A 72089-nucleotide genomic window follows, 5' to 3' on the forward strand; every position below is an offset into this window, starting at 1 on the left:
ATGAAAAATTTAGTTATATGGAAGTATATAAAGTACAATAATCATATTTGAAGTCATGCATAAGCTTCTACAAGACTAAGCTATAAACTAGTACAACAAATCACAAACATACTAGAAAGTAGAAGAACATAGATTTTTAACCCAATTAACTTGCATTGATCATTGAAGGCAATTTATCAACAATATACATGTAGAGAAGTAGTTAAATATATCATTACTCAAATGAAATGATGGTTCATCTACCCTTGCATTTAGATCATATCATAAACATTGAAACATTCATTTTATGTGCTCGAAGAACATAGATTAGTTAATACCAAGACTCCTTTACTTTGATCATACTAGATTCACACTCACAATTATTCCATAATATCAACCTAAGGCAGTAGTTACAACGATCTTTGCATAATCCAAATCCTACAACAATTGTCATATAGTCGAGATTACAAAGAGCACACTATATTAGGAATCCATGGGAGATAGAAGAACATAGGCTAATCAAAAATATATTCACAGGGATCACTTAATTAAAATTCATCAATAACAATCAAGAAAGGTAGTAGATACAATTATACTTACACAATCAAATCCCATATTAATGCTTAGTAGAGGCAAGGTTATAGTGAATGTCATACGTTACAATAATTAAGAAGTAGAGATCAAGTTCTTCAAGAATCAATCCATTATCAAATATAACATAATTCATCATGAATACATGTAATAGGCCGTCCATACAAGTTATTCAACAATCTAGAATCACAATTCAATTGATACACATTCAAGATAATAATGCCCATACTTAGGATAAAACAATGATTTCAAGTGAGCATGGGTTCATCATCAAATTTGATTAAAATTAACGTTATAATCAACATGTTAACTTAAATTCATCATCAGGAAGACATTAAAAATGTTTTGAGAAAGAACCCATGGCAAGATTGAAGAAGAAAAGATTTGATCATATTTTCTCTTTGAAAAAATTGAGATTCACTCTCTAGATTGAAGGTTAACTAGAGATGAAGGATCGCCATATCTTTATTACATAAAGAACCCACGAAAAAATTGCGAAGAACCCACGATAATTCAATCTACAAGCTGACCTTAAACTTACCCTTCAATGGAGGTTTCTAGAGAGGATATTTAGAGGGAGGGAGGTTTGATTTTGATAGGAGGATCGGCTATGCGCTATTCACGTTTGTAACAAACCTAATTTACAGAAAAATAGTTAAATAAACCTCTTAGGATCAGGTTAGCACATGGGGTGAATTTCCCATTCACCCCATGAATAGGCAGCGTGCATGGCAATAATTAAAGGCCTGCATCGTCGGACCCAACGACGTGGCATTGGTCCATCGACAGACCGTCTTGTTCCCTCCATCATTATGATATGAGGCTGTCATACGGCTAATTCTTCTCCAGTATAAGTGCCCATTGACGCTTCCGCATCGGCGGGGCCTCAGTCCACTGACGAATCGTTATTTGTCTCATCGATTAACACTTTCAAGGCATTGTCTCGACAGCCTTTGAATCCTTCTTGTGGGCCATTTTGCAGGGTCCTTGGGAAGTTATACCAGGGATTATACAATGTAAATATGAAAATTAACAAGTCAAGGACATTCAACATCAGTTTGATAAAAAAATAACACGCAACACGTCCAATCATGCAAGACACACATGAATGTCTCAAGGGCTAACTTGCGAACGTCTTGAGCGTTCTTGTACATTTGACCTCTTAACATCATGAAACTCCATACACTGCTTATGAAAATCATTGTTAATTATTTTAAGACATCATAGTCTCATTACTCATACATAAACACAAAGATGCATATAAGGCCCCTTTGGTGACTAGTCGTCGAACATCTTGATAGTCCCTTGACGTCTGACTTCCAATTCGCCTAAAACTTTACACACTGCCTAAATACAAACATTTAGGATATTATAACCTTATTAAAAAAATGTTAGGCTGTAAATACACTAAATCAATTTGGGGGTCTTACAATATCCCCCACATGGGGACATTCATCCCCGAATGACACATGAAACACTTCAATCACAACAAAGACTTCAATGAGTCACAAAATCATCATATAGAAGTTAATGCACCAAACATAAAAGGAACAAAACTTCAAACCATTACCACTCAATGCAACATAAGCAAGCAAAACATTTATTCACTAACACTTTAATGCATCAAACACAAAGTCTCTTGTCATGCTATTAGGAGGAACATACTTATTCTAATCATAACATGTTCATTAAGATTCACTTATTAAGAGCTCATCTTGCAAATTTTTTTGAATTACACTTAGGCAGTTTCAACAACTCTCAAGAACAAGTTGGCACTCATACTTTAATACACATAGACTTAGAGTCAATTGAATCAACAAGGATCTCTATAAGTTAGACCTAGTTCCATGTGGGGTATACTCAACCATAAAATTCTTAGTTTTGTCGATGGGGGAATGTCCTTCTCCTCAACACACTTACATGTCTGATGAGTTCATACCCAAGCAAATGAACAAGGGTTAACTTTACTGTAACATGATAATTTCTCAATTTTTAATCATGGCATGCTCATTATTTCTTTCTGTGAAGTCTAAATGGTAAGTCACACAAAGCAAATCACAACAACTAGGAAGCCATTTTACAAAATGTCAATTTCTAAAATAGCAATAGCCTTCACACTAATCATCATTTGGGAAAAATAACACAAATCATAGATACACATAAGGGAACTAGCTAATCACGCCTTAACTTTTTATGAGTGAGCCTACAATCATGCTTTCAAAATCATAAAAGTCACATAGTTTTCAAGAGACTCAACATAATTGATTTTAAAGAGGCTCAATTTCTTATTATAAGGTAAACCTTACATATCAAAAGTGAATTCAAACATGCTTCTTACCTTATCTAATAAAGTAAAATGCACAACTAGTATATGAAGATGAACAATCGAAATGAGAAAACCATGAAGTTACTCAAAATTCTTATTCAATTACATATGAATCATCAAAATACGCTCAATAAAGTGTCAATCAAGACATAAAAAACATATCGAGGTCATGCAATTCATACTCTAATGCAAAACTCTCATCATGTACAAGCTTACTAAGAAGTCATTAGATTAAATATCAAGTAAGAATAGAAGTACATGATAGAAATATCTACAACCTTACTACTCCATCACCATCCCTCACTTAGTAAACCTAATTAAGAGAAACTTAACCCAATTTTCAAGAGGATATTAGTTATAAACCAATAAAGTAAATAGAGTAAGTTAACCAAGGCATTCTAGATCGTACAATTTTGGGACAATTTTCCCCCAATAATCTAGTTAGGTCATAATATTCAACCACATAAGATTTTCAACAACATAATAAGTACCAAGGTCATACAAAATTAGGGGGAAAACAACAAGGAGACTTAACCATAGGTACTCTTCCTTTTCATTTAATCTTATAGGTTGGTGACTCCTAGGTCAGTGAACCAACATCATCACTCTACCGAGACAAACATAATACCTTCACACCTAGTATAAATCCTATACAAAGGACTTCAATTCATACAAAAAAACAATCGTGATGGTTCACACATATAAACAAAGGCAACATTTGAAAAATCGTACATATATTCTAAGGCAACATGCATCTTCACTATTTACTATATTCCAAAAGTATTTCAAGTTTAACTATATTATAAGACTATCATCATGCAAAGCCATATAGTAACATATCATTGCAAAAAGAAACTCATTTTAACCATAATGACTTCTAACAAGCTTTAGTTGTATCATGATATACATTTCTCAACATAATATGCTATTACACATAACTATGATACTTAGACCCAAAGGATACCATATAATCAAAGTATACCAAAGTTCACCTTCACACATACTCATGAAACCGTAAAAATAAACACAATCATCAAAAGTCATTTTTACTCTCTCAAGAATACATATATAATCTCATCGAAGCAATCACATCTAGAAGACCACCGGAAATGAAAAATAAGAGAGAAATCTTATAGAGTAAAGTTCTATGGCACGACATGAGAATGATGAATGAAGGAAACTCTATCGTCCTATAGCCTCTCGTACCATTTGATGTCTTGCGACTAACCACCAATGATACGAGATCTACTAGACAAGTAAATGTGAGACTTTTAGAACCTAAAACCACATTTATAAATTTCATGCTCTGGTGCCATATTTTTCACATCTGGGGAGCACGCCCTAGAAGTTACATGGCGTACTTGACCTCTCGGAGGTCTTATACAATCCCATCGTTATAATTCCTCACATTGTCATAGTCAATTTATTGGAAAATTTTAAACTTTTCATAGTACATCGTATGCTAGACACTTCACTTCATATAAATAAAAAAAATATCATAAGTACATATTTTTAACTTAAGTCTATTTGTAATCCTATAGACAACATCATAATATCACTTTACGGACATGGACCTTATAAAATAATTCACAACTATAAAAATTATAAGTCTTATTGGTAAACCATAAGTAGGAACCCTTGGACTGAAGGATCCCTTTCCTTGAGCTTAGGAATCACATATCAAGATCCTAAATAATAGAGACATCCTCTAAGCATCCATAACCTACACTTTGGGTAAAAAGTAAACAAGAATGAATTTGGTACAAGAATGCACTATGTATGGCGTCCATGGAAAAATATGCATTTTAAAGGGATATTGTACTTGAAAACCATACATGATGCCTTTTTGTGAAATATTTATAAAACCTTGCTACATTAGCATTTATATCATTCACATATTCCATATAGACAAATTCAAAGTCCAAACATCATATAAAACACATGTAGAATTTAAGGCACATTTCAAGTCACTTTAGAGTGAGCTCTTTTCACCAAATAATGAATTATTTTCCTTTACAGTAAACTCCTTTTATTCCAAACTTCTTAACTTTTACAAGTAATCCTTAAAGTGATACTTGGTTCATGCATGAAGAATGTCCAATAACACTAATCCTGCTCCAGCTTCACCTTAAGAAAACAAGGAAGCCATACATACAACCTTTTAACTCAACTCATGCATTCATTGGAGCATTTCATAAACAAGGCACACACTTAATATGAGGACTCCATATCATGAAAATCATTACATAATGTAGACACTTAATATAATTTAATGTAAGAGAAAGATAAGTATATGCACATGGATTAAAACACCTTCTTAGGACTCCCTTATATAGATACTTATGCAATGTCTAGGTTCGTTCATTACTTCTACCTATCCTAAGTATCTTCTCTTAGGTTATCGTAGATAGGGTCCTTTTTCATTTACTTCCATTATCCGTTTTACTTAGGGAAACTATAGCCTTAATCGAAACTAAGACCATGTGTGCTAAACATGGAATTTGGTGTTGTATAGTCTTACACCAATGGAAGGCGTTCTTACCTAGCCAAGGTAGAATCTTAATACATGCTAGCACACTAGTGAATTCACTTTTTCTATCCTATATGTCAAGAATAGATCATGGAACTAAGAGATACATGACCCTCTACATGCTCATTAGCATTGGAGCCTAATCTCGTTAGGAACCATGGGTGAACCATCCTCAAAGGGAATCCCCCACCTACGTGGAACCATAGGTGAATATTCATTTAAGGGAAGTCAACACTCTATGAGATCCCAATGGTGAATCTTCCACCAAAGTTAGACAATACCTCTCATTGACAAATTCACTCGGTGCTAAGCTAAGTTCCCTTTATTAAAAAACCATTATTACTTTACTTCATAAAACATTAGCTTTGGATATTGATTCTTTATATGCTTATAGCATATTTAAGCACCTACTATTTTTAAGGTACACATGACCACACCTTTCAAGTCCCTCTATTGACTAGATCTCCATAAATGTGTGTGTGTACTTGTGTGTGAGCAAACCTTTCACAGAACAAATAAATATCAAACATGTTCATATATCAATGCATAAGTCTATAGGTTTTACTATATGAGCAATCCTTTCATATAAACTCATTAAGACACTATGCACATTAATATTTCATATTATCATATGCTTAACATCATAGAATATAAGACATATTCATAGCTTGCCCATAAATTCATATTCATTTACATAGAAACCAAACCTAGGAACTATCCTATCAAGGTACACATCTGCAATGCATAGATAAGGTCCCATGCTCTTGCACATACTGATACACCTATAAAGTCATCCTAGATAATGGAATACATAACATACTTTATATACATTTACCTTACATGCATAGTAGTAGACATTTAGTGAATATGAGATCAACCTTTCACTAGACACTATGAGCCTTTACTACATTGTAAAGATGCATAATGTGTGAGTGTATGTGTACATTGGTCAACATGATCACATAATGTATATGAACAAAACATTGATCCAGCAAACCTCTTCGTACCACATTATACTTTCAAGCATACACCACACAACACAATTTAGCATAGGAGGCAAGCTAACTTCATAATACATTTTATGACTCCTAACATTATCTACTCACACATTTACATAAGGGTGCATGGATATGGGTCATTTTTTATTCATACTTTTTTAATGGAAGTACCTACCCCTAACCATAAAAGAATCCTTCACATGATCATAATAGTAGCACATAACCTAAATTCACAACTACAGTAGGAGACTAGGCACAAATAAGACATAAGGTGATTCACCACCAACACACATTCATATTAAATTTGCCTTCAATGACATTAGAACATCAAATATATCTTGTAATAAAGTAAACACCTCCACCATAACTGGACCATACCACACAATGTCATACAAGGCTTCATTAACAATATTATAGAGAAGTAGAAGAGTAAAAGAATAGAGCAATTCTTACCAATCTTGTAGCCTTTGGTCATCATTGACCATTAATAGTTATTCATAAACAATTTACATAAATGGAAGTAGAAAAATTACAATAATCATATATGAAGTCATGCATAAGCTACTAAAAACTAAGCTACAAACTAGTAAAACACATAACCAACATACAAGAAAGTAGAAGAACATAGATCTTTAACCTAAATCCCTTGTATTGATCATCAATGGCAATTTATAAACAATATACATGTAGGGAAGTAGTTAAAGATATTATTACTCAAACGAAATGATGCTTCATCTACCCTGGCATTTAGATTATATCATATACATTACAACATTCACTTTATAGGCTAGAAGAACCTAGATCAATTCATACCAAGACTCCTTTACTTTTATCATGCAATATTTGTACTTACAATTCTTCCATAATATAAACCTAATCTTGTAGCTACAATTATCTTTTGTATAATCGAAATCCAACTACAATTCTCATATAGTAGAGATTACAGTGAGCACGCTATATGAGGAATCCATAGAAGATAAAGAACATAGTCTAATCAAACATTCATTCTCATGGATCACTTATTTAAAATTAATAAATAACATCCATGTAAGGCAGTAGATATAAATATATCTACACAATCGAATTCCTGGTTCATGCATAATAGAAGTGTTGTTGTATTGAATGCCATACTTAACAATAATTAAGAAGAAGGGATCAAGTTTATCAATCATCAATCTCTAATGATGAAGAATCACATAACTCATCATAAATAGACGTAAAAGTCTGCATATAAAAGTAACTTTAAAAGCTAGAATAACAATTCAATCGATATACATTCAAGATGATCAAGCCCATACTTAGACTAAAATGATTGTTTGAAGGGAGCATCGGTTCACATGCAATTGAATTAAAATTCACTTTACAATAAACATGTTAAATTTAATCCATCATTATCTATCCTTAAAAATATTTTGAGACAGAACCCATAATTATATCGAAGAAGAAGAGATTTGATCATATTTTCTCTTTGAAAACATTGAGATTAACTCTCTAGATGGAAGGATAACTAGATATGAAGGATCACCATACCTATATTAAATGAAGAACCCACTAAAATTTAGTGAAGAACCCATGAAAATTCAATCTGAAAGCTTAACTTGAACTTTACCTTCAAATGAGGTTCCTAGAGAGGATATTTTGGGAGAGGAAGGTTTGATTTTGATAGAGAGAATTGGATATTGCATATTCACGTTTTTAACCAACCTAATATACACAAAAATTGTTAAATAAACCTCCTTGTGTAAGTTTTGCACGTGGGGTGAATTCCCATTAACCCCATGAATTAGGACCGTGCATGCCAGTAACTGCAGGCTTGCATCGACGGACCCCACGACGGGGTGTTGGTTCACTAATGGACCATCCTATGCCTTCCGTCGTTTGGTCCTAAGGCTTTCATGCAACTAATCCTTCTCAAGGATAAGTTCCCATCGACGCCTCCCAAATTATAAGGCGTCGTTTGGCTCGTCAATTGAGATTGCCAAGGCAGTGTCTCGACAGCCTATTGATCCTTCTTGTGGGTTCTTTTGTGGGGGCCTTGGAAAGTCGTATATCCAACTTAAATATGAACATTAAAATAAAGGACCTAATACATAAGTTTCGACAAAATAAATAATACACAACAAAACGAAACATGCAAGGCACACTAAAGACACAAATGAACGTCTTAAGGGCTAACTCTCGAACGTCATGGGCGTGTTTGGACGTTCTTGGACGTTTGACCTATAATCCTCATAAAACTACATAAACTGCTTATAAACATCATTATTACTCATTTAAGACATCATAGGCTCATGACAAATAGATATGCACATAGAAGCATCGAAGGCCCCTTTGGTGACTAGTAGTCAAACGTCTAGGTCGTCCCTTGACGTTTGACTTCCAATTAACCTGAAACCTTACACACTACCTCAATAAAATATTATAAATCATTTTATGTCCTTATACCTTTATGAAAAACATGTTAATCTCTATGTACCCTGACTGATTTTTGCGGTCTTACAATGACCCCCACATAGGAACGTTCGTCCTCAAATGACACTTACAACAGTTTAATCACAACAAGGATTTCAATGAATCATTGCGAAGCTCATAAAAATAATAAAATCAACATATAAAAGTTAATGCACCAAACATATGAGTAAGAAAACTTCAAACCATATAGCACTCAATGCAATATAAGTAAGCTAAACTTTTATTCACTCACCGTTTAATGCATCAAACACATAGGCATTTCTCATGTTAATAGAGGGAACATACTTCTTATAATAATAACATGGTCATTATACTCAATTTTATTAAAAGATCATCTTGTAATTATTTTTAAATTACACTTTGGCAGTTTCAACAACTCACATGAACAAGTAGGCACTCATACTTTAATGCACATTGACTTGAGTCAATTGATTCAACAAGGATATTTATTAGTTAGATCTAGTTCCATGAGGGTCATACTCAGCCATACAATGATAAGTTGTGTCCATGGAGGAATATCCTTCTCCTAAACACACTTAATTATCTCATGAGTTTATACCCAAGAAAATGCACACAAAACAACTTTACTTTAACATGAAATTTCTCAACTTTTATCATGGCATGCACATGGCTTCTTCCTAGTGAAGTCTAAATGGTAAGTCACACCAAGCACATAAGAACAATTAGGAATCCATTTCACAAAATGTCAATTTCTAACATAGCAATAGCTTCACATTAAGTATCATTTGGGGAAAATATCACAAATCATAGGCACACACAAGGGCACTAGATAATTATTCGTTCACTTTTTAAGAGTAAGCCTCCAATTATTCTTCCAAATCATGGAAGTCACACGGTTTTCAAGAAACTCAACATATTTCATTTTAAAAAGGCTCAATTTCTCATTATAAGAATAAACCTTATATATCAAAAGTGACTTCAAACATGTTTCTTACCTTATCTCATGATGTCAAATGCATAACTAGCATATCAAAATGAACAATCAACATGAGAAAACCATGGAGTTAATCAAAATTCTTTTTCAAGTACTTTAAAATCTTCAAAATACTCTTAAGATAGTATCAATCAAGACATACTAAACCTATACAGGTCAAGCGATTCATACTTTAATGCAAAAGCCTTATCATGTACAAGCTTACAAGATAGAAATATCTACAACCTTACTACTCCACCACCATCCCTCACATAGGGTAAACCCACTAAAGAGCAACATAGCTCAATTTTCAAGAGGATCTAAGTTATCAACAAATGAAGGAAATATAGTAAGTAAACCAAGACATTCTTAACCTTACCATTTTAGGGGAATTATACCCCAAACATCAAGTTAGGTCATACTACTCAACAACATAAGGTTTTAAACAATATAATAAATTCTAAGGACAAACAACATTAGGGGGAAAACAACAAGGAGACTTAACCATAGGGACTCTTTCTTTTCATTCAATCTTCGAGTAAGGTAACTTCTAGGTCAATGAACCCACATCATCACCCTACAACGATAAAAATAATAAATTTACACCTAGGATCAATCCTATTCAAAGGACTTCAATCCATAAAAAAAACAATTATGAAAGTTCACACATTTAAACAAAAATAACATTTTTAACATACATATATTCTTTGGCAACATGCATCTTTACCATTAAACATGTTGAAAAAGTATTTCATCTTTAAACATATTATAAGACTATAATCATTCAAAGTCATATAGTAACATACTATTCAAAAAAGAAACTCATTTTTACCATAATGACTTCTAACATGCTTTAGCTATATCATGACATACAGTTCTAAACATAACATGCTATTATACATAATTCTCATTCATAGCCAAAAAGGACACCATATCATCAAATTATGCCAAATTTCACAATCAAACATACTCATGAAACTATAAAAACCAAGACAAGCATCAAAACTCACCTCTCATCCCTCAAGTATAGAGATACCATCTCATTCAAATAGGCATAACCACCGGGCAAGAAAACATATCAGAGGTATCTTATAGAGTTAAGTTTTATGGCACAACATGAGAATAATAAAAAAGGAAACTATATCATCCTATAGCCTCCCGTACAATTTTATGTGTTGCGTCTCACTACCAGTGATACGAGACTCTGCTAGACATGGCAATATGAGACCTTTAGAACCTAAAACCACGTTTATTAACCTCATGCTCTAGTACCATGTTTGTCACATCCAGGGAGCACCCCCTGTAAGTAACATGGCTTACTTTACCTCTCGGAGGTCTTATACAAGCCCAAAGTTATCATTCATCGAATTGTCATAGTAAATTTATCAGAAAATTTAAAACTCTTTTTAGCACATCATATTCTAGAAACTTCAATTCATATATATATATATATATATATATATATATATAATATCATAACTACATATTTAGAACTTAAGTATCTTTTTCATCCTAGAAACAACATCATGGAATACTTTAGGGACACGACCATTATAAAATAATTCAGAACTACACAAATTACAAGACTTTACAGTAAACCATAAGTAAGAAATCCTTGAACTTAAAGATCCCTTTCCTTGAGATTGGGAAACACATATCAATCTAATCAATCATAGATACATCCTTTAAGCATCCATAACCTACACTTTGTGTAAAAAGTAAAGAAGAATTGTGTTACTACAGGAAAGCACTAAGTATTGCAACCATGCAAAAACATGCATCTAAAAGGGACAGTTTACTTGAAAACCATACATGATGCCCTTTGTGAAATACTTATAAAACCTTGATATACTAGCATTTATATCATTCACATACTTCATATAGACATATTCAAATCCAAACATAAAAGAAAATCACATATAGAATTTATGGCACATTAGAGATCACCTTACAGTGAGCTTTTTTCAGCGTACATCGATCTATTTTCCTTAACAGTGAACTCCTTTCTTTCCTGACTTCTTAACTTTCACAAGTAATCCTTCTAGTGATACTTGGTTCAATTTCGTTAAAACATTTGTCTAGGGTTATGGTGTATGCTGAACAAAATGAGAAGTCCAAGCTTAGGGAGACGACTAGAGAATGAAAGAGGCCTAGGTTTTATGAACCAAGTTAACCTAAGTCTAAGAAGAGGTGTTCTAGTCAAGAAACTCCCATATGGAAAAAGGATAGGGTTTCCAACAAAAATTCTCTAGGAGGTGGCTATGCTTTTTAGAGGCCTACGTGTACTACTTGTGGGAAGCAACACTTGGGTAGATGTCTTGACGGTTCGGATGGTTTCTTTGGATTTGCCAATGTGGTTCATAAGATGAGCAATTTCCCCAACCTCAATGAAAAAGGAAAGAGGAAAAGCAAGCTCCTCATGGTGGTCCTATTCCTAATGCCCCAAAGAAGAATCGTTTCTATGCACTTCAAGCTAAAGAAGGAACTAATCCGAAATGAAGGTCATAAGTCATGGTTTCTTATGGTTGTTTTTATTTGCTTTAGATGGGTTTACCTTAACTGGCGGCGAATGAGTAGAGTATAAAGGTAGTTTATATACTTACCTTCTGGTCTTACTCAAGCTTAAGACCGAAATCCTTTGTAGTTTGGTTTGTCTTAGAGTCTTGCATGATAGAATGAGTAGCATGTCTCTTTATGTTATAAGTTTTTATTGATGGTAAAATGAATTGAATGCTATTTATGATTTCATAGTTTCATAAGTAGAACTGTTGTTAATCAATATCTCTCATGTGAATGTGTAGCTAACTCTATTTTCTTAATTGCTTCAAAGTTTATATGTTTAAGTTATGATGTGTGATTTGAATTTAATTAGATGTTGAGCTTTGAAATTGAATGATGAGCATGTCAATGTTGGAGAACATAATTCCTTCAAAACTTAAATGTAAATGGTAAAGTAGGTGTGTGCTTAGATATGTGGAATTATTTCAAAATTTACTTGTTTTGATTAAATTCTTATTGATATGAAGTTTGTGTTCATTGTATTTTTGGTGCATTTACTGTGAATGAATAATTCCATGATAATATATGTTGTATTTTGCTACTTGTGTCCTTGATGTCCTCTAAAGTGTTTAGTGTCATTCAAGGACGAGTGTTTTATAACGAGGGGAGATTGTAACAACCCTCAAAACGAAATAGGCCAAACTAGAGATTCACATGTGTTTCGTAAGTTAATAATATGTTAAAATGATGTAATTTAGCAATACAAATCACTTTGTATAGTTTAGAAGACAAATGTCAAAGGAAGAACAAGACGTTCACAAATTAGCCTTTTGTGTGCGGCTAGTGTGTCCTTGTATGTTGTATGTGTTATTTGTTGTTTGGAGTCTAAATGCAGTGTAGATGACCCTAAGACCTAGAAGAACATACGTCTGGTTACGCCTCCCCAAGGACCGCTTTAGGGGGTACATGAGGTGGAACCAACCTTGGGCCAACAAGTTGCCCAAGGCAGCCGAAGTTGTTCTTTCTTGAAACTAGTCTGCATCACAGACTTCATGCACCTTGGGACAAACTTTTGGTCAACATTACGAACAAAACGCATACTCTTTTGTCTTGAAATTTATTTTCAAAAATCTTGTGGGAATATCTCCGCATCGCAGACTTGTTGTCTGACGATAATTCCTAAAATTAATGTTAAGCTTGAATTGTCTAAAAAGTTCCAATTGATCTAGGATTCTTTTTTTATTTTTAGGGTGCATTATATATTGACTTTAGCTCATCAAACTCAATTTACCTCTTAGATCCAGGGAGCACCCCCTAGACTTAATCGTTGTCATTGTCCTCGGAGAGTGCTAAGACTATCCCTTAAGCATTCGTAAATACATGTCATAGGATAAATTGTGGATCACATAAAACTTTTCATAAACATCTATCATATGAGGTTTACATAGACCTCTCGCTTACACATAATATATACATAGGGAGTTTACATAGATTCCTCGCATAGGAATCAATATATGGGGTTCTACTTTTAATTCTTATGAATAATATATAAAGATATTCTAATAGGAAATTTTGTCACATTTAAATCATCTAGAACGAGTACAACAATCGGGCATATTTCATACTTCATTATAACAAAAGCCACATATAGGCATATATAATAATAGTCTTCAAATGAGAGAGAAAGAACGAAATTGTCTTTAAGACTAAAACAACATAAATATGTAGATATTGGCATCATCCTCGGAATGTGAGGACCTACCAAACATGGAGAATGGGAGTCCATGTTACCTTCAAATGGCCCTTCTAGAAACTCAACGGCCGGAACTTACGTAATTGTAGAAACATAGAAATATGGGTTAGTACACCACTTGTACTAAGTATGAAAAAATGCAGATAAATTATTTGAAATCATGCTAAAGGGGACATTTGTTCAAAAACCATGGTAGTTACTTTGAAAAGCCTTATGCACGATCAAGAACACATACAAGACAATAACCACATATCCCTTAAGACAATAACATATACAATACAAGACCAACTGTATCAAGCATAACCAAGTCAACATGTATTGTAGCGTATTTGAGTACACAACCAAAAAACTCCAGCATCATATTATAACAACAAAGCATGTTTAGAAGTTCATAACATTACAACATATGCAAGACCCTTACTCATAACCCACCATCAAGTCTATAAGTGCAATGAATAACTAAAGCCGCATAAACGTACTCAACAAATTAAACCCAACAAAGGACCACAAGTAATGTCTAAGATCACATAACATAGCATCAAGAGTATTCATCATCATATTTAACAATATATACCAATAGAATTTTCATACATGAAACTAACATCATATAGGATCTTCAACATGTAAAGTCAATATATAAATATCATTTAATGCATAACACATAATAAAAACCTTCTATGACTTCCCTCAAGGCCAACTAGTGTAATGTATAGGTAGAGTCTCATACCCCTACCTACACTAAGTCAAACCCCTTAAGTCCCCCAAGTCAGTGTTCACTTTATTACTTTTTTTTACTTTTGGGAACACTTACCTTAACCGACATAGACCACATAAGCTAAATGTGGAATTCGGTGTCATGAAGCCCTACACCGAATGATGGCAGACTACTTGCCAAGGTAGTAAACAAACATGAAAATAGCATTCTAGGTGGATCCACTAGCTAATATTCCTCTGGGGGAACACAATTCAAAAAGTAGGAGATATACTTGGGACCCTCTTTACGCATATTGTGTTATCGTCTCAATGTCATGAGTAATATAGTGAACCTACATTCCCATATTGAGAAGGAACACTTCTCACTACTAGTTCACTCAGTGCTAAGCTAGAGTCTCTTTTTGAAATATCTTTAAGCCTTTATTATTAATAATAACATAGTATAGGTCATAGGAGACTAACCCCTTTTATATTCATAATCATTATATAATTGCGAATTGCATGAAAATATCCTTTCTATACAACCCTCATATGTGAGTTGGACACATTATCATTATCAAGTCATAATAAGGCACATAGGCGATTCATAACCAACCCTATATCATTCATCTTATACATAATCTCACATCATCACATAATCAATGCATTTCAATTGAATAATAATACCAACACTTACTGAATATAATCATAAGACATCCTTCAATTAATCTTTACTACCATTTACAAGCCATTACAATTGAAGTAATGGTTCAAGACAACAAAATCTTACCAATTATCCTTCAACAAACCATAATCATTGGTCTTACCCTGAAACAATCCAATTTCATCCATAAATATTTGTAATAATAACATTCAATAGTTATTAACACAAGAACTAGTTCAATTACATCAATACTAATTCATTCAACATGAGTTCATAACCTACTGTTAGGGAATCAAGGTCAATTCATGATCTATTCCACATACTTTGTTAAATAATTAAGAAATAGAATACTTGAACATAAATACATCATAATATAATAATAATAATTAAAATAAATGATAAATTATACAATTTGGAAGATCAATTTAGGAATAGAAAGAAACTCATATGAAATCATCTTTTTGAATCCAATTTTAGAAGATCCGTTTGGGGAAAGAATTGTCCAAGGTTAAAGGTTTCCATACCTTGTTAATCCTTGAATAATGATGCAGAAAGGTGACCATCTTGCTTTTCTATAACCCTTATAACTTTCCTTTCAATGGAGTCTTCTTTGGGAGAGAGAAAGTAGAGAGTAGGTAGATTAATTTGGCTTTTGGAATTGTGGGGTGTTAAGTTGAGTTTAGGAATAGGTTAGTTTACATAGTAACTCAGCTAACTTAATAACAACCCCATGACCCCTAATTAAACCACTAATTAATTAATTAATTAAATGGACCCCTTAAAATTGAATAGTGAATACTCAGGCATGACCTACGAGATCACGACCTATGGTCCGTAGGTCAATGTATGCCGCCTTTCCCCAACTGTTCGGCACATCCGTAGTTTAGTTCATAGAAATGTAAAAATGGCCATTTGAAGATATGTCTATGTTTTTTTTGAAGGAGGCATTGATGCCCCATAGATTCACCTACGCCGCGTCGCATGGAATTGTAGGTGGATACTGTCTTGTGACAACTTTTTTTAAAAAAATGGAAGGGTTCACCTCAAGGACCCTTTGGGTGTTCCTTGGGGAGTCTTACGCAGACGTTTCAACCACAAACAGGTTCTCATGAATGAATTACACCTTTCCACCAAATTTCAACAAATTCCGACTACTAAAACCTCGTGAAACAGGCTAAGGCACACTAGCAGCTCTTTCACAATTCTCCAGACATCTTGGGTGTTCCTTCACTTCTTAGACTCTAAAACTTTCTACATCACTTATAAAAATTATTTATGATCTTAAAGCATTGCTAAAACCCTTACACACTCATGTGAGTCTCTCGATTAGGCTTTAAACTTTCTGAGTAATACATTACCCGAATAAAAAACCCCAACACTCAATTAGAATCCACAATTTTACATGCTCTCCCTTCACTCTAAATTCTCTTTTTAAGTGAGTCCTTCCTTGGGGATTCATGTACAGTGGTTTCACGGTACTTTAAATGATTTTTCCTTAAGTTTATTGTGTGTCTAAGGTCTTTTTGTAGTAATATTAATGGTTTTTATCTGCGTATTGCAGGAAAGTCGTCCAAAACAAAAATATAGAAGATTGTGTAGAAGAGGTGACCCACGAAGACATCAACGGCCCGTCGACGGACCTTAGGTGGTGATCGTCGACTAGAGGTCCAAGTGTCTAGAAGGACATAGGGAATTATGACAAAATTTGGGGCTATGGAAGAATCAACGGTCCATCGAGTGACAGTCCTGGCAAACCGTTGATCAGATCAGAGATTAGTCCCTGTACCCGAAGTTGAAGAAAAAGTATGTTTGGAATGAGGTACGCATCGGCGGATCGTAAGTGTATCGATGGACCGTGTTGTTGGTCCGTCGATTAGATCAGAGAAGGTGCAAGGATGATGTTTGAAGAAGATGCTAAGTATGGACCAACGGAGGCAGTCGATGGTCCGTCATTCCATCGATGGACCGTCAGTTGTGTCGTCGATTGAAGACGTGTTTCTGGATAGACTTTCCTAATTTTAAAATACATTTAATTTAGTACTTTGTTATTATCAATAGGGTTAAAAACCTCATTTTTTGTAGCTGGACCAAGGTACGAAGTGAAATTCTCTAGTTGTCAGACCAAGGAATTAGAGATACCTAACTTATCACTTTGTATGCAAGACACTAAAAATAATTGTTATAGCTACGATTACCGCGTTATAAACTTGTGGGGAACATTACACTATTGTTTCTCTCATCACTTGATAAAAATAAAAGTTTTTATCTTGCTACTTGTTTACTTAGAAATAATTGAACAAGTTTATATCACAAAAAATTGGAAAATGACTTTTAGATTAACTTTAAGTGAAATTACTGAATTTTAGTCAATAATTTCCTAATTTTACTTTGTTTCATTGTTTTTATGTCTTTCATGTCCAGCTCTAGTGTATGTCAAGTACACAGAGTCGAGGAGAACCAACACTTCCATTTGATTAAGAACACAACTTTTCATTATGCAGAATGAACGATCCACACTATCGTGCTAACCTTGGTGATGGGATCAACCGTCAACTTCCTCTACAGGTTGATGCTTATAACCAAGTAATCGTGGAAAACCCTAATGAGCGCGCTCTGAGGAGAAACCCTCCTGCCCCGCATCCTTAGGAGTACTATAGGGGCAATGTTAACTTCACCGATTCAGATGAACCTCTTGTCCTACCTACTCTACAACAAGGTAAGTCATACATTGTAACTAGTAGCTTCATGCGATGCTCACTGCTAGAGGTTTGTTTTTGGGGCTACCATATAAGGATCCGCATGCTCACATTGTCAGCCTAAGGTAGGTGTGTAGAATTTTGTAGGGAGGCTAGACTTGGACAAGGATATCATTAGATTAAGGGTATTTCCTCTCTCACTGATGGGAGAGGCCGCAAATTTGTTTGTTGAGTTGACTGATAATTCGATCTATACTTGGGAGAACTTGAGGGATATATCTCTAGCAAGGTATTTCCCGATATAAAAAAAATCTTAACCAAAAAGTCAGGGTTACAAACTTTGTGGCATTTCCTGGGGAGTCGGTAAGTAATTCTTGGGATAGGTTCACCTCATTTGTGAGAAGTGTCTCAAACCACCGCATTGATGATAAATCGTTGAAAGAGTACTTCTATAAGGGGCAAGATGATAACAATATGGTGGTAAATGATACTATTGTGCGAGGTTCTTATGGTTAGTGCAATTATGCAAAGATCGCGAAAAAGTTTGAGAAAATTTCACGAAACAACAAGGCTTGAAGCACTAGGAAGTCAAACACAGGGAGAAACACCTTTGCAATGCAAGCTACACACAACCCGACCGCAGATGAGATTATTAAAGAGATGCCTCAACTGAGGACTGATCTAGGGTTGGTGTTGAAACATGTCACTGGGGTGTAGAGAAAGTGAATGCGGGAAATTATTTGACTAAGCCACCACCAGCGGTAATTGTATTGTACTATAAAAAAGACTCTTACATGGTGAATGAGCAGACGGGGGGTTTCCGATGCAACGCCCAATGCTCCAATCAAAAGAATTGGCGCCAAGTCAAGGAAATCAAGGTCAAAACTATGGGAATTACAACTAACAGGGTCTCAATGTTTGATATTGAAACTACAACTGTGAAAACATCTTAAAAAAGGGTAACTATGGTAACATAAATTATCGGCGTGGACCCTCTTTTCTACGTCAAAATTGGGATGTTGCTCCCACGGATGGTGGAGGTAGTATGGCGCGAGTTGAGGATATGTTGCAAAACATGATTTTCGGAGGTTTGATGCTAGTTAAGAGCACGACAAAGAGTTGAGAGGTGATTAAGGTAATATGGGACAAAAGGTAGATGCACATGCAATCTCAATCAAGCATCTTGAGTTGCAAATGGCCCAATTGTCTTTTACTTTGAACCTATGCTAATCGGATACTCTTCCTAGAAATACCATCTAAAGTCAAAAAATGATGGATATTGCATGGTAGTCATTACTCGATGGGCTAAGCATACCGTTGATCTACCTATTTCGTCTAGCGTAGAAGATGAGAAGAGAGGATATGATGAGGCAGTGGAATATAGTGGTGAGTTGGTACACATATCAGGGAAAGAAGCTGAGATACCCCAAAAGATGAGTGCCATTCCTAGACAACACCTCCATTCCAACAAAGATTGGTGAAAAATATCGAGGACGGCAAATACCAGTGTTTTATTACTATGTTGAAATAGATTTGCATCAATGTCCCTTCGATAGAAGATCCTTAACAAATGCCCGGTTATGCAAAGTTTATGATAGATATAGTCACTAAGAAGAGATCGATTAGTTTTGAGGATGATGATCAGATGCAACATTGTAGTGCTATTGCTACAAAGTCTCTCGTGCAAAAGAAAGAAGATTCGGGCGCTTTCACTATTCTATGTACAATCGGGTTATTACACTTTGCTAAATGATTGTGTGATCATTGGGCAATCATAAATCTCATGTCTCTCGCTATTTACAAAAAGATGGGTTTAGGTTACCCAAATCCCACTGGGATGCAGTTATTGATGGTTGATCGAACAGTGAAGAGGCCTATTGGGATACTCCATGATGTGTTAGTGAAGGTGGAGTCATTTATATTTTAGGTTGATTTTGTAATTCTTGATTATGAGGTTCACTTTGTGGTGCGTATTATTCTTGGAAGGTCGTTCTTTGCTACCGATCGCTCCATGGTTCACATGGAGAAAAGTTAGATGAAACTTTGATTAAATAATCAAGAAGCGACTTTTAATATTTTTAGGTCCATGGGGTAGAGTGGTGAGCTCCAATCAGTAACTGCTATATCCTATAGGGTTATGAGTTCGTCTGAGGTACAAATAGGAGAGCACCGTGGTGTTGAGGCACTAGAGGCAGTGATCGTGAATATTTAGAGTGATGGTATTTAAGAATATGGGTCATTAGTTGCGGCACATGATCGAGGTGATGTGCTATTCAAAACAAAGAATTTGAAGTCAGATCTGAAGCACCGCAAGTTTCCAACCGTGAAACCATCTATTGAGGAGGCCCCAAAATCGAAACTTAAGGCCCTACCACCTTATCTGAGGTATATTGTCTTGGGAAAAGATGACACTTTGCTGGTAATCATTGTATGGGATTTGAATGTGGAGCAAGTGGAGAGTCTTTTAGAAGTGCTAAAAAGGTTCAAATGAGCCATTGGTTGGACTATTGCGGACATTATTGGGATTCCACCCGTTATTTTTTCAAACAAAATCCAACTTATGCCCGATCACAAGTTAAGTTATGAGCATCAAAGACTGTTAAATCAACTTATGCAAAAGGTAGTGAATAAAGAGATTATTAAGTGGTTGGATTTCAGTGTGTGACCAAAAAAGGTGGAATGACGAAGAATGAGCTTGTTCTAAAGAGGATGATGACCGAATGGAGAGTTTGTATGGATTTCCGAAAGTTGAATGCACTGACTGTGAAGGACTATTTTCCGATGCCTTTTGTAGATCAGATGTTGGATAGGCTTGCAGGAAAGGGGTGGTATTGTTTTCTTCATGGTTACCCGTCTTACAACAAAATCTCTATTGCACTGGAGGATCAAGAGAAAACCATCTTTACTTGTCCTTATGGCATTTCCGCGTTCAAGAGGATGCCTTTTGGGTCGTGTAATGCACCGGATACTTTACAGATATGTATGATGTCAATATTCATTGAGATGGTGGTAGACACTATTGAGATGTTTATGGACGATTTTTGGGTTTTCACGACTCCTTTAAGCGTTATTTGAGTCACCTGTCCGAGGTTCTCAAAAGGTGTGAAGATTGCACCCTTGTGCTAAATTGGGATAAATGTTACTTCATGATGAAAGAGGGTTTTGTATTAGGTCATCACAACTCAGAGAAGGGGATAGAAGTTGATCGAGCCAAAGTTGAGGTGATAGAGAGACTTCCTCCACCCATCTATGTAAAAGGTGTTAGGAGTTTTCTGGGCATGTAGTCTTCTAATGGAGGTTTATTCACTATTTTTAAAAAATTGGACATCCTCTATGAAAATTACTTGAGAAAGAATGTAAATTTTATTTTAATGAATCTTGTTTTAAGGCGTTTGGAGAGTTGAAGGAGAAGTTGGTGTCTGCGCCCATTGTTATTTCCCTGGATTGGAGTAAGCCATTTGAGGTGATGTGTAATGCTAGTGGAGTTTCTCTTGGTGTAGTTTTGGGTCAAAGAATGGATAAATTCCTTCACCCCATTTACTATGCCAGTAAGGCCCATAATGAAATTGAAAAGAACATTACTGTGACTGAACAAGAGCTCCTTGCGGTGGTATTTGATTTTCAAAAAATTTCCTCCTATTTTCTTGGCATTAGAGTCATAGTGCATATTGATCATTCTGCTTTGAGATATTTGATGGAAAAGAAGGATGTGAAACCCAGGTTGATTACATGGGTATTACTGTTGCAAGAATTTGACATTGAAGTTAAAGATAGAAAAGGGACCGAAAATCAAGTTGTCGATCTCTTGTCCCGAATAGAAGACGAAGAAATGTTAGAGTTGTGTGTAAAGGCTAAAATTGATGATATTTTCCGTGATGGTCATGTTTTGGCCACTTCTCATGACTTCATTCCCCGGTTTTCCAATTTTCCGAATTATTTTGCTAGTGATATAGTTCCATCGGACTTATCCTTTCTTCAAAGGAAAAAGTTCATGCATGATGTGAAAAAGTTCTTCTGGGAAGAGCCACATTTATATAGGAGTTGTGCTGTGGTATTATTCGTCGTTGTGTGCCAGAAGTTGAGATGTTAAGTGATTTGGAGGCATTCCACTCCTCGCCTGTGGGTAGGCATCATAGTGGCATTCGGACTTCCCATAAAATCTTGCAATGTGGCTATTATTTGTCAACCATTCACCAAGATGCTCATTTGTTTGCCAAGGCATGTTATAGGTGCCAAAGAGATAGAGGTACTTCTAGAAAGCAAGAGATCCTTCTAGATCTCATTCTTGTAATTGAGTTGTTTGATGTATGGGGCATTGAATTTATGGGTCCTTTTTTGACTTCTCATGTGATGAAGTACATTCTTGTGGCTATTGATTATGTGTCAAAATGGTTGGAAGCCATAAAACTCTCAAACAATGAAACGAAGAGTGTCATCGCGTTCTTGAAAAAGAACATATTTTCCATATTTGGCACCCCTAGGGCCATTTATTAGTGATAAGGGATCCCACTTTTTCAAAAACTTTTTCAAAGGTTGTTTGAGAAATATGGGGTTCGCTACAATGTAGCCACTCCTTACTATCCTCAGACTAGTGAGAAACTTGAGGTATCAAAAAGAAAAATCAAGAAAATTCTGGCGTAAAAGATGAATACTAGTAGAACGAATTGGTCAAGATGCTTGATGATGCACTTTGGGCCTACCGGACAGCATACAAGAACCCCATAGGTATGTCTCCATACCAACTTGTATATGGTAAGGCTTGTCACTTGACGGTTGAGTTAGAGCATAAGTCCATTTTGGGCAATGAAGAAACTGAAGATGGATTGGAATGAAGCAGCGGAACATAGATTAAATGGGTAATGAGCTTAATGACATTCACTTGAAGGCATAAAAAATTTCAGCCCTCTACAAAGAATATATGAAGAAGTACCATTACCAAAATAGTGAAAGGCGTGAATTTGCGGTTGGGGATTTGGTGCTTTTCTTCAACTCTAGGTTGCGCTTGTTTCTGGGAAAACTCAAGTCCAAATGGACTGGTCCATTCTTGATCAGTCAAGAGTTTCCCCATGTTGTGGTTGAGTTGGATAACAAGGAGGGTGCAAGGTTCAAAGTCAATGGGAAAAGAATCAAAATCTACCTCGGGCATGCTAAAAATGTGAATGAAGTGGTTGAGGCATACAGTCTTTATGAATTCTGAGTAATCAAGAGTCTTGCTTTGTCCCGCGATGTTAAACCAAATGCTGATCGGGAGGAAACCCAATATGTATCCTCTAGCCAACATTAGGTTTTTCTTGTCTTTAGAGGAATAGTTGCAATTTTTTTTATTTTACTTAAAGTCATATGTGGATTTTCTTTTATTTCTTTGAAATTGTTGGATGGAGAGTAGTCTAGGGTCCATGTCTACAAAGTGTCCAGAAAATACAATAATAATGGCTTATTGGGTTCTCAATGTGCAGGGACCAATCATAAGGACATCTACAGAAATTGGTCTGGTGCACTGATCCACGGACAAATCAACGGGCCATCGTCTCATCGACGGATTGTCGATGGCGTCCCTAGACCCTAGGTATGATTTTCAATTTTGTATAAGTTAGGGATAATTCGACAGAATATTTGATGGACCATCGATTGACTTACGTTCCAGCGACGTGGAACCATTAGTTCCCCAAAACCCATGACCCGACCCGACCGACACACTATTTTAAAAAACACCCTTTAAGTTACCCCCACCTTTTCAAATTCTTCCCAACAATTTCTCTCCCCTTATTTCCTTACTCCCCCACTCACTAACACACCACCATAATTTCTCTCTGATCTCTCATTCCCTCATCTTCTCCACAATCTCGAAAAATCTCCAAACCCTTCTATACCAAATTCGTTATCCCTCTCTACCAATTTCACAATTGGTGTTTGAAGGCGGTCTCAGTGGTTCTTGTCACAAAGTTAATCCTCACAATCACTCAACTAAAGCGTACATGTATGCCATTCTCATCCGCTCAATGAATTCTTATTCATTTGAATGCGAAAACGATGAAATTATATGCGGGTCTTGATTTAGGGAAAAAATTGCATGATTAACTTGTTAAAATTTGGTCTTTTGTCCCTTAGAATGATGGAATGTGAATGGGTTAGGGGTGCTACAATTTAAATGAACCTTTAATGTTGTGTGCGTTGTGTTTTTCCGACTTAGGGATTGATAGTCTCTTAGAATCTAGGATCAAAATTAGAATAATCAAAGCCCTAGAAATGACAAAATAGTTAGTTGTTTCCAATTTAAACATGATGTCTCTTGAGATGCTTGGAATTGTTCTTTGAGGGGTGCCAAGTATGTTTCATAAATCTGTCTCTGACCGGTAGTACGAGACCCCGTCTACGGACCGTCAGCAAATAGATGGACCATCAATAGGGTCCGTTAATAGTTGCATCTCATATTTTTCGAACTCTGGGACGACGGAAGTGGACTAGGTTCCGTCGATTGATTGACGTGCCATTGTGCACGTCCGTCGTTCCAAACTGAAAACCTTATTTCTGCTGCATTCTGTATTTTTCAAAGTGTCCAATGATGGAAGTGGACTATGGTCTGTCATTTCATGGATGAGCTATTTTGCACGTCCGTCGTTTCTAAATGCAAGTACTGTGGACTTGTATATTCTAAAATGTGCTATATGTCTATCGAAGGACCCTATCGATACACCGTCGATTCATCATGGACCATCGATAATGCCCATCGTTCAGTTTTATAGTTCTGCACTTCACTTTACATTTTTGATCAAGATTTGGTTTATTCTTCTTTTGTGTTTATTAAATGGAACCTTCACGCCAAATGGTTATTGGATCATCAGAAGATGAGCGTGATCACAAATTCGGACCACCAAGAACCAAGACACCGACACACGCTGCTAGTACCACTCAAGGCACCTCAAGAAGGTGGCTCCAGTCGTAGTCACTGTGTCTCAATCGGATGAGGAGCTCATACTGACAGGCACACCCTCTAGGTCTGCCTCGGTTACTGAAGTAGCGTCTTGCTTTGAGGAGTCTTCCGATGCTGAGTCATCCCACCCTACAGGGTCGAATAAATCCACTGCCTCCGGTATTGGTTCAGAGGGTGCCACTATTTCGGATGCACCGGACCACCCTACCTCGTCTGATGAGGTCCAAAGTTTGAAGGATGCTCTGTCACCCCCAAAATGAGGATCCGTCACCGGTTGGTGATCAGCTTAACCGGTGGTGCGTATAGGGACGACACCAGATATACAGAGACGCCAAAATTCTCAATGATAAGGGTGTCATGACTCGGACTTTGACAGTTCAGAGGCGGTTTCTTAGAGGGAGTCTACACATTGTCCCTGATATACATGATCTCTCACCCTCCATCAGCTAATGTGGATGGCTAGGAGCGTGGGACGCTACAATGAGGAGTTGGTGTGAGAGTTCTACGCTTCTTACGTAACGACTATCAGGGCTTGTTTGGATAGGCCGTCTAATCCCGCCAAATAGTCACCACTTACCTATGTTCGAGTCCGTGAATATCGGGTGGACATCTCTTTGCCCACCATTCGCCATTTCTTATACGGTGTTGATACTGATGCCAACAGGGCCCCCCTCACTTCCAAGTTTTATTACCGGTGGAATTTTATTAAGCAGGGCCATTTCCAGTGCAAGAAAGATGTGAGAGAGATCACCAAGAGATGGATTTCCTAGCACATCTCTATTGATCGTGAGGGTTCCGACTAAATACTGGCGCCCAAAGTCCTAATCAAGAAGTCCAACCTCACATTTTCAACCAAGTACATCTGGTTCTTGGTTCACCACCGCCTATCCTTCACATCTTCTGACAACATACTTACATGGGATAGACTAGTCTTGGTTGCGGGGTTTGAGGTTAACCGAGGCTATTGTTGGCAGTCAGCCATGAGAGTTATTTTAAGGCCTAAACCATTTACCCCTTTCCCTGTATGATTTTTGAGTTGTGTAGGGCTGTTGGAGTACCCATTATGGCATATTGATGTTATCCGGACTCCTTCTGGGACAGTGGACATTGGTCTCATCAGGAAAGAGGACAAAGAGGGAGCACAAAATAGGGGGCCCCGAGTCGAGGTACACCTCTCACCTCAAAGATACGATAGAGCAAGCTCAAGAAGATGATCATGTTGTTTCTGATCCTACCGAAACAACCATGATTGAGTCCGCCCCGAGCACTAATGGAGCACCCAGTTCCTCCCGATCTACACCATCAGCAACAGTGGTCCTGATTTCTAGGGTCCACAAGCTAGAGGCCTAGATGGACAAATTGCGGCATCATATCTAGACTTGGATGAGGAATTTCATTGTCGAGGATGAAGATCGGATTGAAAAGTGGATAGCCTAGAAGACAGAGAGGAAGATTCTGGTGTCCACCAGCGCCTTAATGCGTTTCAGTTGAGAGTCCTCGCACAACCATCCCCCAGTATTGATTTTAAGACACTCCAGGCTGCTCTAGCAATTCTGAGGGCTGATGTGCATGCCATTTTGGATGTGCGGGTGCTCAATTCTGAGGCCAAACCTACGGAAAATGCTTAGGATACAATTCTTGTTGCTCACTACCTCTACTACACCACGCCATTGCAACATTAGCATACCAAGAGGCATCGGTCCAGAGACTGTGAGGAGTCTCCGGCTAGGAAGAAGGATAGAAATGACATGGAGGACGCGATGAGAGATTCTTTGGTAGATGAGGAGGCCTCAAAGATGAGGGCTTGTGAGTTAGATGTTGGGGCGTCTAGCTCCAAGCTTGATAATGTTTTGAGGAGCACCACTGAGATTGAAGGCATTGTTGTTGTCACTACTAATAGTGTCCCTACTACTGATGGAGAGGGTTCTCGGGTATCGAACTCGCCATCTTGTTGATCGTCGACGGTATGCGTCTCAGGTTTGCTTCACCTACCACCTTGTTTTATATTTCTTATGCATTGGAGACAATTGCATGCTTTATTGTTGGGGTGGGGTAAATGGAATCTGAGTGGTAGGGTGAAGTCTGAGTATCCCAACCCACAATCCTCTCTTGTGGTTTTCTTGCCTATGTTCTTTTGCCCAAGATACTGGTTAATTTACTTCAGAACTGGGATGTTAAGTATCTTGTACAAAGTATAATATTAAATCTGAAGCATGATGTCTAAATATAATTATATACTGTTCTAAAGAGAATGCTTGCATGATTAGGCATAGTGAATGTTGAATATGTTGACTCTAAGCATGAGATAAACATACACCATTGCATGACCCTCAATCAAACACTATAATTAGTCCAATATTCTGGTAGGGTAATGAGGTGTTAACATAGTGTGAGGAAAGCTGAATAGTTCACTGTTGGTACCTAGTTAGAACTTTCCCAGTTAGTCCTACAAAAGTAATCTGTGTTAGAAAATTAGGAAAGAATCACATGCCCTTGTTCATATTAGTCAATATTATGCCTAAATGAAAGAAAAACAAATGAAATTAATCCCTTTTTGATCAAATATTTTGAGCTTACAATGGACCTTTCTTTTCTACCCCAACTCAGGTTTTCTGTGTATAATGTGTTGTCTCTAGTCCCTCCTTGGACATGTGTACCTCAACTTAACTCAAACTAATAAATTTAGGGTGGCTAATGCAGAAACCAATCTTGTCTTGGCCCTGAACAAACCTTGGGTATTGTGTACCTTGAATCATTTAAAATACAAGAGTTGAGGATGGCTATTATAAATAATACTTAGAGAAGTGGGGTCGAAAAAATTAATGTGAAAGGAAAAAGAAAGAAATAATGAAGAAGAGAAGTGACTTAATCAAATTTAAAATCTAGTGGAGAATTTGAAAAAAAATAAGAGAAGAGTCATTTGCACAAAAGGAGAAAGAAATGAGAAAACAGGGCAGAGAATAAAATAAAAGGGAGAATAGGGCATATAAGACAATGAAAGAGGTATGACGCTTAGCTGTAATGTCAAGGAGGGAAACAAGTCACTAAAATGTATCCATATATATACCAGTGAACTTCAATCTCCAAGGAAGAAGACCAAATTCTTCAAGTTCTCTTCACCAAATATTGTGTGTTTCTTCAAATTAAGGTATGGTGGTTCATTCTTGACTCTTCTTTCATTCAAGGAGCCCATTCAAAGACTATTCAAAAAGGGTTTCCAAACTGCAAACACATCTATTTTAAACTGAGCATGGGTCTTTCCGGAAAACCTTTTCATGAATGATATATGATATAATTGATATTTGTTGATGATTTTATGGTCAAAAACTCAATGGACCCATGCTTATTACATTCCTCAACTTTTGACTCATGGGGTGTCTTCAATCTACATGATTTGATAATACTAGAACTATGTTTTTCATTATGTTATATTGTTATTATCTACTGCCTTAGATGCTCTATTATGATTAACTGTTGGAGACATTGAGAAAAAGTGGTAAATTATTGGATGAAGGGTAACTTGTTATATATTGCATAGTTCTTATTGTGAAATGATCTTGAGTTGTATGGTCCACCTTTGGTTGCGTCCTTTACCTGAAGTATATGAATATATATGTATATTGTGAGTATGGCCTTGAATGCACAGTATGTGAAGTAAGGTGATAATTATGATGTATATGCATAATGTGTTCTAGGAAGTTTAAAATATGTATCTTGAAGATATTATGTCTAAATCAAGTATATGTATATGTGAAGCATGATAGATTATGAAGTATAATGGATATAGGTATGAGCACGTTCAGAATTCAATGTTTTGATTGTGGTGATTACGTAAAAGGGTGCTCACATGTACTCACACACACACTTTGAATGTATGAATGAAGTAATTAATGAAATGAGGGAACTCTTTGTGATGAGATATGAAGTGTCTACAAAATTCGTATTATTCCTATAGTATCAAATTGGGATTTTGGGGTGAACACTCTTTGTGAGTTGAGATGAAGTGCTTACTAGAAATCTCACTATTCCCAAGAGCTTTCTAAGATATGTTGAAGGTTGGATACCCTTCATGAGTTGAGATGTGGTGTTCAAAAGTGACCTCCAGGGATAAGAATTTTACGTTAGTTGAGATATGGTGCAAAATAGTTATCTCTTAACCTATAGTGTATGAGTAGAAATATTGTATCCAATGTACCTCTTGAGATGAATTTTCCTCGTGAATAGGGAAAGAGTTACTTAATAGCAATCTCCTTATCCCTTAACTATGCACCCACATAGGTATAGCTATTAGAAATGCATGTAAACACTAAATAGTATGAACCTACCTTAGGAAAGTAGGGGTCCCTCATCTAGTATGGGTTAATACTAGGATTAAATGTATAGGTCTCATTGTCTATGTCGATTAAAGCTAGCCCCCCCCCAAAAAAAAGTATGTGATGAACTAACTCTTTTCAAGGTTGTACTACTTAGGGTAGGTGGTCGAATGAGATTTTATCTATCTGTTGCACAAGTAGATTTATAGGGATTCTTCATGGGTCCTCATATGAAAATGTATGAATGGGTCACTATATGACGTAAATAGAGTAGTGTGACTTATGTATAATGCTAAAGAAGCATTTTGATATTTTGTCTTATATGATAAAAACTATATATATGGTGAATGTGATATGCCTAGTGTAAGGGAATTCTCAAGGGTAACTAAGGGTGGGAGTAGTAGTATGGGATGCTACTCTCATATTGCACAAAGTGTAACTTGGGCTTTATCTTGGAATATGGTCCTTATGTCAAGTTCCTAAATGCATGTATTTTCCTTAAGAGTCTTTTCTAATGAATGTTGACTTGTTAAATAAAATGAAGTACACTTATCCTTTTAATTTTAAGTATAACATAGGTATATATTGAAGAGGTTGTTTGGGCTATCTCCTCATGTCTTACCTAGGGGAGCCTTGAGACAACATTTGATAGGAGAAGTTTATAAGATAAATGGGGTTTATTGTATTAATGGATTTATGTTAAGAAGCATGGAAGTTCTACCTTACGTATTAAATGTTGATCAATATGATACGTTGTAACTTTATTCATAACGGTTATTATCAAAATAGCGTGAATTGTATGTTTAAAGTAAAATGTCCTCTTTTGCTTGATTTTGCGTAATTCCATACATTGTACAATATTTATACTAACCTTATACTATTCTATATTCTATGAGTATAGGTGGAAGGCAAGTGGAAGATTAGGAGCTAAGGCTTGGGAAGTTGACTCTCCCATGACTTGGTGTGTCCTCATATATTCGAGGACATAGTCTATGTTGTTTCTTATTTTAAGACTTGTAAAAATTTTGTGTGTATTGAAGAGGTTGTATGGGCGATCTCTTCATCTCTTACCTAGGTAAGTGTTGAGATAACCTTAGGAAGAGGGTCGGAATGGATAAATGTGTTTCTTAATGAATGTTGGTCTAACCTTATACTTATACTTGTCTTATGAGATTTTTATCTAAATAGCATGAAAAGCATGTTTCAAATAAAATGTTCCTTTTGCATGGGTTTCTTGCATGTTCACCATATTTAGTGCATTAATTGTGCTTATTCAACATGTTTTTATATGTCTACAAGTGTAGGTGGTGGCAAGTAAGGATTCATAGATTCTGAGCTTGGGAAGTAGATTTCTCTCAAGATTGATATTTCCTCATATGTTCGAGGACATGGACTATGTTTCTACTTTCTTTTCATTATAGATTTTTTATTAGAAAAAAAGTTTTGAATTTATGTAAGGGCATGACCCTAATTTCATATTGTTAATGTTTGAGTCTATGGTGGCTTATGATGACACTAAGTTTTCTTATGTATTATAAAAGAGATTTTCTTATCCACTTTATTTGTGAAAAAATTTAAATTCTGCACTACTTTCCATACTTATGTAATGAACAAATGCTAAGAGTTTTGTAGAAGACCTTCGAGAGGTCGAGTATGCCGTTTCGCGACTCTGGGTTGCTCCCTGGTCAAGACAACTTTGTCACGCCCATAGCCTACACCCTGGGTATGGGAGACCCTCGAGAATCATTGTTGGGATCAAGCGAACACATGTCAGGCTTACTTACTTGGCGGAAGACTCTACGCACATTTATAATGTGAAATTTCAGTATACTCAATCTAATGATAAAAAAACATAGAATATCTAAAAGTCAACATTCAACTTGGACAAAAGGACAACTCAAGTATTAACATGTCAAATGATAATGTAAAGACAATTGAACTACTAACAGTCTCACTGTCAATGAAGCCTCTAAAGAACTGCTATTGATGTTGGAACAAACCTCACGACATCCTATTAAAGTATTTAAATAAGTGAAATCAATATAAAAGAGATCTACGGAATGCAAGGAGGCTCACCAACTTACTCCTGAGTGTTCAACCAGATCAACGATTCACTAGGTGATGATCCTAGTTACCTTCATATTGCATTATAAGATGATTCAAGAAACAAGGCATCAATAATATAACGTACAAGTACGCGAGTTGGAATGCTAAAAACAACGTATTGTTGAAATGAATTTGTAAGGAACACTTACCTTTGCACTTCTCTACTCATCAATAAGTTAACTCAATATAAAGTAATAAAACACATCCAATATATATAAAGAATTGTAAAAAGCAGAAACTAGATTTAATATAAACTCGTGTCCCCGCTTATATCTGTGCTCAATACTACTCTCAAAATGTACTCAGCTCATATATTTTTTAAAAACAAGCTTTTTTATTTGGGTTGAGATAATTACTCAAAACATAACTTAAAATGTCAAAACATTTTAAAACTCTTGAGAGTACTTAGTTCCCATATAACTTTTAAAGAAATGAACTCAATATTTTACAATTTGCTTAACTTAAAATATAAGTCTTCGAACAAAGTTAAAACATTTGTGATAGACTTTGAAAACTTTAATGATCTTATCTTGACGTCTAAGCTTGACTTTTAACTTTTCTTGAACTGAATCATACTTCAAGTATCGTGACATGTTGTAGGAAAGATCTTATGATTCTTAAATGTTTTTTTTTGATAGCTAAAATGAGTAAAGATCAAGAAATCACTATCTGAGAAGAGGTCTGCGACATGGAGATGTATTTTAATTTTTTATTCCAAAATAAATTTTGAGACAGAACAGTCAGTGACTTTCCGCAATGTGAAACAATATTTTCTTAATATGGGGAACTTATCCCTAATGCAGAGCAAGTTCCCATATTTTTCAACTAAATTTCCTATTTGTTTTCTAGCGCCAATTCGCCCAAACTCGTTTATTTTTCCCAAAGTCATTGTAGATACAGATATCCAACAAATGTACCCAATAACATAACTACAAATAATTTTATAATTCAACGTAATGACCTCATAAACTTCTCAATCTCATCCCAATTCAAGAATAATATCAAATTCAAGGGTACATATCAAGAACATCAAAATTTCAAACTCTTTTAGGAAAAAATATGCTTAAATATACATGTTTGGCGAGTGGGTGCACGAATCCTACGCTATGAAATACTCACATAACTGATAGGATTAAATCCTTTGCAAAACCCACATGAAAACGTCACAACACTTGTATAAAATCGTAACTCTTCATGAAAGTGAGAACTTTTCATAAAAATCATAACTTTTCATGAAAAGGGAAGACTCGTTTTGAAAATAAATAAATTAAAATGGGATCCTCATTTGTGGTAAAGCCACATAGTCGGGCCTAGAGCCTTACCTGTGTGTCTCTACAACTCAAAAATTCTATATTTTACCAAAAGATCTACAACCCAATCATATCCGCTCCATCTATATTTTATCAAAAGTTCTACAACTCAAAAATTCCAAAAAAAAATAACTTTATTACAAATCAACTGTTTATATTTCAAAAAATTAAGCAACATACCCAATCAAATCCAGTCCATCTATGTTTTATTGAAAGATTAACACCTCAAAATTGTAACGAAAAATCAAAACTTTATTAAATTAACTGCTCCTATTTCATAAATTGAGCAACATAATACACCAACAATTTAAAATTCCCGTTCTCCCGAAAGGCAAACAGATCTTGCACAATTTCTAGCACAACTCAAGAAAACCTTTATCAAATTCAACCTTCAGTTTCAGCTCAAAAACTAATCATAAAAAAAAGGGAAAACATTAATGGAGCTCGGATTTGAGATAGAATGAGGGTGGTTAGGAAGAAACAAATCTAAACTTTAAACTTCGGACAATTTCCAGCGAAGTTTAAGAAATTGTGGTACAACTGAAAACTTGTTAATCTGAAAACAAAAGTCAGTGACAAAACAGGGGGGAAAACCCAAAATGGGTCTAATATAGAAGAAAAGAAATTATTAGTGAAATCGGACTTTGAAACACGTAATTTGAACCTACATGATTTAACAATAGAATTGTTCATCAATCGGACATTCAAAGATGTCTATTAAACTCTAAAATAACTCTCAAAACACTTATCACTATGGAAGGATCTTAAGCAAGAGAAAATGGTGGGCAAAAAAATCCGTAGAAAAAGAAGAAATTATCCCTAGAGAAAATGCACACGTAGTTTTAGATTATAACCAAAATCTCATAAACGCACCATAACTAAGTTAAGATTATATTTTCTCCGAACTTATATTTTTTGTAATTTTATGAATTTTTTTTACTTACTTGGCGTAAAAATATATGTCACGCGTCTCAATTGTGTGGAGTCATTGAATGTTCCACGTATGACAACAAGTGCACAAAATTACAAAAAATATAAGTTTAGAAAGTAATAGGACCTTAGTTTAATTAAAGTGTATCTATAAGATTTCGATCATATTCTAGAACAAACTTGTGCAATTTCTCTATCTAAAATGCTAAAATATATTTGAAATATTTGATCAAAAATTGATGTCAATTTTCAGGGCACCCATAGAATCAACAAAACTAATTTAATTGTTTTTTATATCATGAGTTTGGGTTTTCAAAGTATTACGCTTACCAGCTTTGGCTTTCGTAATTCATTCGGGAATCACTAGTTGGTTTATCTAGTTTCGGCATATCATTTAACACGACCAAACAAAAAATTCCGCCGTTCGGAACCGCTACAATGATTTTAAACGAGTAATACTTACTAAGGATGTGCTGTTGTAAGCCAGAAAAGTAATACAACTCTTTATAAAAAAAGGGAATACATATTGGTTACAGTGGACTAAAGTAGAAGATATAAATTTATTAATGATGTTCGTAAATTGACATTGAATTTACTTCAATGGGTAGTTACGCATCTTTTTTATCTATACATAAACGAAAAAGAAAAGTTGGTCATTGGAAGTCATTCATTATCTAAATAAAATTGCCGTACCCGTTTCATCGCATGTATTACTTTGACGACATGGATAAAAACTACCGGCCGAGGGGGTATAACATATGCCTATCTCATTTAATTCCTCTACTCCATTTATATGCTTGACGCACTTGATATCAGGATCTACTTGATTAGTAACGGTCTTAATAGCACTTTTGATTTCATCAAATGTATGCTTTGTCCCTGGGGTAATTCTATGATTTCTGAGAGTTCTTAAAAGATCTAATTTATCTTTTAAGCGCATGGCTAGTAAAAAATATGCGTTCTGATCGTAGAGATTGAAACAACACCTTCCATGTCTTGTGTATTCGTGGTTCCAGAGAGGTTGTTTTTGTTTAGCATCTTGTTCGGTGAACTTCATTTTAATCCAATGGTGATCCAGATCATTGACTATATGATCCTGCAAAAATTAGCAAACGACTATCATAAATAGAATTGAAAAGTATAATTGAGATCAAATATAAAATTTAGAATTCTATGAAAAAAATTTGTTGTACATGTAGTTCAAATTTCTTATAGGCTTTACCGCCGGAGCAGAACTCCAGACGAAACCCCTTCTTCTCGGGCCAAAGACCGTGAATCATGAAATTGTTCGATGTTCGCTTGCAAGTACCCCTTGGATAGCAAAAGGATGGTGGCCAAGTTAAAACGAGTTGCATGTAATCAAAATCCCCGTAAATAGGAGAAAGACAAAAGAACAATATGAAAAGAGCCGTGATGAGCTGTGATTTAAACATTGTCTACTTCACCGTTCGTTCTCATCTATTCTTCTTCGGCTATATATATATATAGTCGTGTTTTCATCCATGGGTGTGGTTTTGAGATGATCCGTTTTGATGTTTTTTATTGAGATGTAATTTATGCCACTCATTTCGAAATTTAATGATGAGCTGTAAGGGTTGGTTTGGCTAAAAAGATAGCTTTTGAGTCAAGAATTCAAAAGTCAAAATTAAATAACTTTAAGTTGAAAAGTAAAATGTAGGGGAGATCTTGATTGATTTTTTTAGTTATTTTAAGTTCTTTTAAATTATTTTTAACATTATCAAATACTTCATAACATATTTTTAACTCATTTTTTTGTACTTATTTTATAGTATTATTATATTTATCAAACACTTTCAGAAATGAAAAACTAACTTAAAATTAGATTCGATTAACTTTTAAGTCTATTCAAACACCGTCTAACTTTTATGAAAAGAAAATATTTATTTTCCTTTAAATTTTAAAGTATTTGAACACAATCTAAAAAGTATTGTAACTCAAAAAAATTCAGTGTGAAAAATATTTAAACGTTAAATGAGAAAAACTATTATGAAGATTTTAAATAAATATTTACTCCACTTCAAAATTGAATAATGTACTTTCAGAAAACGATTCCTTTTCATTTTTCACAACATCGTAATTTTAATTTTTTCTATTTTGTATTTTTAAGACAAAAAATTACAACATTTTGATATATTTTACAAAATTTTTAATTTAGGAACACAAATAGAAAAAAAAATCTTTATTTTTTTATAGCTCCATATCAAGTTAAATTGTCATATTCTCTTTAAACCGGAGAAAGTAATTATTAATGAATGAAATAAACATACAAACTGCTATGAATGATATAAATGTGACTCATTCTGTAGTTATATATTTTTCGATATTGTTAGAATTTTGTTAATGTTGATATGGTTTGTATTATATGGGTCCATTATCCAACTTTATTGACCCATTATCCCACTAATGAAAAGGTAATTAACTACCCATTATCCCACTAATGGGAAGGTAACAAACTACCCATTAAGCCGCTACATGGATCCACTATCCTACTACTATAGTGGTTGGTCACTTTTCATAACCTCTTAACCATTCTTGATGGAAGCACATTTATAAATATGTCATTTGGTTCAAAGGTCCCTAAGCACATTATTTCTAAAAACTCCATACAATGTAAGAGTGAGGTTTGAGTGCTTATAATGATCTTTGAAGAAACGAAAAATTTTCTTATTAGAAAACAAACACAGATGACTCTGACTATATCACTAAAAATTGTTGAAGGTATGTCGATCAAAGTATATTTTCGTTGCACCATTGCTCTCTAGTTCTTAGATTTTGCATCAGATCCGTTAAATTTTCTCTCCTTTGTGAGTTTTCAAAATTCTCTATAATCTCTCAAAATGGTTCTTAAAATTCAACATCTTGTTCTAAAATTTATAAAAATATTTTATAATAATAAAAGACAGATTGTTGTTTTGTTGCATAATATTCAACAATAAATCTTATCTATAATTTTGAGTTAATATTTAGTAACTCATATAATTTATTTGATTGATATTTAGCCACAACAATCTTGATTAAATGATATTATATATTATATTATGGATCACTTAAAAAATAAATGTCTTAGTGATCTATAACTTAGTTATTAATGTTTAGGCAAACATGTTTAATTAAAAAAATTTTGAACTTAATGATCACATAAAGACATTTTTAGATATTAAAATTGTAATTAATTATGCATGATATGATAAATTAATTTCTTTATTATTAAGATGCACAATTAATTAAGATTAAATATAAATTCCTTTTCATAAATGTAACAACCCTAAAAAAATGGATATGCTAAGTAATGTTTAATGTGTCTAGAATGCCTACGATTAGACTAGGTTCACACGAATTAATGCGCGTAGAATCAGACCTCTAAACCCTTACGACAACCAAGGCAACTAACTTGGGGATTTAGTTGTCTTGGAAAGCTTGTGTCCAGCCATGTAGGGCTCCAGAATATGAAGATTTACCTTGTGAGTCTTTACCATACTTAAAAAGGGGAAATCTTAAGGTTGGAGGGTCTAGGGGTAAAATGGTCTTTTTCCAAGATAAGAATAATATCACAATTACCTTAAATATGTAATTAAGTATTTAATTAATATGGTGTAGTGATATACCATTGTTTCACTGTATAATTAATACTTTTTCGTTAAGTTTAGTGTGTCCAAAAGTCTTTTTGTGCTAATTTTTATATAAGTTTCTCTTTGTTTTGCAGGAAATCTGTCCAAAGCTGAATGCGGAGATTTTGAGCGAAGAAATGCAGAAGAGACCACCTACGGAGATTATGACGGTTCGTCGTGCTTGCGACGGTCCGTAGGTGGCAGCGTAGTGCAGCTGCTGAAGGAAGATGAGGAAGTCTGACCAAGTGTGGGGTTACGAAGCTTGTGACGGTCCGTCGTGTCTATGATGGTCCGTCCTCCAGGTTCGTCATGAAGATCAGAGAAGTGATCCCGTGTAACGACCTATTTGGTCGTTTTGAGCAACAAACTTCAATTCTGGAAAAACAGGCTGAGGCGACGGACCAAACGACGATCCGTCATGGGCACGATGGACCGTCGCAGGGTCTCGTTTCAAAACACTTAGAAAATCTGAAATTGGCTACTGAAAATCGACTCTCTGAACTTCGTGACGGAATGGCAGGACGGACCGTCACAGGCGTGATGGACCGTCATAGATTGTTCAGTGGAAATTGACTCTCTGACTCTTGCAACAACCTGCAGGACGGACCGTCGCAGGCACGACGGCCCATCACAGGTTGCACAAATCTCAGGCAGAATCGGATTTCCTTACACGTTTTATGGGACGTTTTTGGACTACTCCTTCCTTAATTATAGATTTTGTGGGTTTATATTAATAACTCAAATTCTTGGGGGTTAAAAGAGGTAACCCTAAGTTAATTAGTGGGGTATTATTGCCATCTTTTACACTTAATTATATGTTAACTAGGGTAAAAGAAAGAGGGTTTGAATAAAGAAAATAGAGAGAACAAGGAGAGAGAGATTGATCGATCAAGAGGCAGAGGGAATATCAAAGCTTCGGAAATTGCTTGTTGATTCCAATTCTTTGGTGGAGGTAGGTTATGGTTTTCATGCTTTCATAAGTAAACTCTCAATAGTGAATGATATGTATTGGTAGTATTGTAAACCCTACTATATGCTTAATGGTATGTTTGCATGAATATGATTATGTGATTGTGATAAGATAAGCATGATGAAAATATTGAATCCCAAATCTTGAAAAGAAAACTTTAATATACATTATTAATGATGATGCCTTGGTATAGAAGAAGGCTCGATGAATTAAAGTAACGGGATTGATGATGCCTTGGTATAGAGAAGGCTTGATGATTTACAGAATGATATTAGTGGATCGGAGTGTCACGTTCCGACACATAGTATTAGTGGATCGGAGTGTCACGTTCCGACACATAGTATTAGTGGATCGGACTGTCACGTACCGACACATAGTATTAGTGGATCGGAGTGTCACGTACCGACACATGTAGGGGATCGGAGTGTCACGTTCCGACACATAGAATTAGGGGATCGGAGTGTCACGTACCGACACATAGTAGTAGGGGATCAGAGTGTCACATACCGACACAAGAGGAAGAAAGATAATGAATCTTAGAAGATGATAATATACTCAATTTAATAAAACTTAATTCCCAAATGAGTATGGTGTTGAGGCTTGAGCCCTCATGGATGAACTTGATGGTACTTATTGATGATTATAATACTTGTTGTTGCTACATGTTGAGTTTTATAGTTGATTTACGATAATATTGATATATACTGTTCCCTATTTTGAGTTGGCCGATGATATCTACTTAGTACCCGTGTTTTGTACTGACCCCTACTTTTATGTTTTTCTTCTTGTTATTTGTGGAGTGCAGCAAACGTGCCGTCATCTTCGACTCAACAGTAACTCAAGCCAGTCTTCGTCACACCGGATCTTCAGGGTGAGCTAACGCTTCTAGCTTGGACTGGATCTTCTCCTTCATGTCTTGATGCCTTGATCTTTCGGCATGGACTAGCTTCTTATGTATTTTTAGCTTCTTAGAAATTCATAGAATTAGTAGTTTAAAGTAGATGTTCTTGTGATGATGACTTCCAGGTTTTGGGAATAATAGATGTTGAATATTGATAGTTATTGAATTGGTTTTTATTAATGAGTTTAAGTCTTCCGCATTACTTTCTGTTGTTATTACATTGAATTGTTAAGGTTTAGATTGGTTTGTTCGCTCACATAGGAGGGTAAGTATGGGTGACAGTCGCGATCCGATTTGGGTCGTGACAAACTTGGTATCAGAGCATTAGGTTCGTTGGTCTCATCACACAAGAACAGGTCTAGTAGAGTCATAAGGAACGGTAGGGGGATGCCTTTTCTTTTCTTTGAGAGGCTATAAGACTTTAGGAAAATTTCACTCTTTCATTCTTTCTTTCGTGCTACTACTTGAGTCCAATTGGTATCTAGGCGATACGAATTGGTATCTGACCATCTTCACTTTCTTTCGCAAATGGTTAGAACTAGAGCAACGACTACGCCAACACCAACACCGGACAGACAAGAAACAACTGAGCCAGCCACCGGGGCTGTGGCTCGAGGGAGAACAGCGGCAAGGGGCTGTGGTAGAGGTCGTGGGAGGACGTCCTCTAGGGGAAGAGGACGGGCACCTAGCCCATATGATCAGGGCCAGACACCCCCAGTGTTTTCTGCACCAGCACCTCAGGCTCTGGAGGTACAAGATGCGGCTACTATGGCTCCCCGCATGGATGTTCCATTGGAAATAGGCATGTTTCCACGTCTGACTACTGGGCCTATAATGACAAGTGATCAACATGAACTTTTCAGTAAGTTCTTGAAATTGAAACCTCCAGTCTTCAAGGGTGCTAAATCGGAGGATGCTTATGATTTTCTGGTTGACTGTCAGGAGCTACTACACAAGATGGGTATAGTAGAACGGTTTGGAGTTGAGTTCGTGAGTTATCAGTTTCAAGGGAACGCCAAAATGTGGTGGCGGTCACATATCGAGTGTCAACCAATAGAGGCACCACCTATGACTTGGGCCTCATTCTCTAGTTTGTTTATGGAGAAGTATATCCCCCGGACTTTGAGGGATAGGAAAAAGGATGAGTTCCTGAGCCTAGAGCAAGGTAGGATGTCGGTTAATGCTTATGAGGCTAAGTTCCGTGCACTGTCCAGATATGCCACTCAACTCTGTTTTAGTCCTCAAGAGCGGATTCGCCGGTTTGTGAAGGGGTTGAGGTCAGAATTGCGGATTTCGGCCTTACAGATAGCGGCAACGGCAAAATCCTTCCAAGAAGTGGTAGACTTTGTGATAGAAGTGGAAGGAGTGAAGTCAGACGACTTCACCACAACATCGACATCAAAAAGGTTTCGAAAGGGAGGTGAGTTTAATGGTTCTTACACTAGAGGACAGGGTTCGGGAAGTGACTCAGTCCGACCAATTCAGTCTTCACTACAGACTGTAGTTGGGGGACCACCTCAGACAGGTCAACACTTCTCCGAGGGGCCTATGATTGACTCTAGAGAATGTTATGGATGTGGGGAGATTGGACATATTGGGAAAAATTGTCCCAGACAAAGTTATAGACCCCCAATAGCTAGAGGTAGAGGTGGTCATGGTAGAGGCCGTTATTCTGGAGGACGTGGTGGTCGAGGTAATGGTGGTCACCAAAACGGCAGAGGTAATGGGCAAACTGGGGCCACTACATCACAACATGGTAGGGGCAATGGACAGACGAACGATAGGGCCTAGTGTTACGCTTTCCCTGTGCGGTCTGAAGCGGAGGCATCTGATGCTGTCATCACAGCTAATCTTCTGGTTTGTGATTGCATGGCTTCTGTATTGTTTGATCCTGGATCCACGTTTTCTTATGTATCTTCCTCATTTGCTAATGGTCTAAATTTACATTGTGAATTTCTTAATATGCCTATTCGTGTTTCTACTCCGGTGGGTGAGTCTATGGTAGTTGAAAAGGTATATAGGTCTTGTGTGGTAAGCTTTGTGGGGAGCAACACTTATGTAGATTTGGTTATCTTGGCAATGGATGATTTTGATGTGATTCTGGGTATGACTTGGCTTTCTCCGCAATTTGCAATCTTGGATTGTAATGCTAAAACGGTGACGTTAACCAAGCCTGGGATAGACCCGTTAGTTTGGGAGGGTGACTACACTTCCAATCCGGTCCGCATCGTCTCCTTTCTTCGTGCTAAGAAAATGATTAGTAAAGGGTTTTTAGCTTTCTTGGCACATCTCAAGGACGACCCTACCCAAGTACCTTAGATTGAGTCGGTTTCAGTAGTTCGTGAGTTTCTGGATGTGTTCCCTGCAGATCTTCCTGGTATGCCACCGGATAGGGATATTGACTTCTGTATTGATCTTGAACCCGGTACTCACCCCATTTCTATACCCCCTTATATAATGGCTCCCGCGGAGTTAAGAGAGTTAACAGCACAACTTCAAGAGTTATTGAACAAAGGCTTCATTAGACCAAGTGCATCTCCTTGGGGTGCTCCTGTTTTGTTTGTAAAGAAGAAGGATGGGAGTTTTCGGATGTGCATAGACTACAGACAACTGAATAAAGTAACTACTAAGAACAAGTACCCTCTCCCTCGCATTGATGACTTGTTCGATCAGTTACAAGGTGCTTGTGTCTTCTCTAAGACTGACTTGAGATCCGGTTATCATCAATTGAAACTACGGGCAACGGATGTGCCAAAGACTGCTTTTCGAACGAGGTATGGGCATTACGAATTTGTAGTGATGTCTTTTGGTCTTACGAATGCCACTGCTGCGTTCATGCGCTTGATGAACGGGATTTTTAAGCCATATTTGGACCTCTTCATGATCGTATTTATTGATGATATATTGGTATACTTAAAGAGCAAGAAGGAACATGAAGAGCATTTGAGAATTGTATTGGAAATGTTGAGGGAGAAAAAGCTTTATGCAAAGTTCTCTAAGAGTGAGTTTTGGCTAGATGCAGTGTCCTTCTTGGGACACATGGTTTCTAAGGATGGAGTGATTGTGGGTCCTTCTAAGATTGAGACATTGAAGAATTGGGTAAGACCTACTAATGTGTCGGAAATAAGGAGCTTTGTTGGGTTATCAAGCTACTACCGCCGATTTGTCAAGGGATTCTCTTCTATTGCTTCCCAATTGACGAACTTGACTAAGCAGAATGTTCCATTTTTATGGTCGGACGAATGTGAGGAAAGCTTTCAGAAGCTCAAGACTTTGTTGACTACCGCACCTATCCTTACCTTGCCAGTAGAGGGTAAGAACTTCATTGTTTATTGTGATGCATCCTATTCTGGTTTGGGTGCAGTACTAATGCAAGAGAAGAGTGTGATTGCTTATGCTTCAAGGCAATTAAAGGTGCATGAACGTAACTATCCGACCCACGATTTGGAATTGGCTGCGGTAGTGTTTGCATTAAAACAATGGAGACACTATTTATATGGGGTTAAGTGTGAGGTCTATACGGATCATCGTAGCCATCAATATGTCTTTACTCAGAAAGATTTGAAATTGAGACATAGAAGATGGATGGAACTACTGAAGGACTACGACATCACCATTTTGTATCATCCGGGGAAGGCGAATGTTGTAGCCGATGGTTTAAGTAGAAAGGCGGGAAGCATGGGAAGTCTATCCCACTTGCAAGCCTCTAGACGCCCATTCGCTAGAGAGGTTCAGACTCTAGCTAACGACTTGATGAGATTAGAAGTAAATGAGAAGGGAGGATTGTTGGCTTGTGTGGAGTCAAGATCTTCTTTTCTTGACAAAATTAAGGGAAAACAGTTTGATGATGAGAAACTAAGGTGAATCCAAGATAAAGTATTGCGAGGGGAGGCTAAGCAAGCACAAATCGATGAGGAAGGTGTTTTGAGAATCAAGGGAAGGGTATGTGTACCCCGCGTCGATGGTTTGATCAACACTATTCTGACGGAGGCTCATAGTTCAATGTATTCGATACATCCGGGCGCAACCAAGATGTATCGTGACCTAAAGCAACACTTTTGGTGGAGTAGAATGAAGCGTGACATTGTGGATTTTATTGCCAAATGTCCAAACTGTCAACAAGTAAAGTATGAACATCAAAGGCCCGGAGGAACACTTCAGAGAATGCCCATTCTGGAATGGAAGTAGGAAAGAATTGCAATGGATTTTGTGGTTGGTCTTCTGAAGACAATGGGTAAGTATTACTCCATTTGCATAATTGTTGATAGGTTAACTAAATCTGCTCATTTCATTCCGGTCAAGGTGACTTACAATGTAGAAAAGTTAGCCAAACTTTACATCTCGGAAGTGGTGCGATTGCATGGGGTTCCACTATCCAACATATCAGATAGAGGTACGCAGTTTACCTGTAAGTTTTGGAAAACATTGCATGCGGAATTGGGTACTAGGTTGGACCTTAGTACTGCGTTCCATCCTCAGACCGATGGTCAGTCTGAGTGAACGATTCAAGTGTTGGAGGTTATGCTTCGTGCGTGTGTGATAGAGTTTGGTGGTCATTGGGATAACTTCCTACCCTTACCGGAGTTTTCATACAATAATAGCTATCACTCAAGCATTGATATGGCTCCATTCGAAGCATTGTATGGTAGGAGATGTAGGTCTCCCATTGGTTGGTTTGACGCATTTGAGGTTAGGCCATGGGGTACTGACCTTTTGAGGGATTCGATAGAGAAAGTGAAGTCTATTCAAGAAAAGCTTCTAGCGGCGCAAAGTAGACAAAAAGAATATGCAGATTGAAAGGTTAGAGACTTAGAGTTCATGAAGGGTGAACAAGTCTTGTTGAAAGTTTCACCACTGAAAGGGCTGATGCGGTTTGGTAAAAGGTGTAAACTAGGTCCAAGGTACATTGGACCATTTGAAGTACTTAAGCGAGTAGGAGTGGTGGCTTATGATTTAGCCTTGCCTCCAGGGCTGTCCGGAGCGCATCCGGTATTCCTTGTGTCAATGTTGAAAAGATACCATGGGGATGGAAACTACATCATCCGTTGGGATTCAGTTTTGCTTGATGAGAACTTGTCTTATGAGGAGGATCCTGTTGCTATTTTAGATAGAGAAGTTCGCAAGTTGAGGTCAAGAGAGATTGCATCCATCAAGGTGCAATGGAAGAATCGACCGGTTGAAGAAGCCACTTGGGAGAAGGAGGCAGATATGCAAGAAAGATACCCACATCTGTTTACAGATTCACGTACTCCTTTTCGCCCTTGCTTTCCTTCTTTTGATCGTTCGGGGACGAACGATGGGTAAGTTGGTATCTATTGTAACGACCTGTTTGGTCGTTTTGAGCAACAAACTTCAATTCTAAAAAAACAGGCTGAGGCGACGGACCAAACGACGATCCGTCATGGGCAAGACGGACCGTCGCAGGGTCTCGTTTCAAAACACTTAAAAAATCTGAAATTGGGTACTGAAAATCGACTCTCTAAACTTCGTGACGGAATGGCAGGACGGACCGTCACAGGCGTGACGGACCGTCATAGATTGTTCAGTGGAAATTGACTCTCTGACTCTTGCGACGACCTGCAGGACGGACCGTTGCAGGCACGATGGCCTGTCACAGGTTGCGCAAATCTCAGGCAGAATCGGATTTCCTTACACGCTTTAAGGGACGTTTTTGGACTACTCCTTCCTTAATTATAGATTTTGTGGGTTTATATTAATAACTCAAATTCTTGGGGGTTAAAAGAGGTAACCCTATGTTAATTAGTGGGGTATTATTGCCATCTTTTACACTTAATTATATGTTAACTAGGGTAAAAGAAAGAGGGTTTTAATAAAGAAAATAGAGAGAACAAGGAGAGAGAGATATTGATCGATCAAGAGGCAGAGGGAATATCAAAGTTTGGGAAATTGCTTGTTGATTCAAATTCTTCGGTGGAGGTAGGTTATGGTTTTCATGCTTTCATAAGTAAACTCTCAATAGTGAATGATATGTATTGGTAGTATTGTAAACCCTACTATATGCTTAATGGTATGTTTGCATGAATATGATTGTGTGATTGTGATAATATAAGCATGATGAAAATATTGAATCCCAAATCTTGAAAAGAAAACTTTAATATACATTATTAATGATGATGCCTTGGTATAGAAGAAGGCTTGATGAATTAAAGTAATGGGATTGATGATGCCTTGGTATAGAGAAGGCTTGATGATTTACAAAATGATATTAGTGGATCGGAGTGTCACGTTCCGACACATAGTATTAGTGGATCGGAGTGTCGCGTTCCGACACATAGTATTAGTGGATCGGAGTGTCACGTACCGACACATTGTATTAGTTGATCGGAGTGTCACGTTCCGACACATAGAATTAGGGGATCGGAGTTTCACGTTCCGACACATGTAGGGGATCGGAGTGTCACGTACGGACACATAGTAGTAGGGGATCGGAGTGTCACATACCGACACAAGAGGAAGAAAGATAATGAATCTTGTAAGATGATAAAATACTCAATTTAATAAAACTTAATTCCCAAATGAGTATGGTGTTGAGGCTTGAGCCCTCATTGATGAACTTGATGGTACTTATTGATGATTATAATACTTGTTGTTGCTACATGTTGAGTTTTATAGTTGATTTACGATAATATTGATATATACTGTTCCCTATTTTGAGTTGGCCGATGATATCTACTCTGTACCCGTGTTTTGTACTGACCCCTACTTTTATGTTTTTCTTCTTGTTATTTGTGGAGTGCAGCAAACGTGCCGTCATCTTCGACTCAACAGTAACTCATGCCAGTCTTCGTCACACCGGATCTTCAGGGTGAGCTAACGCTTCTAGCTCGGACTGGATCTTCTCCTTCATGTCTTGATGCCTTGAACTTCCGGCATGGACTAGATTCTTATGTATTATTAGCTTCTTAGAAACTCTTAGAATTAGTAGTTTAAAGTAGATGTTCTTGTGATGATGACTTCCAGGTTTTGGAAATAATAGATGTTGAATATTGATAGTTATTGAATTGGTTTTTATTAATGAGTTTAAGTCTTCCGCATTACTTTCTGTTGTTATTACATTGAAATGTTAAGGTTTAGATTGGTTGGTTCGCTCACATAGGAGGGTAAGTGTGGGTGCCAGTCACGATCCGATTTGGGTCGTGACATCCCGGTACCCAAATTCCAAGAGTTAAAGTGTTTTAGAACGAAGACCCTGGACGGACCGTTGTGCCCATAACGGTCCGTCATACTTGCCGTCGAGGGGAATGAAGAGAGCAGAAGAAGAAATTTCACAAGTATGGGACGACGGAGTCCATGAAGGTCCGTCGCGAGTTCCGTCGACCCAGCCTCGTTTTGACAGATTTCCAGCAATTAGAATCCTTGTTTAATTAGGTTTTTGTTTTTTTATAAATAGTTCGAAAAAGCTCATTTTTGAGGTGAGACACCGGATAGTTAGACTCTGTTAGGTTAGACTATATTAGATTAGACATCATATTCTTAGAGTTTGTGTTTTAGTGTTGGATTTTGAGATTCTTGCAAGTGATTTTTGGAGATTAATCAAGCACACTTTTGGATTTTACTCTTTCTCATTGAAGTAAGTACAAGAATTCTTATCTACTATATTTGAATATTGTGTTTATGGCTATGACTAACTAAAATCCATAACTAGGGTTGTGGGAACCATAGGCAAATAATTAGATAAACCCTAACTAAAAACCAATTCTAGAATAGTGTCTTGCATGTATTAAAAACTCACTCGCTTAGAAGTCTTTTTAACGAATGAACAACGTTAGAACTCGCCTTAATGCTACTTGCCGGACCAAGGAGGTAGATAACAGGAAAAGAATTATTAATATAGATTTAGTGTATACTATCTAATAGGCTAGTATTGATTTGAACGAGGTAATAACTTAGTCAAATATCGAATATGATGCTTAATATGAGGTAAAGATAAGGGTTAGGATAGCAACACACGTAGCCGGACCAAGGTGCGGAGTGACATTTTCTAGATGCCGGACTAAGGATGTCACGACCCAAAACCGAGCCACGATTGGCACCCAAACTTACCCTCCTATGTGAGCAAACCAACCAATCTAAACCTTAACATTTCAATGTAATATCAACATAAAGTAATGCTGAAGACTTAAACTCATTAATAAAATCAATAACTATTATTATCCCCAAAATCTTGAAGTCATCATCACAAGAACATCTATCTCAAATTACTAAATCTAAGAGTATCTAAAAACTAAACATAAGTAGAAAGCTAGTCCATGCTGGAACTTCAAGGCATAATGACATGAAGAAGAAGATCCAGTCCAAGTTAGAAGAATTAGCTCACCCTGATATCCGGAATAATGAAGACAGGCTAGAGTTACTTTTGAGTCGAAGATGACGGCACATTTGCTGCACTCCACAAATAAACAAGAAGAAAACATAAAAGTAGGGGTCAATACAAACACGGGTACTGAGTAGATATCATCGGCCAACTCAAAATAGAAATCAATCTATACCAAGTAATATCATAAAATCAACTTTGTTACTTAACATGTAGCAACAGCAAGTACTATATCATTAACAATTACCGCCAAGTTCACACATAAGGACTCAAGCCTCAATACCATACTCATTTGGGAATTATGTTCATTAGATTGAGTATATTAACATCTTTCAAGATTCATTATCTTTATTTCTCTTGTGCCGGTACGTGACACTCCGATCCCCTACTACTATGTGTCGGAACGTGACACTCCGATCCCCTAAATCTACGTGTCAGTTCGTGACACCAGATCCCCCAAAACTACGTGTCAGTTCGTGACACCCGATCCCCTAAATCTACGTGTCGGTTCGTAACACCCGATCCCCTAAATCTACGTGTCGGTTCATGACACCCGATCCTCTAAATCTACGTGTCGGTTCGTGACACCCGATCCCCTAATCTCCTTCTATCAATTCATCAAGCCTTCTTTCTTACCAAGGCATCATCAATCTCATTATTTTAGTTCATCACGCCTTCTTTTATACCAAGGCCTCATCATTAACAAAGAGATTAGGGTTTTGCAAGATTTGGAATTCAATAACTTCATCATGCTTATATAATAACAATTATATAATTACATTCATGCAAGCATACAATTAAGCACATAGCAGGGTTTACAATATTATCAATACATATCATTCGCTATTAAGAGTTTACTACGAATATCGTAAGAGAAACCATAACCTACCTCCACCGAAGATTCGTGATCAAGCAAGCGATTTCCCAAGCTTTGTGTTTTTCCTCCTGTTCGATCCTCTCTCTATCGTTTCTCTTTCCTTCTCTTTGTTCTTTCTATTTTCTTTATTCAAACCCTCTTTCATTTACCCTAATTAGTATATAATTAAGAATAAAAGATGGCAATAAGAACCCACTAATTAACTTAAGGTTACCTCTTTTAACCCCCAAGTAATTAGACTTGTTAACATTAACCCACTAACTTTATAATTAAAGCAAGAATAGTCAAAAACGTCCCTTAAAACGTATAAAAAAATCCGAACCAGACTGGGATTACGTAGTTTGTGACGGCCCGTCGCGCCTACGACGGTCCGTCCTGCTGCCCCGTCACAGAGTTCAGAGACTCAATTTCTCTGAAGAGTCTGTGACGGCCCGTCCTACCATTTCATTATGAAGTTCAGAGAGTCGATTTTCAGTACCTAATTTCAGATTTTCTAAGTGTTTTGAAACGAGACCCTGCGACGGTCCGTCGTGCCTATGACGGTCTGTCGTGGGTCCGTCACCTCAGCCTATTTTTCCAGAAATAAAATCCGCTGCTCAAAACGACTAAACAAGTCGTTACAAAGGAATTAGAAATACATAACTTATCACTTTGCATGCAAGATACTAGGAATGAATTTTTATAGTAAGAGTTATCAAGTTATGAACCTGTGAGGAACACATAAACCCTAGTTACTTTTATTAATTGATTAAAATCAAACATTTAAAGTTGTTAAGTGTCTTGGTCAAGTTTGTTAATTAATTTTACTAATTTTGAAATAGAAACTCCCCTTTATTGTTTTTACTTTCCAAGGAAGTCATTGACCAAACAATAATAATAATAGGTTGAATTTAAGTCTAGACTATTTTCCTCATGGGAACTATCTCAACCTCACTAGTTGGGTTATTTACTTGACACGACCACTTTACTTCTTATTTGATAAGTAAGTTTGAGCGTAACAAATTTTGGCGCCGCTGCCGGGGATTATAGCTTTTAGATTAACTTGAACCTATTACTATAGTTTAGTTTATATTTTCTTGACCTTACTTTGTTTTATCCTTTTTGATTTTTTTAGAACTATCCTCCTTGTATGACAAATAAACGGAGAGAAAGAGAACCCTTGTTTTCCTACGATCACGAGTTAGAGCGTACACTGCGCAATATGAATCATAACTTGGGAATAAATGATGATGATCCGAACCAGAACATCCCAGCTCCAGTTGATGTTCACGGTCAGATGTTACGCGATGCTCTGGGTGAACACCAACAAAGCGGACAAAATCCTGATCAACAGCCCCAAGCATACTACAGAGGCTATGATAACATAGCAGACTCGGATAGGCCACTATTTTTCCCTCCTCTAGCCACAGGCCACACTTTTGTGGTAACTAATAGCCTGATGCAAATGCTCACTGCCAGAGGTTTGTTTTAAGGGATACCTTATGAGGATCCAAATGCCCATTTAGCTAAGGTAAGGGAAGTGTGTATAAGTTGTGTAGGGAGGCCTGATTTGGATTTAGATGTAATATGTCTCAGAGTGTTTCCTCTCTCATTGACGGGAGAGGCTGCTATGTGGTTCACTGAGCTCTCATACAACTCAATCATCACTTGGAACCAACTAAGGATGTCTTCTTAGCACGCTACTATCCGGTCTCCAAGAAATTAAACCACAAAGAGAGAGTGAACAACTTTGTGGCACTACCAGGAGAGTGAGTTAGTAGTTCTTGGGATAGATTCACCTCATTCTTGAGAAGTGTTCCAAATCACCGTATAGATGATGAGTCACTGAAGGAATACTTCTATCGGGGACTGGATGATAACAACAAAGCGGTGTTGCACATTATAGCAGGTGGATCTTATGGAGAATGCCCTTATGCTGAGATTGCTGAAAAATTAGAGAAAATCTCCCGGAATAACAAAGCTTTGAGTACTAAGAAGTCTGAAACAGGGAGAAACACCTTCGCAGTGCACTCACAACCCAGCCACAGATGAGATTCGGGAAGAAATGTCTCAGATGAGAACCGAGCTTGGGTTGTTACTAAAACATGTCACTGGGGGTGCAGAAAAGATAAATGCAGTCAACTACTTATCGAAACCACTGTCACAAAACGATGAGTGTTATGATGAGGAGGATTCCTATGCTGTAAATGAACAGATGGGGGGTTTCCGACCAAGTGCCCATGGCTCTAATCAGGAGAATTGGTGCCTAGGTCAAGGGAACCAAGGTCGGAACTATGGTAACTACAATCGTGAGGGTCATTATGTCCGAGATGGAAACTACAATCGCGACAACAACTTCAACAGGGGTTACTATGGTAATAGAGACATAGGAATGGACCCTATTTTCCTCTTCAAAATCGCTAAGTTACTCCTAGGAATGGTGGAGGTAGTATGTCGCGAGTTGATTTGTTTAATCCCCTATGAGGGATACTCGTCCGTTCATCTCCCATGAGAGGAGTCCCCAAATTCCAAATGGTATGTAAATGGATTATACCTATATCTGAGTTATTGAACTATGCTTCCCCTATAGGAACATTATCTAGGGGATCCACCTACAAAGCTACATTTATGTTTGGTTTTACTTTGTACGGTAGACGAACTTTGCTCGGTGTAAGGTTTTACAACACCGTATTCCACACTTGATGTCGGTTAAGGCAAGTGTTCCCTAAAATAAAATGAAGTAATGGAGTACAAACTAACATAGGTTACTTGAGAGGCTGACTTATCCTAGGTAGGGGTATTGAATCTACCTATACCTTGCACTAGTTTGACTTGAAGGGAACTTTAGAATAATATTGCTATGTACGAATATTCTTAAATGATAAACGATATGTATATCAAGAACTTGTACATTGTTTATACTATATATTGATAGGTGTCACTTATGAATACGTGTTGGTCTACATTTTTAAACGATAATGATGTGTACTCCTAAATGCTATGATATATGAAGTAGGAAGTTCTTCATGATTATATTTGGGTTACTTGATTAAGTAAGGTTATGGGACTTTACTTGGTAAATGCACTTGTGGACTTGATAGGGGTGATGGGTAATTGTCTTGCTTTTGTTATGTTATAATGAACTCTTATTCATTCTAGTTGTGGTTATGACTTGATGGTAGAGTTACTTAGAATTTATGTCTAAGTGCATGATATTATGTTGACTTGACTAGTATTTATGTTGTTTGTCTTCTGATGTACATACCTATGACTAAATGAATATGCGTAAGTGATTTGGTATGGTTTTGTTGAATATGCGTAAGTGTTTTCAAAGAAAATTGCATACCTTTATGAAATTTCCTTTTTCTTAGCATGTCTATGTGTGCGTATGTCTCAAAGAAAGTACAAGTTCTGTACTAACACTATTTCTTGCTTTCCCAAGCATTATAGGATCTGGTCGTTGAAGTTCTTTTGAAGACAAATAAAGAAGGCTTGGACCTCTTATTCATCAAAGTAGGGTAGGTTCTCACTTTTAGAGGGCGATACCACTATCAAGCTATGATATTGTTCTATTATTAAAGACTATTATGTTTCCTTCCTTTTTTACTTAGTATGAATCATTGAATAGCCCATTTGAGACATTCTTACTTTGATGTATGGGCTATGACCAAGGTCTTAGACTCTTATTAGATGGTTATATATATATGTATACATATTTATATACATATATATGTATAGACACACACAGACACACACACACACATATATATATATACACATGCATATACATATATATGTATACACACACACACAAACATATATATATATAAAGATGTATATACATATATATGTACATACATATATATATATATATATATATATAGAAGTCTATGTAAACCTCAAATTATAAATAATTAAAAGTTTTAAATTCCCGCTAAATTTAACCCATGAATGTGATGATGTATGTTTGCTAAGAGGCTAGTCATAGTCCTCAAAGAGGACGATTACATCGGTTATGTTTAGGGGGTATTCCCGGATGTGACATACGACTCCCTAAATACAACCCTAAGGGTCATTCAAGAGGACCCTTATTCTGGAAAAAATCTTTCGAAGACAGTGTCTAACTGGGCTTGCAAGAGACAAGATGTACGTGGATCAACACAGCGTCGATGCCTCTGTCCATAGAAGATAAGACATTTTCCAAATATTTCTCAAAGACAAGGTCTCTGAAGAAAACTATGTATGTGAAGTATAGAGGAAATGATGGCCATCGAGTGAACTATGAATAGTTGGTCGGGGTGTTGTAGGTAAGGCTTACACATTAATTGTCTAATTTTTAAGGGTCCTTTTAATTTTTTTATTATCTAGGGGCTTAATTAGGGGTTAAGGTGTGGGGATTAATTTAATTCTTTAAGTAACTATATGAACTACCTTAAGCTTAAACTCAACTTAACGCCCCATAATTGTAATACCCAAATTAATGTACCTTCTCTCTAATTTCTCTCTCCCAAAGAAGACTCCATTGAAGGAAATGTTCTAAGGTTTATAGGACTTCAATAATATAACTATTATAAACTTTTCATCAAGCATTAACAAGGTATGGAAACCTTTCACCTTTGGGATTCCTATCTCCAGAGGGCTCTTCGCAAATTGGTTTCAAAAAGATGATTTCATATAGGATTCTTCATTATACGAATTTATTCTTCTAAATTGTATTTTATATGTTTTTATTGTATTATTAATATTATTATAATATGATATATTATTATGATAGTTCATTGTTATTTTACTCATTATGTCTAATAGATCATGAATAGTCCTTAATTCCCTAAACCTAGGTTATGAATTCATGTTAAATTGATAAATACTGATGCAATTGACTTAGTTCTTGTGTTAATTCCGATTGAATATGGTTATAAACCCTTTTTATTGATTAAATTGGTTTGCTTGAGGGTAGTACAAATGATAATGTCTTTTGAAGTAGAATTGGTAAAATTCTGTGATCTCAAAACTTTAGGTCAATTGTGATGGCTTCTACTTGACGATGAAATTCAATTAAAGAATATCTTCTTATTTGTATTAGGTAGGTGTCTATATGATGATTAAGTTTAAATTTCTTGATTATCTGAAGTTGTTAGAGTCTGTTAATATGTAAAGATATCAGGTTAGTTATGAACTGCCTATGTTCCTTATTATGACATGATGATAGTGTACTGATCTCACATATTGGGGTTGCATTGAAAATACATAATCATGAATTTGCTTATGACGTAATGACTATGAATATACAAAGGGTTAGTCTCCCATAGACTATTCAATGTTATGATAATTAATAAAGGCTTACGGACATTTCAAAAAGGTACTATAGATTCGCACCCAATGAACTAGTAATAAAAAGTTTCACTTCCCAATGTGGGAAGGTAGGTTCACTATGTTACTCATGAGATTGGATTATATAATGCAATGTTTATAAAGAGGGTCCCAAGAATATATCGTTGTTTTTGCAATATGTTTCCCCGCATAGGAATACTAGCTAGTGGATCCAACTAAAATGTTATGTTTATATTATGGTACTACCTTTGGAAGTAGTCTGCCTTCTTTTTGCGTAGGGTTTTATGACACCAGAATAGATATTTAGCTTATGTGGTATATGTTGGTTCAGGATGGTGTTCTTGAAAGTAAAAACAAGTAATAAAGTGAACACTAATTAGGGTGACTTAAGCGGTTTGACTTAGTGTAGGTAGGGTTATGGTTATCTACCTAAACTTTGTACTAGTTTGCCTAGAGAGAACTCCTAGAAGGTTGTTCTTATGTCTATAAAGCAAATGTTATGAATATTTTCACTTTACATGATGATGATACTATATGACGTTAATTTCATTTATGAACATGCTATTGGCCTATATTCCTCGATATAATGATGACTACTCCTGATGCTATGTTTTAAATTTCTTATGATCTCTCATGCCGTAATCTTTCAGCAATTCTAACAATCTTCATAGGATTTTTGAGGTTTTACATCATATTATTTTACAATTTGGTCAATATCATAATGTCGTGCATATAAGACATCTACATACACATATTCGTATAGAACACCTGCCTAGAACATCCTTCAAGAGTTAGTCATGCAATGCATAGGTAATGTCCCATACCCTCACCTAGACTGACTAACCTCACTTAGGTTATCCTATTTAGGGTTAATTACATTACTTCCATAGTCAATTTAACTTTAGTAAAATACTAGCCTCAAGTAACAATAACACCATCTATGCCAAATATGGAATTTCGTGTCATCCCTCTAAGCAAAAGAGGGTATCTAACTTTCCAAGGTAAGACATGCATATGGTTCTACAAGTTTAGATGGTACCACTAGCTAGGTCCTACGGGGAAACATATATATGGAAACATGGAGGTATATATAGAAACCCTCTTGCTGCCAATTGGGCATTATATTTATCCACCTCGTGGGGAATATCGTGAACAAAACTTCCCTTTGGTAAGGCGCACCAATCATCATCAAGTTCACTCGGTGCTAAGACTACTTCCCATTATTAAATGTGTTTAGTAACATTTCTTCATAAAAATGGCTTTAGGATAAATTAACAATCATATTCTTAGATCATAGGTTATAAATGAGAGTTTCCTTCCATCAACAAAAAGCATGTGAGAAAACCTTTCTCATGAACATAGCATATTCAAGAACAATCTAGTTTAGAGTACAATTCAGCTTTCAAGAGAATCCATCTTTACTAGATTACCATATATGATTCATGTGTTTGTATGTTTACTTATATGAGAAGATAGTTCAGACAAACACATTTAGATGCTGCACATATGTATTCTTCATCATACCATATTCTTAACATCATAGTATATACTTTCATGTTCAAATCTTAATTCATGCATTTAAATTCATGTTAATATAAGGGAAAATACCCAAGTACCCCCTCAACCTATGCTCGAAATCCCAGAGACACACTTATACTATAGTAAGGTCCTATTACCCCCCTGAACTTATTTTATATGTAATTTTCTACTTCTTTTTAGCCTACGTGGCACTAGTTAGAAAAAAAAGTCAACCATCATTGAGCCCAGATGATAGTGTCACGTAAGCTAAAAAGGGGTAAAAAATTATTAACATAATATGTTCAGGGGTTTAATAGGACCTTAGTATAGTATAAGTGTGTCTCTGAGATTTCGGGCATAGGTTGAGGGGTACATGGGCATTATCCCTTAATATAATAATAATCCTAGGAGTTATTCAATCTAAGGTAGACATGTGCAATGTAAAGGAAATGTCTCATACAATTACCTATAGTAGATTACCTATAAAGTAACCCTATTATAGGCAATGTCCCATACCAATCCTAGTTTACCTATAAAGTAACCATATTATAGGCAATATCCCATACCATTACCTATACTAGTTTACCTATTAATTCACCCTATTTTTGATGTGTATCATACTTCATAGTCATATATTTAACATGCATAGTAGTATCAATTAGTGCATATGAGAACTATCATATCATTAGACATCATGAAGCTATAGTACTTATAAGCATTCATGAGGTGTGAGTGTCTATACATTGGACAACGTGACCACATAATGTCTATTAATAAAACTCTGAAGAATCCACCCTCTTAAGATCACAATAAACACTCATGCATAGAGTAAATCCATATCATAGCATAGGAGACAAGAGAACATTAACATTTGCATTATGGACTACTTACATTGTCTAAGATCACTAATTCATATGAGGGTACATAGAAATGGATAATTCATCATTTGCACTTTATAAATGATAATAATCTAAACCATTCGTAACCTTAACATAGCTGCTCACATATAGGAAAGATCATCAACACACATAGAACATGACACTAGCATTGGAAAATAGGCATACAAGGCTAATTATATTATCAATTCTATAGAAAAGTAAGAGAATAGGACAATTTTACCAATTATCCATGCTATGATCATCATTGATCAATTACCAATCATTTACCATTAATTTGATTATGAAACAATATAAATAAATGATTAAATGTACTAGAACCATAGTTACATTAACATAATATAAACATCAGAATACCCAAATTAGAGGCTAATTTTGATAATTGAGAAGGATCATGGGTTCATCATGAAATAGGATTGAAAATCATTTTTAAAACAGTAAATGATCATCAATGCTTTTGAAATAATTTTTATAAGGCACCCCTGGCTAGATTTAAAAATGGAAATTTGATAATAGAATATTCTTTGCAAACATTGAAAAAGACTCCTCGGATGAATGGATAACTAAGGATGAGGTATCACCATGCCTCATTTATTTCAGACCAATGAAAAATTTGATTAAAAAACATGAAAATCAATTTCTAGGGATTTGGGATTCTAATTTCTTATTGGGTATTGGGGTTTTTTCTAGGGAAATGGGTTAAATTAGTCATGGAATATTTTTATATCCTATTCCTAAAGTTACCAAAACACCTTATACTTATTGGGTTTTCATAAATATAAAACTTGACTCTAAAATTATGCATTAGAATTTTGAAAGTGTTTGTGTGTCATGCAGGCAGCTCCTCATTCTTTCCTCACTAACTTTTGGAGGAGGTGGGCCTTATATGGGGTGCGTGACGCACATGCAGACTTAGTTCCATGATCGTCATGCGTGAAAGCCTCTACTTCGTGCCTCACTGCCTTGTGCAACTACATTGTCCAATGTTTGGGTCCTCCTTGAGCGCCCTTAGGGTGATCCTCAAGGAGTCCTACCCAATCATTTTTACCCTAAACATGCCTATTAGGATACGCTTAAAAACTAACTTTCAAATGTCTTAGACATTCATGGACGTTTTATGTTAAAATCACTTCAAATCTGGTATGCATACTTTAATAATTTTAGCTAACATATTATTAAACCTTTTAGGCACATGTAAGTCTGTATGCACTTTACTTCATTTTGATAGAACATACAATATCTACCACTTGGGAAAATTTATCGTCGAATGACACTTTAGACATTTTTGGAACAATTTTAAGGACACAATGAACCATAGAGCAATTCATAACATTAAAAACATCATTATACGAAAATCAACGCACCATTAATTCAAGGAAAACTAACATTAAGCATCCTTACACTCAATGCAATACAAGCAAAGAAAACAATATTCACTCACTCCTTAATGAATCAAACATATAGTTTCTTTTCATGTTTATAGGAGGAACATCATTCTCCTAATCATAACATTGTATTCACATATGTAAAAGCACATATTGCAATATTCTTTAAGTCATAGTCATATTCAACATCACGCAAGAAGTAAAGAAGTAACTCACACTAGACGCACATAGATAATGACAAATGTAGACAAACAAGGATTCTTTTTTGTCATAGTACCATTAAGTCCATACTTAACATCTCTATGTTTAGTTATATGTAAAGAGGAATGTCCTTCTCATTGACATACTCACATTCCATCATAAATTTCAAATACAAGCAATCCACAAAGGTCTTCATTGAAAATAAGAACTCTCAAGATCTGACGAGAGCATGCTTATATTCCCTTCCCAATGAAGAAAACATGGTCAATCATACAACACATATCACGACAATAGGATGTCATTACAAACTTCTTCGAGTCCTAGCATGACACTAGTTTTCATAAACATGCATCAATTAGGGGAAATTCTTGCAATATATAGGCACACATCAAGAGGTCTAGATAAACATACAAACACCTCTTAATAGTGATCATACATTAATACTTCTCTAGTCATAAAAGTCACACATTTTTCAGAGACTCATGATTTTTCATTTAAGGCAGACTCAATTTCTCATTGATGGTTTAAAACACGACACATTGTAAATGACATCAAACATACTCGTTTCATTATATCATGATGTTAAATTCATAACTAACATATCAAGATGCACAGTAAACATGAGGAAACATGAATTTGAGCCAAATACTTTTTTATGCCATTTAGAACCTTCGAAATATGCTATACTGTAAATTAAGACATGCATAAAAAATGGATAACATGCAACTAATACTTTTATGGTAGTCTCCTATTATGATCAATCTACTAGGAAATATTTAGTTTAATTCTCAAGTTAGGAAAAGAACTACAAGATAACGATATCTACCACCATACTACTCACATCATCATCCCTATTTAGGGTAACCCCATTTAACAGTAACTTGTCTTAACCATAAGAGAACCTTGGCTTAAAAATTATAGAAACTAAACACATCGTCCCTCTCTTGGGGTCCAAGTTCGTGCACACCCTTCATCAACTTCACCTAAAAGTTATGCTCAGCCTAGAGAAGTTCAATGTAATTGGACATAGGAACATCAATGGTACTCAAAATTTTACTATTCATACACATGATCACCGACATGGGGTAATACTAATCACTTCATTCCCTTACACACCAAGGTAAAGGCAAGCTATGACAAACGTACATACTCATCATATAAAAAGGGTTATCATCATTTAGGGTTCCCAGTTCCAATATCACATCAAGGAACCCACTAACTCTATTATCCAAGGGTGATACCTCAAACATCATCAGGCCTCTACGCTAAACACCTAATGAAAAACCCATAAAAATCAAGTTAGGTCATACTACTCCCCCACATAAGACCTTAACTACACCATGAATACCAAAGTTATATAAAACATGGGAAACATAGAAAAGACATGGACGTAAAGTCCTCTTTCTCTTCTTTCAACCCTAGGGTAAGGTAATTTCTATGTCATTTCAACCCACCTTATCAACTTTTGAGGAAACATACCACAACCTATCCCTAGGTACAACCCTAAGAACTTCCCTAATGGTCATACTTAAGTTAAATCTTAAGGGAAAACTAACCACTTCATGTTGGTCAACATAAATTCTTTTCTTTCCTTTTAAGGTTTAAGGGATACATACTATCCTGTAATTCAACCTTAAGTAACAACAAAATTCCAACTTATGGAATAAAACCGTTTCTTCCATTTTTCCCCACACATAGAATAGGTTTACAAGGGAACTAATAACCTAATAATAAGGGTTCTATCATTAATTAACATACCCCACAATCATCTCTCAGGGTAAGTGCACTACCTTCGCTTCTAGGATCAAGCCTACACCTATCCAAACAAGGAAACTATGAAGAATCATACACATAAAAGGGCAACATCTACACCATTTCACATATATATAAAGGCAACATACATCTTAAGCTATATATAATATTCCGTCAAAATATTTTAGTATAAACAATGAAATAACATTATAATTATACTAATCATATGGACACTTATTATTCCAAAGGGAACTCCATTATACTATAACAACTTTTAACAAACTATAACCATATCAGATCAGGAATTCTCACATAATATGTCATTAAAGGTTAATCACATATATAGGCATAAATGGGATCACATTAACATATATTTCAAATTAACCTTCATATATACTCATAAAATTATGAAACCAAGATAAGCATCAAATCTCAACTTACGTCCTTCAAACAGATCGTACAATCTCATCTAACCAATCACATTAAAAAGACAGCCGGACATGACAACACAAGACAAAGATCATATAAAGTTTTTTTCAATGGAAAAAAATGAGAAAATTATGAAAGTGATTATCTATTCTCATATATCCTCTTTCTAATAAATGTGTCGCAACTCACTATCAATAAAGAAGACTCTACTAGACAATGATATATAAGACTTTGGACTCTAAAATCACATTTATAACACATGATGTAATACTACATTCATAACGACCTAGGAGTACCCGGTAGAAGTACCAAGTCTTACTTGACCTCTTGAAACTATATAAAGCCCATAATCGTCATTCATCACATCGGCAAATAACATTAGCGGAAAATTTAAAACATATCATGTAAAACCACACACTAAAACATAAATATATATATATATATATATATATATATATAACATAGTTAGATTCTAATTCTGTTCTGACATCTTGCTCATCATAAAAAATGTATAATAGGGTTACCGCCCTTCCAAATATATAACAAAAATTGTAAGACCCCCAAGTTGACCTAGCTTAATTAGAGAATAACATGTTTGTCATAATCTAATATATGGTATAGATGCAGTACCTAATGTATTAGTTGTTTTAGAAGTCAAACGTCAAGGAACGATCAATAAGTTCGACTACTAAGTCACCTAAATGTATCTTATGTGTTTCTATGTGTTTATGTGTGGTTCATGATGTTTTAATATACTTAAATTAGGTAATATATCATATATAGGATGTTTTTAATGTTTCATGAATTTTTAAGGGCAATGATCCAAGAACGTCCATTCCATTAGAAAGACATGCCTTGAATTGAACTTGTACGTCTAGGCTTGTTTCATCAAGTTTTATGTATTCGTTTTTTATAAAATTCATAAGAATTGTGTTAAACATATCTTCTTTGGGTCGGAAACCTCTGGGAAATTATCCCTAAGAACAATCTAAGGGTCCTTGAGGAAGAACCCAAAAGTATTGGCATGACAGTCCCAGGCAGACCCCAAATGACAGAGAAGTCAAAGGCTCGTAGGCCAGCTAAAACCCTGTCAAAGGTTGTCGTTGATGGGCACCTAACCAAGGGAGACAAAGAATCCTTTCCATCTTGTGTAACCACCGACTGGGTTCAGTGGCAGCCAATCATGGGGACGCCGCCCCATTGTGGGCAAGTCATCATTGATGTTATTTTCAGCGCAGACTGTTCCCAAGTCAAGAGGTAAATTTTAAATTCACCCCACTTTTAAATTATGTAATTAGAGGTATATTAAGATTCTTTTGGGTATTTTAATCATGTATATAATGAGTAAACACCTTAAAGACTTCATTCTTCCAAATTGAAAACTCGAAAACTCTTACAAAAATCTCAAAGACTCCACTGAAGTCCGAATTGAAGAAGCATCTTGGTGTGAGGGTTTCAAGTGGAACATATTGATCAAAGTGAATAATTATAATCCTTGAGGTATGGATTTTAATCCTTGAAACTTGTTTCATCAAGGAGCTCTACTCTCAAGATGTTTTCTAAAGTTGAGTTTTCCAATTTCATGATTCTACCATGGGTTCTTCAATACACGATTTCTAAATATTAAATTATGATATATTGATATTTTATTGATTATTTCTAGACAAATTACCTATGAACCCATGTAAATTGTCTAACCCAAGTTTTGACTACTTATAGGGTTATTTGATATTAAGCTAATATTGTTAAATTGTTATGTAGTTTCTTATGGGACTTCTATTGATATAATAAATCTATTAAATTTATATATAATTTATCTTAGATTATTAAATATATATCGAATTGATGTATCTTCATTTATTTTTATGGTTATTACTTTGAATTATTGTTCATGGAAACCGGTAAGGGCCTTATGATGTTTACTTTGTTTATTTGGCATTGCATTGATGTGTTGATGAGGAGATGAAGATATTCTTTCCCATTTTCCTTAATTTAATAGTAATTATACTTCAATTCTATTGTGATTGGTATGGTCGAATTATGGTGGTGATTTTATGTGTTTTACTTGCAATTGACGTGTTATTGTCGGCGTACCTTTATGAAATATGATGAGCATGGCCATATTGGAAACTACTTGAAGTAATGTGGATATTTATGAATTTGATTATGTGAAGAATGACATAATCTATCTACATGTTAAGTCATATGTGTTTACTTCTACTTATGTTTCCTTAAGTAATCGTGTTAAACTAAGACTTTGACATTATGAGTATAGTGTTAGGGTTAAGATTTCCTTATTACTACTTGGATTTGTGAGTCTATGTAGCTTAAATTAATGATGTTATGATTATAGATAGGATGTAATTAAAATGTTAGATCATTTCTAGAAGGTTTCTAGAATGACTTGTAGTATGAGTTCAAGTGAAATATGTGATGTCTTGTCTTGCTTGACTTGTATATCATGCTTGATGAATATATGATTATGAATATGTGATGTCTTTCTTTTGGGTGTTAAAACTATTACTCTTCAATATATGAATGACATGTCACTTTAAATTATGATATGAGAGTCTATTTTTTGAAAACCTTGACGTAAGGACAAGGTTAAGATTGTTGAAGCGTAAGTTGTAATGGTATCCTTCAAAGTAAAGAATGATGAACTTAAAGTTATTTGGCTGGAACAACATCATATTAACACTTATGAATGTCATGACCCAAACCGGGTTGCGACTGGCACCCACACTTATCCTCCTATGTAAGCGAACCAACCAATCTAGATCTTAACATTTAAATGTAATAACAACAGAAAATAATGCGAAAGACTTAAACTCATTAATAAAAACCAATTCAATAACTATCAATATTCAACATCTATTATTCCCAAAACCTGGAAGTCATCATCACAAGAACATCTACTTTAAACTACTAATTCTAAGAGTTTCTAAGAAGCTAAAAATACATAAGAAGCTAGTCCGTGCCGGAGGTTCAAGGCATCAAGACATGAAGGAGAAGATCCAGTCCAAGCTAAAAGCGTTAGCTCACCCTGAAGATCCGGTGTGACGAAGACTGGCTTGAGTTACTGTTGAGTCGAAGATGACGGCACATTTGCTGAACTCCACAAATAACAAGAAGAAAAACAATAAAAGTAGGGGTCAGTACAAAAAACGGGTACTGAGTAGATATCATCGGCCAACTCAAAATAGAAAACAGTATGTATTAAGCAATATCATAAAATCAACTAATATCCTTAGCATGCAGCATTTACAGTTACCATAACCCTTGGTTATAACACCAAGCACATCAATGAGGACTCACACCTCCTCATCATACTCATTTGGGAATTTAGTTCATTATATTGAATATATTAACATCTTTCAAAATTTATTATCTTTATTCCCCTCGTGTCGATACATGACACTCCGCTCCTCAATATACTATCCTGGTGTCGGAACGTGACACTCCGATCCTCATATACTATCCTGGTACTGCAACGTGGAACCCAATCCATATTCTATCCTGGTGTCGGAACGTGACACCCGATCCATATTCTATCCTGGTGTCGGAATGTGACACCCGATCCATATTCTATCCTGGTACCGGAATGTGGCACCAGATCCGTATACTATCCTGGTGTCGGAACGTGACACCCGATCCATATTCTATCCTGGTACCGGAACGTGGCACCCGATCCATATACTATCTTGGTGTCGGAACGTGACACCCGATCCATATTCTATCCTGGTACCGGAACGTGGCACCCGATCCATATACTATCCTGGTGTCGGAACGTGACACTCCGATCCTCATATACTATCCTGGTACCGGAACGTGGCACCCGATCCCCTAATCTCACTACTTTCATTCATCAAGCCTTCTATTATACCAAGGCATCATCATTAACAAAGTAGATTAGGGTTTCTTTTCAAGATTTGGGATTCAATAGCTTCATCATGCTTATTTATTCAAAATTACATAATCACATCATTCATGCAAGAATACAATTAAGCATATAGGAGGTTCATGATACTACTAACACATATCATTCGCTATTAAGAGTTTACTACGAATAGCATGAAATAACCATAACCTACCTCCACCGAAGAATTGAAATCAAGCAAGTTAATCCTCAAAGCTTGGTGTTTTTCCTCTTCTTCTCGATCGTTTCTCTCTCTCCCTTTTTGTTCTTTCTCTTTTTCTTATTCAAACCCTATTTCTTTTACCCTAATTAGTATATAATTAAGAATAAAAGATGGCAATAATACCCCACTAATTAACTTAGGGTTACCTCCTTTAACCCCCAAGAATTTGAGTTATTAATATAAACCCACGAAATCTATAATTAAGGAAAGAATAGTCCAAAAACGTCCCTTAAAACTTGTAAGGAAATCCGATTCTGCCTGGGATTTGCGCAACCTGTGACGGACCGTCGTGACTGCGACGGTCCGTCCTGCAGGTCATCGCAAGAGTCAGAGAGTCAATTTCCACTGAACAATCTATGACGGTCCGTCACGCCTGTGACGGTCCGTCCTGCCATTTCGTCACAAAGTTCAGAGAGTTGATTTTCCGTACCCAATCTCAGATTTTCTAAGTGTTTTGAAACGTTGGATCATGATGGTCCGTCACACCTGTGACGGTCCGTCCTGCCATTCCGTCACAGAGTTCTGAGAGTTGATTTTCAGTACCCAATTTCAGATTTTCTAAGTGTTTTGGGACAAGACACCCTCGACGGTCCGTCGTGCCCATGACGTTCCATCGTGGGGTCCGTCGCTTCTGCCAGTTTTTCCAGAATTGAAGTCTATTACTCAAAACGACTAAACGGGTCGTTACATTAGATACCAATTTACCCATCGTTCGTCCCCGAACGATCAAAAGAAGGAAAACAAGGGCGAAAAGGAGTACCTGAATCTGTAAAAAGATGTGGGTATTTTTCTCGCATATCCGCCTCCTTCTCCCAAGTGGCTTCTTCAACCGGTCGATTCTTCCATTGCACCTTGATGGATGCAATCTCTCTTGACCTCAACTTGCAAACTTCTCTATTTAAAATAGCAACAGGCTCCTCCTCATAAGACAAGTTCTCATCAAGCAAAACTGAATCCCAACGGATAATGTAATTTCCATCCCCATGATATCTTTTCAACATAGACACATGGAATACCGGATGTACTCCGGACAGCCCTGGAGGCAAGGCTAACTCATAAGCCACCTCTCCTACTCGCTTTAGTACTTCAAAGGGACCAATGTACCTTGGACTTAGCTTACCCCTTTTTCAAAATCACATCACCCCTTTCATTGGCGAAGCTTTCAACAAGACTTGTTCACCTTCCATGAACTCTAAGTCTCTAACTTTTCGATCTGCGTATTCTTTTTGTCTACTTTGCGCCGCTAACAGCTTTTCTTGAATAGACTTCACTTTCTCTATCGAATCCCTCAAAAGGTCAGTACCCCAAGGTATAACCTCGAATGCATCAAACCAACCAATGGGAGACCTACATCTCCTTCCATACAATGCTTCAAATGGAGCCATATCAATGCTTGAGTGATAGCTATTATTGTATGAAAACTCCGCTAAGGGTAGGAAGCTATCGCAATGACCACCAAACTCTATCACGCACGCACGAAGCATATCCTCCAACACTTGAATTATCCTTTCAGACTGACCATCGGTCTGAGGATGGAACGGAGTACTAAGGTCCAACCTAGTACCCAATTCCACATGCAATGTTTTCCAAAACTTAGAAGTAAACTGCGTACCTCTATCTGATATGATGGATAGTGGAACCCCATGCAATCGCACCACTTCCGAGATGTAAAGTTTGGCTAACTTTTCTGCATTGCAAGTCACCTTGACCGGAATGAAATGAGCAGATTTAGTTAACCTATCAACAATCACCCAGATGGAGTCATACTTACCCTTTGTCTTCAGAAGACTAACCACAAAGTCCATTGCAATTCTTTCCCATTTCTATTCCGGAATGGGCATTCTCTGACGTGTTCCTCCTGGCCTTTGGTGTTCATACTTTACTTGTTGATAGTTTGGACACTTGGCAATAAAGTCAACAATATCACGCTTCATTCTACTCCACCAAAAGTGTTGTTTTAGGTCACGATACATCTTGGTTGCACCCGGATGTATAGAATACCTTGAACTATGAGCTTCTGTCAGAATAGTGTTGATCAAATCATAAACACGGGGCACACATATCCTTCCCTTGATTCTCAAAAAACCTTCCTCATCGATTTGTGCTTCCTTAGCCTATCCTCTCAATACCTTATCTTGGATTCTTCTTAGTTTCTCATCATCAAACTGTTTTCCCTTAATTTTGTCAAGAAAAGAAGATCTTGACTCTACAGAAGCCAACAATCCTCCCTTCTCATTTACTTCTAATCTCATCAAGTCATTAGCTAGAGTCTGAACCTCTCTAGCCAAAGGGCGTCTAGAAGTTTGCAAGTGAGCTAGATTTCCCATGCTTCCCGCCTTTCTACTTAAAGCATCCGCTACAACATTCGCCTTCCCCGGATGATACAAAATGGTGATGTCGTAGTCCTTCAGTAGTTCCATCCATCTTCTCTGTCTCAAGTTCAAATCTTTCTGAGTAAAGACATACTGAAGGCTACGATGATCCGTGTCGACCTCACACTTAACCCCATATAAATAGTGTCTTCATTGCTTTAATGCAAACACTACAGTAGCCAATTCAAAATCATGGGTTGGATAGTTACGTTCATGCACTTTTAATTGCTTCAAAGCATAAGAAATCAAACTCTTCTCTTGCATTAGTACTGCACCCAAACCCGAATAGGATGCATCACAATAAACAATGAAGTTCTTACCCTTTACTGGCAAGGTAAGGATAGGTGCGATAGTCAACAAAGTTTTGAGATTCTGAAAGCTTTCCTCACATTCATCCGACCATACAAATGGAACATTCTGCTTAGTCAAGTTCGTCAATTGGGAAGCAATAGAAGAGAATCCCTTGACAAATCGACGGTAGTAGCTAGCTAACCCAACAAAGCTCCTTATTTCTGACACATTAGTAGGTCTCACCCAATTCTTCACTGTCTCAATCTTAGAAGGATCCACCATCGCTCAATCCTTAGAAACCACGTGCCCCAAGAAGGACACTGCATCTAGCCAAAACTCACACTTAGAGAACTTGGCATAAAGCTTTTTCTCCCTCAACATTTCCAATACCATTCTAAAATGTTCTTCATGTTCCTTCTTGCTCTTTGAGTATACCAATATATCATCAATAAATACGATCACGAAGAGGTCCAAATATGCCTTAAAAATCCCGTTCATCAAGCTCATGAACACAGCAGGGGCATTCGTAAGACCAAAAGACATCACCACAAATTCGTAATGCCCATACCTCGTTCGAAAAGCAATCTTTGGCACATCCGTTGCCCGTATTTTCAATTGATGATAACTGGATCTCAAGTCAATCTTAGAGAAGACACAAGCACCTTGTAACTGATCGAACAAGTCATCAATGCGGGGAAGAGGATACTTGTTCTTTATGGTTACCTTGTTTAGTTGTCTGTAGTCTATACACATTCGTAAACTCCCATCCTTCTTCTTTACAAAAAAAACCGGAGCACCCCAAGGAGATGCACTTGGTCTAATGAAGCCTTTGTTCAATAACTCTTGAAGTTGTGCTTTTAACTCTGTTAACTCCGCGGGAGCCATTCTATAAGGGGGTATAGAAATGGGGCAAGTACCGGGTTCAAGATCAATACAGAAGTCAATATCCCTATCTGGTGGCACACCAGGAAGATCTGCAGGGAACACATCCAGAAACTCACGAACTACTGAAACCGACTCAATCGAAGGTACTTGGGTAGTGTAATCCTTGAGATGTGCTAAGAAAGCTAAACACCCTTTACTAATCATTTTCTTAGCACGAAGAAAGGAGATGATACGCACCGGATTGGAAGTGTAGTCACCCTCCCACACTAACGGGTCTGTCCCAAGCTTGGCTAACGTCACCGTTTTAGCATTACAATCCAAGATTGCAAATTGCTGAGAAAGCCAAGTCATACCCAGAATCACATCAAAATCATCCATTTCTAAGATAACCAAATCTACATAAGTGTTGCTCCCCACAAAGTTTACCAAACAAGACCTATATACCTTTTCAACTACCACAGACTCACCCACCGGAGTAGAAACACGAATAGGCATATCAAGAAATTCACAATGTAAATTTAGTCCATTAGCAAATGAGGAAGATACATAAGAAAACGTGGATCAAGAATCAAACAATACGGAAGCCAGGCAATCACAAACCAGAAGATTACCTGTGATGACATCATCAGATGCCTCCGCTTCAGACCGCCCAGGGAAAGCGTAACAATGGGCCCTATCGTTCGTCTGTCCGTTGCCCCTACCATGTTGTGATGTGGTGGCCTCAGTTTGCCCATTACCTCGGCCATTTTGGTGACCACCATTTCCTCGACCACCACGTCCTCCAGAATAACGGCCTCTGCCATGACTACCTCTACCTTTAACATTTGGAGGTCTGTAACTCTGTTTTGGACAATATCTCTTAATATGTCAAATCTCCCCACATCCATAGCACTCTCTAGGTTCATTCATAGGTCTCTCAGAGAAGTGTTGACCGGTCGGAGGTGGACCCCCAACTACAATGTGTAGTGAAGAGTGAATTGGTCGGACGGAGTAACTTCCCGAGCCCTGTCCTCTAGTGTAAGTACCATTAAACTCACCTCCCCTTCGAAACCTTTTTGATGTCGATGTCGTAGTGAAGTCGTCTGGCTTCACTCCTTCCACTTCTATCAAAAAGTCTACCACCTCTTGGAAGGATTTTGTCGTTGCCGCTATCTGTAAGGCCGAAATCCGCAATTCTTACCTCAACCCCTTCACAAACCGGCGAATTCGCTCTTGGGGACTGAAACATAATTGAGTGGCATATCAGGATAGTGCACGAAACCTAGCCTTGTAAGCATTTACCGATATCCTACCTTGCTCTAGGCTCAAGAACTCATCCCTTTTCCTATCCCTCAAAGTTCGGGGGATATACTTCTCCATAAACAAGCTAGAGAATGAGGCCCAAGTCATAGGTGGTGCCTCTATTGGTTGACACTCAATATGTGACCGCCACCACATTTTGGCGTTCCCTTGAAACTGATAACTCACGAACTCAACACCAAACCGTTCTACTATACCTATCTTGTGTAGTAGCTCATGACAGTCAACCAGAAAATCGTAAGCATCCTCAGATTCCGCACCCTTGAAGACTGGAGGTTTCAATTTCAAGAACTTACTGAAAAGTTCATGCTGATCATTTGTCATCATAGGCCCAGTGGTCAGACGTGGAAACGTGACTATTTCCAATGGAACATCCATGCGGGGAGCTATAGTAGCCGCATGTTGTACCTCTGAAACCGGAGGTGTTGGCGTAGAAAACACTGGAGGTGCCTGACCTTGATCAGACAACCCACTGAGATAGGCGAGAACCTGATTGATCATCTCTGGGGTAGGTTGGGGTGGCAATCCCTCATCCTGCACTTGTTCAGTTTCCCCATCCTCCCCTTCTCTTATTACCTCCTCAGTCGGTGGAGGAGTCGCTGCCCTAGTATCAGATTGGCTAGGTGCTCGTCCTCTTCCCCTAGAGGACGTCCTCCCACGACCTCTACCACGGCCCCTTGCCGTTGTTCTTCCTCGAGCCACAGCCCAGTGGCTGGCTCAGTTGTTTCTTGTCTGGACGGTGTGGATGTTGGCGTAGTCGTTGCTCTAGTTCTAACCATCTGCGAAAGAGAGTGAAGATGGTCAGATACCAATTCGTATCGCCTAGATACCAATTGGACTCAAGTAGTAGCACGAAAGAAAGAATGAAAGAATGGAATTTTCCTGAAGTCTTATAGCCTCTCAAGGAAAAGAAAAGGCGACCCCTACCGTTCCTTAAGACCCTACTAGACCTGTTCTTGTGTGATGAGACCAACGAACCTAATGCTCTGATACCAAGTTTTGTCAAGACCCAAACCGGGTTGCGACTGGCACCCACACTTACCCTCCTATGTGAGCAAACCAACCAATCTAGACCTTAACATTTCAATGTAATAACAACAGAAAATAATGCGGAAGACATAAACTCATTAATAAAAACCAATTCAATAACTATCAATATTCAACATCTATTATTCCCAAAACCTGGAAGTCATCATCACAAGAACATCTACTTTAAACTACTAATTCTAAGAGTTTCTAAGAAGCTAAAAATACATAAGAAGCTAGTCTGTGCCGGAGGTTCAAGGCATCAAGACATGAAGGAGAAGATCCAGTCCAAGCTAGAAGCGTTAGCTCACCCTGAATATCCGGTGTGACGAAGTCTGGCTTGAGTTACTGTTGAGTCGAAGATGATGGCACGTTTGCTGCACTCCACAAATAACAAGAAGAAAAACAATAAAAGTAGGGGTCAGTACAAAACATGGGTACTGAGTAGATATCATCGGCCAACTCAAAATAGAAAACAGTATGTATTAAGAAATATCATAAAATCAACTAATATCCTTAGCATGCAGGATTTACAGTTACCATAACCCTTGGTTACAACACCAAGCACATCAATGAGGACTCACACCTCCTCATCATACTCATTTGGGAATTTAGTTCATTAGATTGAATATATTAACATCTTTCAAAATTCATTATTATCTTTATTCCCCTCGTGTCGGTACGTGACACTCCGCTCCTCAATATACTATCCTGGTGTCGGAACGTGACACTCCGATCCTCATATACTATCCTGGTACCGGAACGTGGCACCCGATCCATATTCTATCCTTGTGTCGGAACGTGACACCCGATCCATATTCTATCCTGGTGTCGGAACGTGACACCCAATCCATATTCTATCCTTGTACCGGAACGTGGCACCCGATCCATATACAATCATGGTGTCGGAACGTGACACCCGATCCATATTCTATCCTTGTACCGGAACGTGGCACACGATCCATATACTATCTTGGTGTCGGAACGTTACACCTGATCCATATTCTATCCTGGTACAGGAACGTGGCACCCGATCCATATACTATCCTGGTGTCGGAACGTGACACTCCGATCCTCATATACTATCCTGGTACCGGAACGTGGCACCCGATCCCCTTATCTCACTACTTTCATTCATCAAACCTTCTTTTATACCAAGGCATCATCATTAACAAAGTAGATTAGGGTTTCTATTCAAGATTTGGGATTCAATAGCTTCATCATGCTTATTTATTCACAATTACATAATCATATCATTCATGCAAGCATACAATTAAGCATATAGGAGGTTCATGATACTACTAACACATATCATTCGCTATTAAGAGTTTACTACGAATAGCATGAAATAACCATAACCTACCTCCACCGAAGAATTGAAATCAAGCAAGTTAATCCTCAAAGCTTGGTGTTTTTCCTCTTCTTCTCGATCGTTTCTCTCTCTCCCTTCTTGTTCTTTCTCTTTTTCTTATTCAAACCCTCTTTGTTTTACCCTAATTAGTATATAATTAAGAATAAAAGATGGCAATAATACCCCACTAATTAACTTAGGGTTACCTCCTTTAACCCCCAAGAATTTGTGTTATTAATATAAACCCACGAAATCTATAATTAAGGAAAGAATAGTTCCAAAACGTCCCTTAAAATGTGTAAGGAAATCCGATTCTGCCTGGGATTTGCGCAACCTGTGACGGGCCGTCGTGACTGCGACGGTCCGTCCTGCAGGTCGTCGCAAGAGTCAGAGAGTCAATTTCCACTGAACAATCTATGACGGTCCGTCACGCCTGTGACGGTCCGTCCTGCCATTCCATCACAAAGTTCAGAGAGTTTATTTTCCGTACCCAATCTCAGATTTTCTAAGTGTTTTGAAACGTTGGATCATGACGGTCCATCACACCTGTGACGGTCCGTCCTGCCATTCCGTCACAGAGTTCAGAGAGTTGATTTTCAGTACCCAATTTCAGATTTTCTAAGTGTTTAGGGACGAGACACCCTCGACGGTCCGTCGTGCCCATGACGTTCCGTCGTAGCGTCCGTCGCTTCTGCCAGTTTTTCCAGAATTGAAGTCTGTTGCTCAAAATGACTAAACGGGTCGTTACAATGAAAGTCATCATGAGCTTCTTGTCGACATTGTGAGGTAGCCGTAGTG

At 36.8% G+C, this 72089-nt stretch overlaps 1 protein-coding gene across 1 annotated transcript; it reads right to left on the reverse strand.

Moving 5' to 3' along the window:
* Positions 1-34395: 34395 nt before the first annotated feature.
* Positions 34396-35158, reverse strand: LOC101264551 (ribonuclease S-3). Its single transcript, XM_004229015.2, has 2 exons — positions 34919-35158; positions 34396-34821 (listed from the first exon to the last, which is right to left on the reverse strand). Exons 1-2 carry the CDS (start codon positions 35156-35158, stop codon positions 34396-34398), a joined length of 666 nt encoding a protein of 221 aa, XP_004229063.2.
* Positions 35159-72089: the final 36931 nt, after the last annotated feature.

Source organism: Solanum lycopersicum, chromosome 1 (genome assembly GCF_036512215.1).
Source record: "Solanum lycopersicum chromosome 1, SLM_r2.1".
NCBI lineage: Eukaryota > Viridiplantae > Streptophyta > Magnoliopsida > Solanales > Solanaceae > Solanum > Solanum lycopersicum.

Excerpts from the sequence above, each read along its gene's own strand:
- LOC101264551 (XM_004229015.2), bottom strand. The coding sequence starts at position 35,158 with ATGTTTAAATCACAGCTCATCACGGCTCTTTTCATATTGTTCTTTTGT. Across the intron at positions 34,822-34,918 it reads ATAAGAAATTTGAACTACAT|GATCATATAGTCAATGATCT; the intron begins GTACAACAAATT and ends TAATTTTTGCAG.